The 72,089-nt window shown below is 39.0% G+C and overlaps 1 protein-coding gene across 1 annotated transcript; it reads right to left on the bottom strand.

Annotated features, from left to right (window-relative positions):
- Positions 1–16,285: 16,285 nt before the first annotated feature.
- Positions 16,286–28,893, bottom strand: INHBA (inhibin subunit beta A). The gene is made up of 2 exons (XM_059488240.1): positions 28,101–28,893; positions 16,286–17,211 (listed from the first exon to the last, which is right to left on the bottom strand). The coding sequence occupies exons 1-2, from the start codon at positions 28,891–28,893 to the stop codon at positions 16,325–16,327; spliced, it is 1,680 nt and encodes a 559-aa protein (XP_059344223.1). The 3' UTR covers positions 16,286–16,324.
- Between the last annotated feature and the right edge of the window lie 43,196 nt (positions 28,894–72,089).

The following is a 72,089-nucleotide window of genomic DNA, read 5'->3' as shown; positions in this document are numbered from 1 at the left end:
ATTCCAGAGGAAGGGAGCATGCCCTGCACTGCCATCACTAGAATTGACTAGCTTGCTGCAGCAATATGCCAACGAACTCATGCTGCCTCTGTACCCATGACTGGCTTTGTCTTTGCCCTGAGAACCATGTGTAGGAAACATGTAGCTGCTAAACATGACAAAACAGCTTAGGAACAATCTGGTCCCACTGAAGCAGGGGCACAGAGAAAGGTGTGCCTAGCTCGATAGGAATTCTTAGGAAAAAGACTTGGCAAGGACAGCAGGATTCATCCCACTATCTCTGCTGTTGAGACACCTCTTAATTGTGTCTCTTGACCATAACTGTTTTCACAACCTCCATGATAAATTCTATTGTGTAATTACAGTACCATACTATTAAACATACATTTTTTCACCAGTTTCTCTGCAATCTCTCTATTAGAGGATATGAAATAATATCTTTACATTTCTGGTTTAAAAATCATAAATCCCTATGTTAAACAATACTGAAATAATATTTTTGTATTTATTGTGTTGTTCAGTCACTACTTATCCCTTGAAAATTGTGATTGTTTCAGAAGTCCAAATTAGGTGTTCAGACTTAAGACTTTATCCAAGCACACAGCAATTTGTCAGATAATAACACCCTTACATTGATATGGCCTGTTACCTGAATAGATTCCAAAAACTAAGTACAAACCATAGAAATTACTTCAGCTGTCATTACTTTGTGGTATTCAAGGTGACATGAGGTAATTTTTAAATAGCATGAAGTAAGATTGCATAATAATTTAGGTCAAAAAATGAGTAACAAGTCATATAGCTGAGATGAGCAGAATATAGTGAATGTAGAACTGCAAATACCAGGCAACCCTATCATAATTCTATTCCTATTAGACTAGCCATTTCTTGAAGTTCCAGTAAGGAAAAATGTTAATATTACTACCAGGAACAGTTCTTACAAAATCTGATGACAAAGGACGATCTGTATTTTTATGGGGAGTGATTGAAACATATTTAGAGATACAAGGTACAAGCAGTATATGATTATTGGAAAGCTGAAAAACTTACCCTCTCATGAAGTGTAGCAGTAATTAAAACTCCAATAGAAAGAAGCAATTCCTGCCCACTACAGCAATAAGAAAGAAGCAATTCCTGCCCAATCTTTTGGCCAATTATAAAAGGGCGTGTGATACTGGAAACTAAAGCAATGCAGGCATGTTAAAGTGGGCTCTACTTCCTTGCTTTTCATTTTTGGAATGGCAGCACACATGGATCAAAGCAAAGGGCTTTGTTTGTGGCTGCAGTCTCTACCATTTGTTCTTTATATGCCAAATCACACAAAAGCATTCCAAAACAAGTTTTTCCAAATACTCCTAATCTTAAAGGATTATGATTAGGTGAACTTGTTATTCTATATCACTATTTTATTGAATCATTGTTTTTATGATTTATATATTATATTTCAGCTTGGTCAAGTATGCTGTTGAAAAATGCTTCTAAACAGTATGTTTCTACCTAAGAGTATGTTTTCTACCTTTCAGTGATAACCTATGCTTTGGTTTTGTGTCCTTCCCCCTTTGCATGAATCAGTAAAGCAAGAAGTCCTTTACTTTTCAACAGCTACCTTAGTAAAGACTTCCCCTGATGGAAGCACCATAGCCACCTAGTTTGCAAGACAAGGAATAGGGTCATATCTAAACAAGTAAATAAGTTTATATGCAGCTTTACTTCCAGATAAGACCTTAAAAAAATCTGTCTTGTTCTGCTTGCTGTATCTTAGAATACTTCTCTGACTTCCTGCCTATTCACTCTCTTGCTCGATAAAGTACATACAAGCACTGCCAGGATCAGCACTGTAAGTAGCTTTACATGCTCCTTCCCCTCCAGAGATTTTTCAAGAACACCCTGAACATCCTTGCAGTTATTCCAGATTAGGATATTTATTCAAGAGATATTCAACAGATATTCATTCAGAACTGAGTTGCTCTGCCTTTTTTCACATTGGCTGAAAGTACCTGAGCTTGGGTCCAACATCAGCTTTTCCAGGAGCTGTGTATTGTGCTTATGTACCTTTTTGCTTTATGTAATTTTTTACTTTAGGTACCTTTTTAATATTTTTTTTCTTTGACTGTGTTCAAGTGTTCCATAATGAAGGATATTTCTGCCCTTGTTTATTCCAGAGTTTGTTGGATCCCGATTTCGGTCATACTGGACTACATCAGAAGTAATCGGAATGCAGTAACTCCAAATCTCTTCTGGTGTCGCTAAGATCAGGTCTGACTCACTTCTCCTATACCTGGTCTTTAAAATCAAATCTGTTCTTTTTCTCTTTAAAACTGTAATTTTGTTCTGCTGTACTTTAAATTGTAGTATTACTTTGGAAAAAAAAAAAAAAAGACCATAAAAATTTCAGGGTTCTATATTTGTCTGACAGCTGTTTCTGTTGCAGAAGTGCTCATTTTATAAGTTAAAAAGTTATCTTTCCTAATACTTTCCTAATACTTATCCCAGAATGCAGAGGGTGTTATGATTTGAGTTATTGACACACCATCTTCATATTCTGCAACCACTGAAGGCCATTTTACATTTTAAAGCCTCTGTTTGCTTGCACCACCCTGTCTTCTTCAAATCATGCCCCTGGTAATACTGCCAGACCTTTTGCATTGCATAAGCATGTTACAGGTCTAAAGGATCATCTTATGCAAGGTAAACATACACTTCAGAAAAAAAAAAGCAGCTCAGACTTCATGTTTGAATGGCAGGAATCACAATTATTAATAACAGTAAACCATCCTTTTTCTATGAGAAACAAGTAAGAATCTATTCAAGGTCATTTTTTGGATGCCAGGTTTGACACATAGAACTTTCAGCACAGAGATCTGGCCACCATTCTGCCAAATGTATCAGGAGAGCCTTAATTTGATCTCAGAAGAGACTCTAAGAAAATTAAAACAGTACCTTTCAGTTTGGAAGAAGTGCTAGTGTGTTCAGCTGCTTTGTCAGCTAATGTGCTGCTAAGGGTGTACAGACAGGAGTTGGCAGAGAAAGGGGTTAACTGAAAATTATGGATGTTGCGCATTATGGACCAAACAAGCTTCCACATGTCCTTGCAGTCTAAGGTCTGTCTTTCATTTTCTTTTATAAAATGTATAAGCTGATTTAGTATTAAAAATACAACTTCATGTTGAAAATTGCAACGCATTATGACACAAAGGAACAAAGGCTGGAAGTTGAGGGAAATTTTAAAAAATTGAAGAAACAAAGAAAAAAATGAAGACATGAAAGAATTGTGTTTAGTTCAAAAGAAAAAAAAACCCAAAAAACCCCACCCCAAAACAAAAAAAACCAAACCAAAACAAAAACATCATCTTTCCCCTCACTCCTTGCCTTTTTAAAAATATACTTGAAAATGCAACATTTGGAAAAATCTACACATGTCTAAATTTAGGGTCTGTGTTACTTTACTCTGCATTTCTTTATCACACTTTACTCATCCATATATCATTTTGTAGAAAGCCTATGTGGCAGGCTGATGCATGTCTTACTTTATAAATATTTATTACCCACTGGTGTGTTCCTATCTTTGAAGTTACAACCACTTCTCCTTTTCAGTCCTTGTTCCCTCCTTTTTTTTATTAAAAAAAGAATCTTGTCAAACAATTTTGTTTATGTGAAAATGCTGTGAAGACTAGTTTTGGTTTTAGCCCCATCTTTATTTTAGTTTGCCTTACTTTCCCCCTCACTTTTCTTCTTAGAAAGCGTAGGCCTGGAATAAGAATGTAAACAGCATGATCTCTGCTGCTGTTACATGAATGCAGCAAGGCAAACCTGGCCATTCATAGGCCCATATGCCCATGGGTCTGTTTCCACAGGGATTCCTTGGAACAGCTTGGAGAACTTGAGCTTGGAGGAAGTATGACTGGCCTTTGAAGAAAGCTCCGAGACAACAATCACAGGCTGTAGCTGCTCAAAAATGAGGATAATTCAGTTTTGCGGTTTAACAGGAAGGGATATTAAAAATATATATTTAAAAACAAAAACAAAACTGAAACAAAACCAACCAACCAAAACCAACAACAACAACAAATGCAGCAACAACCAACAAAACAAAACCAAACCAAACAAAACCAAGAAACCCAGACAAACGAAAACAAAACAAGCAAATAAACAAAACAAGACCAAAAAAAATCCCCAAAAAAACCCCACAACCAAAAGCCACCAAGTAGTTAGCTGCATCAGAAGCCAACCAGAAACTGTCTGAATGTAGAGACATTGCCTTGTTATGTAGAGGGAATTCTCTCTGTCCACAGGGGGATCAATGTTTTTTCTCATAACCTGATTCATCATGTTATTCTACCAGAGAAAGTATGGTATTTTACTGAGGTAAAAGTGATGTGCCTAACCGAGAATGAGCAATTAGCTTTTCCAGTCAGAAACATGATGAACTAAAATTTATGTCTTATTTTTCTTCCCTCTCTCTCTGTCCCTCTAAAAAATTACATGTTTGACTAAGAGAGAGCAAAAGGGAGGCCTAATTGCTGTCTTGACCTACTTCTACACCCCAGTCACTTAAATCCAAGGGTTAAACCTAGGTTCTTTTGCTCTGGGTAAACACAAAGAAGAAATACTGACCAGATATTCTCAAGAGGTAAAAATCACACTAAGTTTACTTGCAAACTATGGAAAATCAAGGAATTTTGGCAAATTATTTAGTACAACATAAAACACTTATCACAGCCCATTCAACACAAAAATCTTTAAAGCCATTTGATGTTACATTCTGTGAAAAGTGACTTCAATAAGAAAGGGAAAAAACAAGAAAGACAGGAAAGACATAGAAAGACAGACATGTAGCCACTAACTCTTGGGTTCCAGCGCTGTGATGGATAGAAAATTCCAAGATGAAGGTAGGGTTAAGGAACAACAAGCTTGCCTCGTGGTCTGGCTTCTTACTACCTTGACTCATCCTGGGCCTTCTTCCCAGGTGGCATTTATGGTCTCTCAGCACTCAGGGTCTGGGTTAGGCAAAACTGGGACTGCCTCCAGGGTGCATGACAGACAGACACTGTGGGGCCAGGACGTATGGGGGACTGGGCAGTACCTCACCAGAGCAAAGCCTGACCCACCCCCTTCCACACACTCCAAGAATCCCAAGATGTTTAGAGACAAATTATTATTTTCAGTCTCTGACACCTACAAATGAGAATTTCTGTTTTACTCTAAAGTCTGCCATTCTCTTTCAATACTCAAAACTATGTCTGCATTTTCCAGCTGTACCAACAGTCAAATAAAATGTTCAGCTTGCTGGTGATGCCCATTTAGTTCACACTGGTCATTATAATGCTCAACTCCTTTTCCTGAGGGACAGTTCATTTCTATGCATGCACCTCAGTTCTGTGGAAGTGTTCAAGGCCAAGTTGGATGGGGCTTTGAGTAACCAGCTCTAGTGAATGGCATTCTTTCCTATGGCAGGGGGATAGGAAATAGATGATTTTTTAAGGTCCCTTCCAACATGAACTTTTCCATAATTCTATGATTTCTGATATTCAGCTGCTCTTTCATTATTTTGTGAAGTTATTCAATAAGTCCATGCCACCAGCCTTTTTTTCATTCTGTTTTTCAGATTTTCATGCTCACAACACAGTCCCTAATGCAAAGCCAGACACTAATGACATTTCCCCTTTTCCTTCATCTCTTTTAATTAAAACTATTACTTGTGTGCTGTCCTCTTTATTCCATGATGGATTGGTTTCTCTAGGAAGAGTTAGTGGGACATTTTGTAAATTCTTCCTGGAAAATCCAAGCTGGCTGTATCAGTGAGTGGAGGTATTTCCATGAACTTGTTGATTCCTTCATAGAAATGAAACAGGTTTTCCATATAGCAAGCACACATTGACCCTTATTGTCATTAATCTTATTTCATCTTTTAGCTCATTCTTAGATATTATGGATTTTGCAGGCTGTTCTCATTCTTTTCCAAGTTTATCTAATATGTTTTTAGAATTATTTACTGACATTTCTATTTTTTTCAGTTTTTCCTCAAATACTTTTTCTACTGCCCCATCATATTGAATTTTGGGCTATTTTTCAGCACTGTGACTCTACTGCAGTATACCTAAATAGACTGCAAGCTGCCTTGAAATATTGAGCCATCTCTTTTACCCTCTTGAAGTTTCCATAAGATTTTGAGGGGTTTTCTTCTGCTGTAGCAGAGGAAGGTGGAAAGATGGACAAGTACAACTTATCTTCTTCCTATTTCAGAACAATATTATGATAATAGATTATTGAGTTGGGTTATGCTGTTCTTCTTGTCTAGATGCTCCCTGAAGAAACCATTTGTGGCAGTAAAAATATCAATCTCTGCATCATGACTTGATGTAATTGTTACTGTACGGGAGTAATTGAAAACACTCCTGTGTTGCTGCATTTTCTCTCTCTGCAGTCCCTCTACTTTTCCTTAGATGCTACAGACCCTCTCAGTACCTGGGTGGGTCACTGGCAGGGTAGGTGTAATACTGGGCTGCTCCTGTTTGGACTTGGAGTTTCTATTCGTAGAGAATGTCTCTTATTTGTTGACATAATTAATTTATTTATCTGATCTCTTTTCTTCCTGTCCAGACATGAGGGGGGAACATAAAGCTCCTATGCCTGAGGGTACTTTCTTAGGCTATGGAAATAGGAATGGAGGAGCAAAGCCTGAAGCCCAAACCTGGAGACAATTTCGCCACAACAGCTGTGTACAAATGACCAGGCTGCCCACTGAAAGCGTGAGAAAGGAGTAGGATTTGCATGAAAAGGTATGCATCTGAAAGCATGCCAAACTTGAAACTGATTCACACTAAGGTAGTTGGCCATTGCTGAGAAGGGCCTCAATTGCTTCTGAGGGCTGTGTCATCTGCTAGAAATTAAAAAAAAAGCAAGAGGTAATCGTGTGATATGTCACTTGTTAACCAATCTGTCTGTCCAGACTCAGGTAGATTTCTGGCCTCTGTATACTCTCTTGGTGGGAAAAGCGATGAGTGTCTGATGTCTGAAAGTGGTGCTGTGTGTCCTTCCTGAATTGTGCCATTTCTGGGACTGGCATGAAGTCAGTGAAGAAGACACACAGCTCAGCTGAGAACTAAGATTTAGACTTTTAAATGGGCTCCTTCAGTAGTAAGACCCTGTGAAATTGCATAATTGCATTCTGTAACAGGATTATTTTTTTACCTCTAGCCTGATTTCAGTTATCTTCAATTATCTTATTTTCCAAAAGTATTCAATTTTGATCACTCTCATATGTAGTTCAGTAAAGTGCACGTGCTTTCTATCACCTTACTATCTGCTCTTTTATACTCAGTGATCTTTCTAGGAAAACAGGACTTCATTTTGCTTTCAGTTAAACCACCCAGGTCTGTAACACCCATCTGCCTTCATTAATATCAAGCCAACTGCATCCTAATTCAGCCATAAGAGGCATTCTTCTGTGTGTCTAAGTTGTGGAGGAGCAGTCTGCTCAAGAGCCCCTCTAGGGATCTTTACTAGTATCTCTTGCCAACTTTCCTCTGAATCTTTTTGTTTGAATAAAGCTGCTATATTGGTTTTGTCTGCTGTTATATGACATTCTGGAAACCATATCTGTTGATATACATTTCTATCCTCTCAGAAACAGTAATTTTGTCATGTAATAGAAACTGTATGAGTCATATATATTAAATAATTTATAGAATTGTAGAATGGCCTGGGTTTGAATATCATCTACTTCCCTGCCTTGAGCAGGAACACCTTTCAGTAGACCAGACTGCTCAGAGCCCCATCCAACCTTGCCTTGAACACTTCCAGGGATGGGGCATCCACAGCTTTTCTGGGAATCCTGTGCCAGTGTCTCACCATCCTTACAGTGAAGAATTTATTTCTGTCATCTGATCTAAATCTATCCTTTTTAGTTTGAAGCCATTCCCCCTTGTCTTGTCTGTACAGGCTCTTGTAAAAAGTCCTTTCCGGCTCTCTTGTAGCTCCCCTTTATGTACTGGAAGGCTGCTCTAAGGTCTTGCAGGAGCTTTCTTTTCTCCAGGTTTAAAATCTCCAGCTCTCTCAGCCTGTCTTTGTAGGAGAGGTGGTCGATCCTTGTGATCATCTTTGTGGCCATCCACTGGACTTACTGCAGCTAAAGCCCCCAGAGCTAAACACTGTACTGTAGGTGGAGTCTCACAAGAAGGCAATGAATTTTTCCCTGTGTCCACTGTTAAAAGACAAAATAAACCCATTCCCTCTCACAGTCCTCATAAGATGAAGATACATAGAACTGTCTAGTCATGTGGACCTTTCTCCCAACTCATTCATTTTGGTGCTCAGAGTCACTGGCCATTGGAGGGGAAAAGGAAACCTCATTGTTCACTTTGTCCTGCAGAGAGTGTTTGGGATTCTCTAGCAGACAGTGACTTTCTGCACTATTTTCCCAGTGAATGCAATTTTAGCAGAGCTGATGAGAAACAATAGTAGACAGGAGAGATGAAATGATATGGTGACATTGTGTGAGACAGCTCTTTTGAAACCATGAAGCACTCAGAGGTCATAGAAGTTGTGCAGCAGGTATTTGCAAGCCACAGATTTGATCACTGTGCTATACTTCTATCAGCAGTATAAGGGAGGACAGTCACCCTGACCCCTACGCAGTACTTCAAATCAGTCTGTGTTTGTATTTCTAGGAGACAGACAAACTTAAGTAAGAAATTAATCACTGAGGGCAGCCATATCTATCAAGCCATGAACTATCAAAACTTTGATTCTGTTAGCCCACTGACAAGCATGGAAAGTTTTGTTATATGCACTGAAACTAACCCAGTGATTCAATAGCCCAAGCAGCAGTGTGAAAATGCACTCTAAGGTAAGATATCCACACTGAGTAGAAACTATCCACATTCCTGTTTACCAGAATAATTTGCTGTTATCTGCATTTGTATATTATTAACTTGGTCTAATTTGTTTAGTATAGGGTTGTATTTTAGTATTAGCATATTGTTCTACTTGTGAAAAAGGCAGTTCTTAGTTCTCTGCTGTTCTTTTCAAATGGAGCATTTCAACAAGCTTGTACAATAGAAACAGTTCTCAACAGCATTCTTAAAGTAAAAAGGAAATAAAATAGCTGGAGAAAATGGAAAACATCTGGATTGCACTATCTAGTACTGTATTCTGTGTCATGAAATAGAAATAATAACTTTCTGTTTTACACCTGAAGTGTAAGCTTCAGTTGTACCAGGTTAATACACCAGCAGTTGGAATCAAGTAGCTCTTACAGTTTTATTCTCTTAGAGCAACTTCCAAATCCAGTTGGATTTGTCTTTTCTGGCAATAATAATCATAGAATAATCTAGGCTGGAAAGACCTTTACGATCACTGAGTCCAACTGTATCATAGAGATCATAATGAAGGGAAGAAAGCATATATTCAAACATGTCTTAGTAGTTTCTGAAACAAATGCTTTCTCTACCACTGATTGCATTGCTTTTTAAAAAATATATTTTCAGTAAGAGGAAACCAATTCAGTTCTCCAAGCTTTGTAGAACAGTTTTCAGTGCCTAATTATTTAAAGGCCTGTTGATAGCTGTGATGGCCTATGCTTGAGCACTATGCAAAAAATCTGCTTAAATATCAACTTCAGAATTGTCACCCCACTGACAATGTGTGGAATGTAGCAAGAGCCCATTTATCACCATAGGAATGCAATGACTGGTGCAAACCCTTCATAAATTCACCCTGCTTTCAAATATGAGGGTACTCAGATAATTTCTCACTCAGAGCAGTAATCAGAAGCTTGTAATCAAGCCTCTGATCATTTCATCTGACTACCTATCAATTTATAAACTAACCCATGTGAACTGACAGCTATCCAATTTTTTTTTTTTTTTTTCTCAGTAATGAAAATTCCCCTTTTATCTGTGTAAGCATCTAGTTCTGGATTATTTAAAGGGAATTGTGGTGATGGTAGCTGAAGACCTAACAGTCTACAGGCAATGGGAAGTTGCAGTTGCCTTTAGCTTCTGTACTCCATGTGTTTCACAAGGAGAAGTGAACAACCTAAAATTCCATTACTTGTTGGGCCATGAATTCAAATGTCCATTTAACATGTTCACATTGAAGAGAAAGATAAATACCGTTCAATCCAAAGAGGCATTATTTCCCAAGTTCCATGAATTTCCCAGCAAGAGCAAGGAATGCATATTAAGGAACAATTACACAAGGCTTGGTGAAACTCCCTTTATTTATTTCACTTGTGTTGTTGCTGTTGTTGTATAAGAAAGAGCAAAATAACAAAAAGAACAAAGTAAAATAAAGTAACAGCTGATCCAAACATTTTTAACATGTTGAAATCCCATTCCAAATGCAAAGACTCTTTCTTTCTGCCTTTTCTTTGCATTGATTTGCACAAGCATTTTCTCTGTGAGCCAAATACATCTCTGGTATAACTTCACTGAAGTCACTGGACTTACACCAGAGGTGGTTTTGGTCCTCTGTCCTGGGTAAATACAGTAGGAATAAATTGGTCACGCAGGCAGAGTGTCTGGCAATAAGTGCACTGAGTGGTCCTGGCAAACCAATAGGAAAAAATCTAAAATAAAAAGCCCAAATAAGTCTTTTACTTAATATAGGGCCTAAAAATCTACTGGGAGCTGCTGAATACTGCCCACTAACTGTACAAAGTATAGGTAGCATGCCTTCCAAATATCAAAATACCAGACGGAATGCTGTGAAAATAAATAACTTCTAATATAAACAAATGAGAACATATCAAACTGTTACCTCTTTAAACATAATGTAAATAAAAAAAATACCAGTCCTTCTACACAATAAATATTAAGAAACCATTGACATAGTTGAAATGTACTCATATAAATTAACAACTTTAATTACATTAGCCAAACAGACATTGGTTAAAGCACTGCATGTAGTATGCAAAATAATAATAATAACAATAATAATAATAATATCAACAACAAAACACAAAATGATAAAAACAAAATAGGCTTCATAATATCTTGGCTTTCATAATTTATATATATGTATATACATATATATAGCTGTGTGTGTATATATATATACTGTAGACATATATATAATATGTATATATATAATATAATGCAATGTAATATAACATAATATTATATGTTATGTCATATTACATTGTATTATATTTATATATGCATATTATTATGAAGATATATATATATATACATACATATAGAATATATGTATGTATATATGTATCTTCAGCCCATTGTCAATGTGTTGTTTTTGAAAGTATTTAAATACAAAGAAACCCATTGAGAATTAACAGATTCATTATATCTCAAAAAATAAATAGCTATAAAACCCAGAAGTGCTGCTTGTTTCGGCCCATGAAAACCTTGTTTCTAGTTGTTCACAGAAGATCAAATTATGATTTTATTTACTCATGCTGAAAACGTTTTACTCCACATGTAATGCAATGAGAGCATATGGGGGAGTAAAGCTTTTTTCAGTATAAGAAAAGGGATTAGCATCTGTTTCTTATACTGACATACACTATTAACATGAGGTTTAACTTAAAGAACTTAATAATTTCCATTGTATCTACCTATACTTCAGAAATAGATTTTTCTCAATTTATTGATGCTGACTGGTAACTTTCTAGGAAAGGAGACCCTCTGAAAATCAATGGCATTGCTTACAGAGTAAGGCACAATTCCACATGAGTAACTATAGTCCATCAATTTTTAATTTTGCACATAAACTTTACAGATGCCTGAAGTTCTCTGCCTAAGAGATATTGCTGCTAGCCTCTACATGGTCTTGTGGTGTCACTGTTAAATGAATTTGACAGCTTATTTCTCAACTAAGTACAAAAAAAGGAGGTATATATAATGCAACCCTACTCTGTAGTGATTTGGTAGGAGAGTGTTTCTATTGAAGTCAATGACAAAACTCCCATTTCATTCAATTTTACAGTTTTGGGCACTAGACCATGAGTGCATAATAATTACAAGCATCTGTAAGCATTTCCTTTTGCTAAATCTAAAGGATACAAATACATTCAGCCCTCCCAAAGAAACATCTTAGCATGCACTTATGCCAGTTTCTTAGGGTTTGTAACCAGAGCATCTGACTTGGAGATATGAAAAGACAACCAAATGTGGTCAGCTCTCAAGCAGTAAGATTATGGAGGCACTAAACAAATACATTTCTGTGATTAAATACATACTGAAAATGTATTCTCAATATAAACAGTAAGTAGGTTATATGTAAAGGAATGTGTTAGTAGTTAAGAGCCTTTCTTTCTTTTTTTTGGTACAGTCATACCTGAAAGGAGAAGTAATTTTTAAGGCTGCATGCCCTAGAACAACTGCTTAAATATGGTAACAATTTCTAATGCTATTTTAAGTACATGCAGATTTAATTAAATCAAATTATCAGGGATGGGCTATTTTGCTGGAATCATTCAGTCTTGATTAACATCCAAATTTCTTATTTTACTTTATCATACAGCTTTTCATTTCCCCCTACTTTAAATAACTCTGACCACAAATCAAAACCCCATGACTGATGCTAGAGATTGGAGGGAGAAATCTTTTAAATTTGTGACCAGTATACACATACAAATGCAAGCTAAAAACATAGGGCTTGGAACACTTACTTCTTGATTTGAAAACTTTTTTCTGTTTTTGGTATAGCTGTCATGAAACATGCTCACAATATCTAAAATCCTATATTCTTTCCTCACTTGGAAGTTGTCTCAGGCTAGTTTCATGTTTTTCAGGCCAGTCCCTATTCATCACATTACATCTGCTATCAAATTCAGGAAGAGAATTATTTTTTAAAGGGTCTTTCTCCTTTAGCCAGAAAAACCATGACTTTTTCTAAACCAACTTTGCTAGCAGCCAATGGGAGTTTTGCCATTGTCATCTAGGGGAAGGTTTGGGGATTTCTGGTCTCCAATGCTCTCTAAGTAATCACTGTTGAGAATAAATTTTATCACTGTGAGCCATCTGACCTGTTTCCCTTACCACTGTGTTCAGATCCACTATGATGCAAACAGCCTCATTCAAATAATTGGATTAAACAGCATTGGCTGTGGTGCCATTCACTCAGAATCCTTTCTCTCCCTTGATAGTGCCCACAGCAGAAGGAACCTGTCATTCACCCTGGCACAGCTTTACTCATGTAAGTAGTTTTACTGATCTTGTACGGAGGCCAGTTGACATCAAAGGGCCTGTTGACACAAGTAACCATTCTGGGACATCTGATGATATAAATAAGAGTTCTGGGGCACCCAATTTTAAGGCCAAGTACAAAGACCAGTGAACTAAATGGTATCCTCAACAACTCTCACAGACTGTGTCCCTGTTCCTGCTGTTCCAAAGGCTGGCTCTGCTTCTAGAAAAATTGACAGAAATTCTGCCACATGCTTCAAATAAGCAGGGCCAAGAACTTTGTTAAATTTATAAAGATAAATTAGTTGTCCATCCTTTTTTTTTTCCTGAAAATTTTCCTACTAGCATTTGGTATCCCTCACTTTCCCCAGGAAGAAAACACAAAAAACCCAACAAACTTCTGTAAATAATTTAAATCAGAAAGCCTTGATATTTTACAGAACACTTCAGTGACAAATTTAGTGTTTAACCAATTATATTTTTTCAACTTTTTTTTTTTTGCAAATTGCAAACAAGTCTGTAAAAAAACTGTGTTGTATAAAAAGTACATAAATGTATAACCCATTAGCTGTACTATGCAATCTAAATATTGTGGAATAAATTAGATAGAAAACTTAGCTATATGCATGTATGTTGATACTTATTCAACAGAGGAAAGGGCTATTTTTTTTTCTTTCTTTCTTTTTTTTCTTTTTTTTTCCCTTTTCATTTTTATCTCTATAGATACATACAAATACAGACATGCGCCCATGCGCACACACATCTGCACACGCAGAGAACACACACGCACACATGCACACACAAACAGTTTTGGCTGACAAAAAATGAAGGCCCTGATTACACTGTTTAAACATGGTTCTTGCCATGAAGGTGCTAACACACTATCCCTAGCCAGTGTGACTGGGTTATATTGTGCTATCTTTTTTCTTTTTTTTCTTTTTCTTTTTTTTTTTTTTTTTAAACAGACTGTGCTCTCAGCAAGATGGGGAGCTTTGTTAGTACTTCTTTCCAGGAGAGGCATTTAGAAGCCTGTCCCCTTCAGAAGGCAACTAACAGGGGCTTGGTTCAGCAAACCTAGGAGAGTCTGAAGCTTCAGGCTCAGGGTTATCAAACTCAGTGTAAACAGGGCCTAAAGGTTTCTCCCATTCCCTCTTATCATCTCCCCCTACCCAAAGACAAATGTAAGTTTAACATTCTTTTAAATATGACAGCGAAAATTTTTTTAAAAAACAACAACTATCTACCTATGCCCTACGGGTTGGACCCTTCAGGTTAGGTGTTGACACTGAAAATTAGGTCTTACAGGTAACACGCAAACCCATTAAGAGTTGTCATGCTAGAGGGTGGTGGTTGAGAAAGCCAGCATTTCAGCAAAGACTGCATTTCAAACAGAAACCCAACCACAATTGCCATTTTCTGTATATTTGCAGGAGCAATGGTGGACAGGGCCCAAGGCTGCTTGTAATTTTACATCAACACTTTTTAAGTGTATACCAGCACTTCAGGTTTCTCTTGCACAAATACCATTTTGAACATGTAGCCTCCCACTTGGCAGTAAGAAACAAAAAATCTTTTAACATACTGTGCTTTGCACACAAACATTCATTGTTTTAAGAACAGTAAAATGAAGCCAGAAGTGCTTATACCTTGTGTATACATACATATATACATACAGGAATATATACATATGTATGTATATCCCTTGGACAAAGTTATTTCCCTACAATGCACATTTGCTGTGCATAAGGGCTGAGTTTAGTGTTGTACATACAAAACAGTATGATTATGCTCAGATGGACCTCAGATCCAAGCACTTTGGATCCAAATCCCAGGGATTTTCTGGGCTTACATCAAATGGTGATTTTTTGTTGAGGGCACTATTTGAATTTAACTGGTTAACAGATATTATAGCCTGAATGTAATCAACCCACTGACTTAATTCAAACCCTAACTCATTACAGGTGAATGGTACCAACCACAAACAGACTTTATAGAGGCTTGCACAAATGTCTTTGGTGTATGTGTCTATTCATTTTAAGGTACAAAATAATAATAATAATTATTATAATAATAAAAATAGCTATTTTGTGTGCTGTAGCAGTTCTTGTATAGCTCACAATAAGTGCAGCTCTCAACCCCTCCCACACCCAACCACCCTCCCTTGCAAATATTTGTTAAATAAGGATTAGACAGGTCAGACACCATTGTAGTGCAAATAGTAAACGATTAAAAATTTTTTTTACAAAATATAGAAATGTTTGACTCCAGCAACTGGACAAACATGTTCCTTTCAAGTATCTCTCACCAAAGATTTTTTTTAAACAAGTTACTTCCATTTTAAAAAAAAGTCTCTCTGTTTTTTTTTTCTTTCTCTTGCAGGTAAACAGTTTCAAACCATCTAGGTTGCATAGTTCTAACATTGTAAGCACCTTTACAGAATGTAACTTTTATTCTTTCATTAATTTTTTGTTCCGTTTTTTTCTTCATTTTTCTTTTTTCCTTTTTTCTTCTTTTTTTTTTTTTTTTGTAAATGTAGTGCAGAAGATGAAGGTGTACACACCCTGCACACTATTGACCCTTGATCAATGTTAAGTATGTGTATTGTGTCTGTATGTATAGAGACATGTATGTAAATACATAGCCATATATATACAAACACAAACACTATACACCTACTCAGTTGCTCTGTACATGTGGGGGGAAAGCGCCAGTGACTGCAGTGATCATACACATGGCTTTTCATTGACCTTTTGGACTTTGTCCAAATTTCTGTAGGTTAGATGAGCTGCTACCATGGCTTGACCTGATGGGTAACTAAGGGAGGGAACAAAACTTCCTTCCCCTAGTAGTAACTAATGTTTAGTATACTATGTAACAAGATAAGGAGCATACTGAAAGGAAGGGGAAATCCCCAATCCATACCACCATTTTGACTATCTTGTTCAAGCCCATCTTCATGACATTTTCTTCCTTTTTTGCAGCTGAAGTCTTTTCTGATCTTCCATAAGTCTTTTTTTTTTTCTTCTTTCTCTCCCTTTTCTTGCTCTCTTCTATTTTTGCTTATATTTCTGATGATTGTTTCACTCAAAAAATATTATACCATGTCAGGTCTTTCCTCTTCTTGGGCTTTTGATACATTTTCTACTTAACAAGAAGGGTCTTGTGCACACTAGCGTCTACGAACAGCCACACTCCTCCACAATCATATTCTGTATGTCTTTCTTAATGATGTTCTGGCCATCGTCATAGTAGAGCATGGACATAGGCCGGAGCTTGGTGGGCACACAGCATGATTTGAGGTTGGCAAAGGGGCTATGGCCCCGCATGCGGTAGTGGTTGATGACAGTGGAGTGGAAAGATAATGATGAGCCAGATGTGCCTGCTATATGGCTGGGACACTCTCCTTCGCAGTAGTTGGCATGATAACCTGTAGGAGCAATGATCCAGTCACTCCACCCTATGTCCTTGAAGCTGACAAAGAACTGCTTCTTGCAGCAGATGTTGACTTTGCCATCACACTCCAGGCCTCGTCTTCGCCGCCTGTGCTGGCGATCCTCTGAGTGCCGGGCAAGCATCATCAAGAAGGGCCGATGTGATTGCTCCTTCTCCTCTTCTCCTGTGAATTCTCCAGCTTCCTTTTCTTTCCCTTCCCCATCATCTTCCTTTTTCTTCTTCTTGCCCAGTAGCACCAGGTTGGCTCCAGTCTCTTGACAAAGGTCACAGGCAATCCGCACATCCAAAGAGTTCTTGCCTTGGTCCAGGAGTCTCTGGACACTGCTGGAGACAGGGAAGATGTGCCAAGTGCTCTTACGAGTGTCCACTGCCTTTTCTGAAATCAAAGTCTCACTCTTTTCACCTTTCAGCCCCCCATCCTCTGTATCTTCTGCTCCTTCAGAATTGCCTTTTGGCTGTCGCTGCTGTTGGAACAGGCGGATGGTGACTTTTGTCCTGCTCCGGTTGGCCTTGGAGACCTTCAGGAAGAGCCACACTTCAGCATGCTCCACCACCGATAATTCACTGCCTTCCTTGGAAATCTCAAAGTGCAACATTTTCTTGGCTGTGCCTGATTTGGTAAATGGAAATAGACAGGAAGAGCTTGTTAGTATGTCTGCTTGATTTTGTTAAAGAGACTTCTGTTACTTTTTCCACAGGCGTGAAGTGCCCTAGGTTTTCTATTTGGTTCTTTAATTTTTATGGATTTTCTGTCTAACCTTCCTTCACCCCCTCCTCAGTTTATATTTTGTGAAAATACATTTGCCTGTTTTCCAGCATATTTTAACCAGACCATTTTTCATAGTGACAATGTAAGGGATTAATGGATCTCATGGCAAATAAGCATCAGTGGCTGCCAAGGTTTGCTTCAGCTGTCTTTGTGATCACTGTGAGCTCAAAGGCAAAAATGCTTTATGATGGCAGTCCATATGTACCATATGCAAAAAAATCTACACCTAATATCTGGTTAGAAAATAAGGTCCAGTGCTACCAGTTCTTTAGCAATACTTTGGTATTACGTGGGGAAGAGGTTTACACTCTCCCTCCATAACAATACATCCTTCATTTGCATCTTAAAATGAGTTTGTAAATATCTATTGTTTCGAAAACAAACACATGCCTAAAATATGAACCTCCACTTTAAAAAGTTTTCAGATTTATATTGTGAAGAATTGAAGAATTGCAGCAGGCAGACTTCATCCTGTTAGCTGTAGATCCTGTTCCTAATTTAAGGCACTGTACTTGCTGTGATTATAGTAATGGTGAATACACTAAGAAATGAGCTAAAGAACTGTATAATTATGGGATGGTTCTCTGGCATAATTGTATCAACTTGCTAAGATGTCATTATGATGATTGTGATGGTGAGGAGGTGTTTCTCGGATACAGAGCTCATATCCCTGGCAGAAGCTGGAATGAATAATGAGGGCTGTTTAATGATTTGATCACTAGAGCATGAAGAAGTTAAGAGAGAATGAATTAGCTGGGGGATGGTGGTGATATAATTTTTTCAAGAGAGGTACTTTTCTATTTTCTTAACAAAAAAAAAAAGCCCTAATGATGTCTTTTGTTCCTTCTCAGCATGGAGGCCAGGATGGACTGGGGTCAGAGATTTGCAATATACAGATATCTGGCCTTAGTGAGAAAGAAACTGTATTCATAATTATCAATTTGTCATTAATATTATTCTTGAGCTACCCATAGTTGTTTAACGAATTTTCTGTGCAGCAATTCTTCTTGTCAGTGAACTGTAACTTTGCAGCCTAAGACCAGAAAGTGGTGATTAAAACAGAAGTAGCAGGACACATAACAGGAAAAGTTGCCCTCTTTGTAGCAAGGGTCTTCTCCTCGCTTCCCACTGCAACTGAATTCACCACTATGGGCTCCCTGACCATTTCCCTATTTTCCCATTCTCAGGTGAGACAGGACTGGAGCAAAAATCACAAGAGACATCTACCTCGTGTTCACTTGCAAATTGAAGAGTTGATGATTTCTGAAGTTTGTAGGCAGGCCGTGCTGCCCCTTGAGCTACCTGTTGCTTTTCTTCTCTGTGAAGTACTAGCACTGACACATTCAGCTTTCCCTCGTGGCATTCCCAGGTCAAAGAGAGAGACATTTCTGAATTACAGTGTCCAAAGGGCACAGTGTTTTGTTTTTGTTTTCCCACTAAGTGAAAGTGTGAAATTGTAGACTTTAACTGTCACTGAGATATGGAAACACATGGTTTGTGTTAACTGCTTCTCACAGACTGAGAGAAGCTGATGCCAGTCTTCAGAGTGAGTTACATTAATTTCTTCTTTTAAGGAAGTAGCTCATAAAAAAGACAGAGCAAGCTGACCAGTACTGTGAGGCATGATGAAAGTACTCTTTTTCTATTATTTTTAATTGATTCATTCAATAATGACTGAATGGCTAATGCTGGGTTCTTTTCCATTCTGGTAATCAAACTATATCAAAGCTGCCAGCTGTGTTTGAACAGAGGTCAGGTGACAGACACCAATGTCACTCCTGACTCAGTTTCAGAGCGTGAGGAGTTGTACAGTGACATCCCTCCAGTCCAACGGAAGTCCGAAAGGCTGGTTGCCTTGTACATAGGGTGTTATGGAGTTTTCTCTCAGATAATGGATACTTCTAAGGGCTGTGAGAACCAGCCAGACTCTGGCTTTATTCCCCCCGACTCTCCCTTCTAAAGCCAGCTTCTAACTTTAGGTTATCCCTTCCAGTCCTGATAAATCCTTTCTGAGGGGGCCTGGACTTAAAGGGAACCTGAAGGCAGGTGATGTGCCAAGGGTGGGTTGCTGGTTGCTGCCAACCAACACTCTCTATTCAACCCATTCTGCTTGCTGCCTCTACTCAAGCAAACCTTGGTAAAATAAAATGTGGTTTAGATCAAGCTGCAGAAGACCTTCTTCCCAGCTGCTCTCTTTCCCCAGAGCTCACAGACTTCTGTCTGGAATAAGCATGGATTGCTGGGAATTGCTATACTTATTTTGCATTCTTGAGAAACCAAGCTGCGCATAGACAGCAGTTCTGGCTTTACTGGGGGTCCTGTGCATGGCAGATCAACTGTGCTGGGTGCATGAGAAGCTCATCTGTGTTGGAAATGGACAAAAAAATCTGGTCTGGTCATCTGCTCTGGAGAAAGCGGGTAGGGTGTGCTGACCTGGCTCAACAGTGGAAGAAGCTGTATGACCTATCCAATCTAAAAATCCAGGCAGCCCTGAATTACAGAATAACCTAGCACTGTTAAGTGCTAGTGCATGGTATTTCACATTCTGCTATTTCCATCCTAGTGGGAGTTGAAAATAGTTACAAAGTGACGTATCTGCAACAGCAAATATTCACATTACCTTTTGCACTGGCCAGAAGTGTAATGATGCAAGCAGTCTTTTTGACAAATATTACATGAAAGGAACAGGACCTCAAAAACCCTCTTAAATAGCTTTTCAAATGCTCCTCCATGTGTCAAAGTAGAATTCTTCCTCATTACTAAAAATATTTGAACAGTATGGTGAAAGTACATGAGTACTTGCTTTGTCTTTACTTAAGGGAAGTGAGCTTGAACAAGGTAGCCTAAGACATGTCCTTCTACAGGGATAACAGGCTCCTTGTAGGTTGTTAGCTACAATAACAGCCTCTCTGGATGTCGTTAGCTACATTTTCAGAAACAAATGGTGGGTTAAGAGTCTAAAGGAAAAGATGCAGGGAGCTTATCTGAACCTAATATTTCTGAATGAAACAAAATCCTGAAACCTGCACAGCTAATAAAAGGGTTTATAGCAATTAAAAAACACTTTCCCTTTCATAGGTCTTTTTAGAAGGAGACTGGGAATAGTGCAAGGTTGAGGATAAAAAGCATGCTTTCACATTAGGAAAAAACGAAGCTTTTCTGAATTCTCTCCACATTCACAACTAGTTTGTTACGATCACACAGCACAAATGGTATGAATCCTGCAGTTTTTAAGAGGACACTGTTCTCAGACAAGCTCATTTTGAAATCAGAGTTTGGCCTGTTCTAAAACCAAATTGAGACCCTAGGATCTGACTTATTATGGTTACACATTCACTTTATAACAGGATCTCTGTTTCCAAAAGGTTCAGTGCTACAATAAAATAAATTCTTCAAGTGTTCTGAGACAAAAAAATAAAAATAAAAATCTATAGTTAAATTTCTCAAGATATTTCTTAGGGATTTAGCAGTCTTTCTTTATAGGTCTGAATTAACGGTCAGGATTAAAGCTTCAGTTCATCAAAATGAAGGTAAAAGGGAGACTCCTGAAATTTGGGGATGGTATCACTTCCATGATTACATTTGGTTTAGCCTTTTTTCCTGCTGTTACATTTGCCATGGGTGATTTGCAAGGGTCTTTTTCTATTTGTAATCATCCTGCTCCTCCTGCCTGACTGCTGAGGAAAGACCCACAGCCCAACAGTGATAATGCCTTCATCACTTCCATGCTCATATAAACAGCAGTGTCAACAGCCTGGATTGTTATCATAGCAGAAGGCAGCTGAAAAAGGAGACAAGGGATTACTTTGGGCTCCTTTTGATTGCTTTTCCTCATTTCCCTTTTCCAAAACATTGGAGAGGCCACCTCTCTGCTTTACTGCTAAGCAAAGTCCCTTCCAGAAGGAGGGCTGTGATGCCAAAGGAGCAGTCTAGCAGGGCAAGTGACACCAGCAAATGATGTGAGAAGTGGTTAAAAATACAAGCTCTAAGTAGTGCATATATGGTAAAAGGTTTAATGGAAGGAGTTACTGAATGGAAAGAAAGTGTAGCAGTATATATAGCACGGGAGTTTTCTCATATCTGTTTTTCTCTTCAGCAGTGCTCATGCACCTTTTTAGGAGAGAAACCTGAACATGCAAGCAGAGGGGAGCCTGCACAGGTACTCTCCGCCTCTGGAAGGGCTGGCCAGGGCTCGCACTCTGCAGCCAGCACCTGCTCCCGAGCAGCACGTGGGTGATGGGCATGGCACAGTAGCCCGTGGAGACACTGGCAGAGCCCTTGAGGGCCCAGGCCCGGGGGGACTGGAGGGGCAGCCCTGCATCAGGTAGCTGATGCTGTGCTCCAGCAGAGATCTGCAGGTCCAGGGTGCTCTTCCTCTGAGGCTAAGGATCCTTCCCTCTGTATGGCTGGCTTTAACTATGCCATTGAAGTTCCGTTATTTGCAATTTGCAGCAGGATTCAAGATCAAGCCCTGCTATTTCAAGCTATACACAGATACTAGGTGGGGTCGAAGCTATACAATTGAGAGTATCTTCTTTTGAGTAAAATGCAAAAATCTTTAATTTTTTTTTTACCTTTATGCTCTTAAATTATTAAGGCTTTTTCTTTCATAATGAAAGCCATTATTCTTTGTAACATTATAATGTGGCTTATTCTTAATTTCTCTTAATACACGGAATTTATTTTTCTTTGATAAATGCTCAGTGCGTAAGAAGGTGCTGTCGCTTTAAATATCTATGCTTCACCGGTGCTTAATTTTGAAACGTTTTTACATTATACTGTAAGTGAACTGTTTTTCCATACAAAGCAAGCTTTTTTTTCCTTTTTTAGTTGCTAGCTTTACTACTGCCTATGTTTAGATTTAGGAGAATTTGTACTGCGTGCCAATCTGTAATTACATTCAAAAGCATCCTTCCCTTCACTTCTCATTTCCGTTCCCCAGGAGACAGAAAAAAAATAGGTTACTAGAAAGGTTCCTCTAAAGAGAGTGAAGAGCAGAGCATGGTTATTGAGAGATAATTGCTCAAAATGTTTACTAATGAGTGACCACTGGAGTTAGATGAATTCTTTGCAGTGTAGAATTTTTTCAGAGAATTTAGTGCTATCGTATTGTAATTATCCCCTAGGCAGACTGATGATTACAAGTCTCCTATTGCCACAGTCAGACAGTGGCCATTTCTGTGAATGCATTTCAGCCTATGGATCACTGGCAAACAATTTATTCTGATTATTCATTATCCAGCATATGTGACCACTCATCCAGGTCACATACTTTCATTCCTTATCCCTTACTCTTGCCTCTTACAGTGAGAGGGGTAATTATGGCACAATTAATACCTTATCTTCATGCTTACTTACCATTAGCTGTCAGAAAAGGAAGATTTTGTTGTAAGAGAAAAATAAATCAAAAAAGAAAATCAGGAAAAAGGAACTATTCCCTGAGTGCTCATGGGGGGAAAAAAAAGCAGCAGCAGCAGCAGCGACTTTATTTAAATACCTTTTCTTGAAAAGTTAACCCAAAGAGGCACTGACAAGGTCATTCAGAATGTGAAATAATTCAGTTCTGGTGAACCTTGACTCTCCTCTGCTATTTTGTTAGGAAGCACTTTACATCCACAGCTTTGAGTTCTTTCCAAATTGAAAGCCCTTCCCCCACATGGCTTCAAATATTTAGAAACAAAAAAGGTGTTTGTTTCGTTGAAGTTTGTTTTATTTCTTTTATTTGATTTCTTCGTTTACGTCTAAAATAGCTCAAGCAAAGTTTAGGAATATTTGCACCAGTAAAATATTCCAAGGTAAAAACAATCCCAAGGCTTCATCTTTTTTCTTTTTTTTTTTTTTTTTTTTGGAGAGAGCAATTTTTTTTGTGCATACTTGTAATAATTTGCTGTAAATTCTAAAATTAGGTGGATCGAGGCTGACTGTTTGTTTTCATTAAAATATTTAATTTCTGAGCACTAAGGCCCAAATCCCAGGCCCACTGAAATGAATAACAGAATTTCCAGTTGCTTCCAGTCAACTAAGCTTCAATCCTATATTAACGTTGCAAAGCTATGTTGCATTAAATGAGATTGCCTTCTCATAGGCATATCTCTATATATAGATATAGATATAAGAATTCCTGAGCATGAATCACGTACATGTATGCAAGGCAGATATATCCTGCACAGAGGAAACACATGAATGCACATCCTTGTCTGCAGGAATGCTATGGGTGCAGGCAGAGGTATAGGAGCATGTTTGCCCTGGGATACATGTAAGGACATACATGTGCTCATACACACACACAGGCAAATATATATTCAGATACTCCCTACTAGCACACAAAACTGTGGGCCTGGCAACACAGAGATGGACACATACCGTACTTTCTTTTTCTCAGGTATGTTTTTCTAAACTGGTTCCCACCTTCCTAGATTCATCTGTGCTTTCTCAGGTTGTTCTTTAAACCAACCATCCACTCTTAATTCTCACATTTTTGATACAGAGAAACAGATCAATACAGAATGGCTTTCCTCTTCTGGAAGCAGTTTGCCTTCATTTGCTAAACCTGAAATCTTTGATTTGGTATACCAGGGGGGAGGGGGGCAGGAGGGAAGAAAAAACAACAAGGGAAAATAGGCTTGTTTTCTAAAAGCTGAGGAGACTGCATTAAAAAAATTATGTGAGCAAATCATCTCATAGGATGATTCATGGTCACATTTCTCAGTATCTTGTAAAAAATAATATTTATAATTTCTGATCTGTCTAGATTTCCAGCACTTCTAGCATCCATCTTTTACTCCTCTACCTATTTCCTTCCTGCATTATTTTCCTTGCAGCTTTTCACTCCAGTGAATCCTTGCCTTTTAAATAAACTAGAAGAGAGAAACGATCCCCACTCAGAGCAGCTACAGATAAGCATAAATATCTCTGGGATTCAGAATCCAATTAGGTAAAATAAGTGTGCGGGAATGTTGCCTCGTGTGGAGCAAAAAGCCTTTGGAGTGTGCCCTCTCGTGGCCGTTCTTTATTCAGCATGAGTACTTGTACCCTTAAATACAGTTCTTTTCAAATAAAAATTGTCGAAATTATTCAAAATACATAAGCGACACATCCTTTGGGGTTTTTTCCATCCTGAACCGCCAGCTTGGTTGTATAGGGTAGGTAAATACATGTATCCCTCTGCACATGAAGGTAGGCATCACATGATCAAGTCAGTTCACCTGGAATTCTGTATGAAGTGGTACAAAATAGTGGTAGTGGTCTAAATAGCTGGCAGACTCCTCTTTTTTTCCCCTGGAATCTCTCCTGAAGATAAATCTTTAGCTTTCTGTATTTCCATCTGATAATTCCTGTCACCTTCTCGGGGGCTGATGTTAGCAACCCATTTCATTGGTAGTTTAGTTGCCAGGATCAAATTCAGTTGGCAGAGTCCCAGAACTGCCTAATAAGCTGTCTACTTAAAATAATGAACGAGTTAGTAGCCAATCACATTTATAAGTATTGAGTATCTCTGTTGTTGAACCTGTTGGATTCGCTTGTCACAAAATTTTATGACCCCTCTCCTCAAAAAACTAATTTTAAGACTTTGAAGTAACACACAGAACTCTGGCACAACTTCCCTTACAGCAGAACCAATCAACGTTAGTAATCTCAGTTTGATATGCAAGTAGAAAGTAATTTTCATGTTTTACTTGTAAGAGTGCCAAAGGACAGTAGGGTGCATTTGTAACTTTTGCCCAATACTCACAGTCATTAGTTTTGCAGAAATCTGCCTGGATTTGTTAGCTGTAAAAAGTACCTGCCAACTATTTTGCTGATTTCCTGGACATAACTACACCTGTTCTTCCGACAAGCTTACTACATTTATTTGCCCTCTAATTGTCTGAAGTCTGCTCTTGTTTGCATTTTGGTTTATTTTAGAAAAAAGCAGTCTCAAGACAGAGCTGCATGCACAGGGTGCCGCTTGCTCATTCACCCCACTTCTTTGCATGTTTGAGAATATGGCTGATGAAAGATGGAAATACTACATTTTTATAAAGGCAAGTAGTTAATGTGGCATCTGAAAGACATTTCCCTAAAGGCTTTGTTTATGTCAAGCCATACACAAAGAAACAAGAAGCCTAAAGTCTTATTTTGCTTTTTGTAGACATTTTTTGACACAATATGAGATGTTTTCATTCATTTTCATTGATTTCTTATTGCCCTCTATTGAGGCAGAGTGAGTTTGATGTTAAAAGCAGGAAACACATTAACCTGGCTGTGAGCGGAACATGTTTGTTCTCCTGCTTGGTGTTTAAATTTCTTCATGCTATTCCCAGTTCCCACAGTACGAAAAGTGGCGGCTGTGGCTATATTCAATTCCTGTCTTTTTAACTCATACTTCCTATATGACATGTCACTTGCCTTTGTTTTTTGCCTCCCTTTCCTTTACAGTAAAAAGATACTGGTTCCATATTTGATAGGAATAACTTCCAGTGCACAAGAGGACAGGATCTCAAGAAGGGCTTACTTAAGTTGCTGCAGCACTGGCACCTGTAAAATGTGGTAGATCCTCTATATTAGCAATTTACCAGATGAATGGCTGTAGATGAATATGCTTCAGTAATCTGAAGTTACTCCACAGAGTGGATTTATCATTTCCATTATAAGCCCAAACCAGAGCTCAGTTTTTAGGTTGCTCATAGTCCCTCCCTTGTCCCAAATCAAAGCGGTATGGAAAGGCAGCAGGTATGGAAAAAATGGACAGAGCAGCCCTCCTGCCTAGGCTTCCAGGATCATCTTAGTATGAAGGAATAGAACTGTGGCAGGAAGGAGAAGGCATGAGAACACAGTGGATGCCCCTGTCCTGCAACTCCATAGCGTTAAGTCCTCTTCAAGTAATTTGTCAGCAGCAGTAGGACAACGCTATGTAAATCAAGCAGAGTGACAGTGTTGGTGGCTGGTGGCGGGGATCGGTGGCAGGATGATTGGCCAGTGTGTGGGCAATGGCATGGTTTCTGCTGCTCACGTGACTGCCGGAGCCAATGGCTTCGGGAGCCGCCGTTGGAGGGTATTGTACAGAGTAGGCATATATCAAATTCCAAATTCCTTTGTGTCAGAGCTCAGGAGAGACAATAATGTGTTTACAAATGATTGCGACGCACACAGTGAAGAGAAACCACTGTTCATGCCATATGTGTTCCACTGTGCTCAGAGCGAGCTGCTGAAAACCAGGTGGGGAATCTGACTCGCAGACAGCTTAGAGGTTTCCTTGCTTTTATAAATTCATTTCTAAACTAATGTTGAGCTACCCTTGCTTCTAATGACCTCTGGCACTGACACCTACTCTCTGCTTTCTGAAGTGGAGGGGATGGAAAAACTGAAAAGCCTGAGCTCTCATGCTGAAAGAACTGATAATATGTATATTGACAAGGACTCCAAAGGCAAGGGCTCCTTGTACAGTTGGAAATCAGACAGCCAGCAGGAATGTCTGCACTTAAAAGCATGCACACTTCTTGTGCATGGCTTCCCTGCAATCAGAACATCTGAGTCAACAGGTTTTCAGGACTGGAAACTCTGAGTGTTGTCTTAATTGTTTATACTGCTGCAGCAAACTTTTAAACAAAAATGCTTGGAGTTCCTTTGCATACTTTGCCTACCATATGCTGTACCAAACAAAACAATGACATTCTTTTAAAACCGTCTTGGCAACAGGAAAAATGCTTTGGCTAGACAGCATCATAAAAAGTTGCTGTTAGTTAGATGATAGACTTATTGCAAGTAACTGCTATTGATGCATGCATTAGCATACCCACATACACTAACAGATTTATGTGCAGATACACATACGTTGAATTAAAATGGGTTCTGGTCCTATTCATGTAGGAACAAGACAGCAAAGTACAATTTTAGAGCTGTTTCCTATGGGCAATTTATGTGAGACTTAAGACTTTACTTACTAAACACATATATTCTGAGCTCTTACTGCCTAAGAGTTAGGGGAAAAAGAACTGTGAAAGAGTTCAAAATACACCCTACCAAGGTTGCATTTTTGGCAGGAGTGTTTTAGGAGCAGAATCTTTTTTCCAGTATGCAGAAGTCTGCATTACAAATTGGATCAGCTACAGCAACTTGTCCAGTTCTATTGAAGTCATCTGACAGTCCCTGAAACTCTTTATTGCCGAAGATGCTGTGTTAAATTAAAGAAAAAAAAAGACAAAAAAAAAAAGGAGGGCAAAAACCCACAAAAAAGCCATCTCACTTCTAAAACTTTAAACTGCCTCATCTGATTTTGTAACTTCCACTATAATTTTTACATGAAAGGGCTGTCTCTGAAGTAGTTTGCAGTTCACTTTCTGTCTTCATAAACTCCCCAAAAGGCTACAGCCTTTTTTCTTTTACCATCAAATCTGCAATCCAGCCCTTTACTGCAAGTACTCTGTATTTACAGGCAGAGTTTGGAGGACCCTGCTGCAGCCTGACTTTATGTTCAAGATTGGTTAGAGAGCTTCCTCCCTGTGTGACTGACTGTGCTTAGCAAGTGTAATCTGTAGCCAAGACTAAGTCAGAAAAATCAAATTCCTTCAGAGTCCTACCCCCCCATCCCATTCCTCCTTCTCCCTTCCCCCCAGTCTCATCCTACAACCTTGTAGAAAACATTATTGCTGAGGAGAAGAAAATAAGTTAATTGCAGTTTTGGCAGAAAGGATATTTTTCAGTTTGGGGACAAAGGATATTTTACAGTTTGTTTTTTTTCAAGCACTCACCTGATTCTGCAAAAGTGATGATTTCTGAGGTTTGCTCCACAACTTCATTCATTTCGGCTCTTCTTCCAACATCATCCTCTATTTCCACATAACCATCCTCTCCCACCTTTCCCACGTGGAGTTTTTTGATGGCATTTAAAAGTGCTGCCTTGGGCACTGGCTGGGTGATATTAGGTCTGTCCCTCAAGTGCAACATGTTCAGTATGTGCTTCTTTACTGCTTCCACCATCTCAGGCTGTGAGCTGGGCACATCCTTTGAGAGCGTGGCAAGGGCACATGATGGACAGTCAGTGACTGAACTGTGCCCCTCGGATCCTGGGGTTGGGGAACTCCTCACTATAATCCAGCAAAGCACCAACAGAAATCCTCTCTTCCAAAGCAAAGGCATCCTGGCAGCAAAAGTTGTTGTGATTCCCTTTTTAAAAGGCCCTGCTTTTCCTCCCCCTTCACGAACAGTTTTTTTGGGGGCTGGTTTAGTTTGCTTGTTTGTTTGTTTGTTTTTCCTTCTCTTCAGCAAATTCTCTGGAACAAGAACCAAAAGTTTTCTGTGAAGTTTTGTTTGCAGGTTCCCTCTCTGAATGCAATAAGTGCTGTAGATGTTTGTGGCTGTCAGGGAGAAGAGTTCTGACTCTGTCTCAGAGTAGGAGAGAGACACAGAGAGAGGGAGAGAGAGAGAGAGGACGGATTGGCCTAAAGTGAGTGAGTGAATGAGAGAGGGAGGGAGTTTTGTCTGTGAGTAAAGGCTATGATTAGGAAGGGGGAGGAACAGGCAGGCTGGCTTCCTTATGCTCATTGCTCCCCTAACACACACCTCTCTTCAAATATCACTACTCGTGGTTCCTTCCCTCCCCCCTTTCTAAAAGATCTTCTCATTCCTGTAAATTTACTCTCTTTTTTTTTCCTTTTTTTGTCCTCTCTGTTTGACCCCTCCCCCCCCAGCTGTCATGCCCCCCCTTTTTTTCCTTTCTTTTTGTTTTGTTTTGTTTGTTTTATTCCTTCAACAGTATCACCAGCTTAACTAAACAGAGGAAACATGAATGAATGAAAAGAGTGAAATCTTTAACGAGCACCTTGCTCTTGGTCCTGCCTGGTATTGTTAGGGATAGCAGGAGATGTTAAATAGCTTGTGAATGAGATGGGAATGAGGGCAGGGGATCTGAATATTTTGAACAGAGCCCCTGCCTGTTCAAAATATTATTCTGCCCGGAGTAGAAGCAAAAAAATCTTTTCTGCTCACTTCTAAATGCTGGGGGTTATCAACACTGGCAAAAGATCTGACAGGCACAAAATAGCACTGTTGTTTGGAGGGCTCTATAATACATGATACACTGCTCAGCTGCAATATGCAGTCAGGCACTGAAAGCCTAAGCAGGAGTTGGTACATACATGTGACATGACATGGTAGTGCCATATAATAGCCCTACTTCTATGCTAGTCTGTGCCTGGGAGCTCTTGGGTAGATAAATTAGGTTTGGGGTTAATCAAGCAATGCCTGAAAAATGCTTTGAATGTGAAGTCTTACATGTCATCTGGCCAAATCATACTTGCTTCTGACTCAGGCAAAGCCCTCATCGATGCCAATAATAATTCTGTCTGAGTGAAGGCTGAGTAAGATCTTCTACATTTGGCCCATTGTTATTAGAAGGCACTTATTACTTCATTCATTTAAATCACAGAGAGCAATCATAATATTAGAATAGGACATTGGAAATTAAATGAAATCTAAAGCACAAGAAGTTTCAACCGGTGTTGGTAGCCCCTTGTCAGTTTATGCCAGGGAGGGCTTTGCTGTGCAGTGAGAAGGCATTCCCTGTGCCACTGCCATGGCTTCAGTTTGCCTTTACATTCTGTATCCTCTCCGTTCTGTTCCTTATCCAGCAAAGTTGAAGTTTGCAAACTCGCTTACATTTGATTATGAAAAAATGACAGCTATAACTTTATAAATTTTGAGATTCTTCCCTTTCAGGCATTATCTTGTACCAATTTTCTTAGAGCAGCTTATTTTTTAGTGTTTACCCTCTTTCTTTTCATTCCTTTCATTCTCTCTCTACCACACCTTTGTCTTCTCTGATGGGCTTACCTCCTACCCAGCAAATATTCCACTTGCAGTATATTACTGTCAACCATTGCATTTCACAGTGGAAAGGAGTAATTTATAAATATAAGCATTGAAAGGTCTCTAATTTCCATGAGATGACTACAGGCACATGGGTTAAGAGACAGGCAAGGAATTATAGGTAGAGTAAATGAAACATAGAGAAGTAATCGAACAATCAGCCAAAGTCTTACAAATGTTATATATTGCTAGTCCTTTTCAATTAAGATCTTTTATAAGTCTTTTACTGTTATAAGGCATCCACAGTACCCCCTCATCTGGGTTTTACTGACCTCAGTTACTATACTGTTATATACTGTTACACTTACAGGTCTGTCAGCATTATAAACCCTGCAGCCATTCTTATAAACACATCTTTGTAACACAAACCTCACTATAACACATTGAATTTTCTTGGATCTTGTGAACAGCCCAAAGTCTGTTGTAATTATACGAAGTCTGAAAGTCAGCTTGAAATAGAACTAAAAGTTTAATTGGATGAAAAAATAATTTCAGATGAAAATATGCATTCATGATTAGATGTACTAACAGATGACATAATTAAAGGAGTTATATATAGTTCTAATATAGCACCTATCCTAACAGTGTCTGATGAAAAGTAAGGGAGCAGCATAAATCAAAATAAAATGCAGATAAGTATGTCTGGCTTCTTGCTGTGGGGTATATGTTGCTTGCCATATACTACAGGTACAGTTATCGCATACAATCTCCATTACATACAGGTATAGCATATTTTACTTGCATGCCATGATGATGACAGATTTAACGTTAAAGCATAACTTTCTAAAAACCACTCTTCTCTAAAAGAGAGCTTTCAATACCGCTGATACATGGTTTATTTGCACTTACATGTATATACATATATGTAAAAAAATGCATACAGAAATGTGTTTGAATACATACAGAAATGGTGGCTCAGATTCTTTCTACAAATTACCTGAGCTGCTAAGTTCTGCATATGAATTCATTCAATGTAACCCTAACAGTATGCAATAGCATGCACAGGAATTAAAAGTTTCAGTTTGAAAGGAAAAAAGCTGATTGAAAGTTTTACCTCTCTAGTCCTGACTCTCAGAAGGAGACTGCTGTATTGTGCTTTAAGAACTGCTGAAGTTCCTCTTTGTGGTACTTATAATGCGAAGCTTTATACTGTACTTCTCGTGTGTACACATCACATGTAACGTCTGTCAAAAGTGGGCCGGATCACAGTGCTGGATTGGTTAATCCTGTTACATCAGCAATTGACTGTTTTTCCTGTATGAGACATACTTCTTGTAATTAATTATCTAATGGAAACTCCTAATTCTCTAGCATGACAAAATATCGTGGATCAACTTGTGGTGATTTCTGTATCCATTTAAAGACTAGAACTTAAAATCAGACAAAGCAAACATTATGAGTCAGGAAGATACACTCCAACTTGTTGTATTGCATAGCTAGATATAGATATTATTAGATGTAGATAACACTGTTCTAGTCAAATACAGTATTTGCCAGATACTTAATTACTACTTTGCAAATTGTTTTCTTCTTCTTACATACTTAAGGATATACCAGATAATCTTTCTGCAAATTTGGATTTTTTTCAAATTCAGGAAAATGCATTTGAGTAAGCATCCTTTGGCTTTGGATGATTTTTTTTAAAAAATTCAATCTCTGAATAAATGTGTCCTTCTGTTTAAATTAGGGATCCCTTTAAAGCTCTTTAAAAAATGAATCATATTGCTCCTGTCCAATTCTCCTGGCTCCTTGACGTGCAGATTGCATCACACTATTAAAAACTGTTTAGACATCTAAAAATAAATTACAATGAACGACAGTTCACATTTTTTGCAAGTGTGGTATTAACACTTGTGGAATAAAATAAAAGGCAATTTTCATTTCAATTTACATTAATGAAAATCAGAAATAACTATGCCAATTAGGCAATACAGAAGTAATACACAGAAGGTCAAAAGTAAATCCAAAATCCATCTCCTTTCTTAAACACATATAATAACTGGCTTTATGTGGTACCATTTATGACAAATGGCATGATCATGCAGTCTTTACTCATTCATAACACCCACTGACTACCAGAAAATCCCCATCCCTCAGATTTTTTTTTTTGGCCTGAATCGTACTTATAATTATATTTTTATGTCCTGTTGGTAATGTAACTTTATTCTATCTTGGAATATGGCTGATCTGGATCAAAGAAAGATTTCAAGCTTTCAATTTACAGTGATACCAGGGTGTCCTTATAGGAGTGTTGATCCCAACTGGTGTGTGCGCTGTATTCACACAACAGCTTTGGTCGAATGAGAAAAAAAATCAGAAGTTAATGGGAAACATATGACCAGATAGGTTGCTTTGTTTCCCATTTTTAATACGCATATAATAAGTGAAACAGGTTGCAGTAGCTTTTCTGCAATCTGAGTTTGGTGGTTCCAGTTATTACAAAGAACAGCACTTCTTTTTTATTTTTTTAATTTATTTTTTCTTTTTTTCTTTTTTTCTTTTTCGGTATTCCTCCCCCCCCCGCCCCCTTTTTCTTCAGGGACAGTGAGACACTTGCTTCAAGAAACAGATAATGAGCATGTATATACCCAGTTAGTCGCAGGACTCTATTTTTCGTGAGGATCCTAAACCCAAGTTTTGCCAAATGACTTTTCCACCTTGCAATCCTGTTTTTCTCAGGGCCAGGCTGCGTTTGGTTTTAACTGACATCCTAAAACTCTTCGAAATGTGTTGCGTACTGGTAGCGCAGTGCCTGTTGCAATTTGGCAGCAGACATATTCTCAGCAAGAGCCCTTGCACTGCGTTGGTTTTACGGAGAGCAGCAAATCTGCCCCGGGAGTAGGGAGCTATGCTCTCCCCGGAGCCAGAGCGGAGCGGGCCCGCCTGAGGCCGTCATTGCCTCTGGGGCAGCGCCCGGCCGGGCCCGGCCTTCTCCCGCTGCTGCGGCGGCGGCGGGGAAGAGGATTCCCGGGGAGAAAGTGTGTGGTCCGTGACAAAACGAGAGGGCTACCGAGTGAAGCACGGCAAGCATGTATGTGATTTATAGCGCAGGATAAGTTCTGAAAGGAGTTTAGGAGAAGTGAAAAGCATTATTCATTTCAGAGCATGCTCCTTATTGCCTCGGGGAGTTTGTGTATAGCTTTACCAAAGGCCTAATGAAAGCTTTACTCGGTGACTAATTTTTTTTCACACCTATTTCTCTCTTTATAAATATTTTTCTCCCCATCCCCCTCCCCCCCTCCCCGCTCTCCTTTTCATTTTGTTGAACACAGCAACACCTGCTGGCAGTGGTCCGGGAGTACTGCTGGAAAGACCCACTGATCTAACTCTTCAGACCAGCTGCCATTAAGCACTGCCAAGCCATATTAATGAGCTGCCTCTATTTTTACCCCTTCCTGCCAGAAAGGGCAATTGCTCTTGGGAAAGACTGTAGCTGGGTTTGGTTTGTTTCTTTTTTCTAATTTTTTTTTTTTTCTGTCAGCTTCAGAGTCCAGATAATTATTGTTCAGTTGGGATTTCTAATTTAAATTCTGGTACCACCAACTGAGACCACATAAAACACTGGAGTGATGCTGAGCCTATCTTGCTGGATCACAGGCATATTTTAGTTCTCTCCTGGATCAGAAATAACTAAAGGAATGGGACTGAGAGAGAGAGGTTGGTACTCCAGCAACCTGTCTCTCCTTTTTTTTTTATTCTTTTCCTAATTGTGAATTTTAGCTTACAAACCATTTTAAAAAATGGCCCATTGCCACTTCATTATTCACCCACTGGATATTGTGTGATATACTGACTACTTTGGAATCCTGAATTGCATACAACAGTATCTGTCCATCTCCATCCCTGCTTTGAAGAGCAGCCACTAGAAAACACACTGGCACAGATTTCCATGCAAATCAGCTGGAATTTCACACTGTTGTACCTTATTTTCCTATAATAAGAAGAAAAGATATGACAGAAACTTACATTTAGAAGTTTTATGTTTCTACTTTTATGTAAGTGGACCAATTAAGGCTAGTCTTGCTGTTGCTACTAACTCAAATGCTTATGTGCTGTTTAGAGGGGTCAGTGATTTCAATAATAATTAGTGAGCTGGTCAAAAAATAAAGTTCATCTGAGGATAAGAACTCGGCGTAGAGGGTAGGGTAAATAAGAGCTTTCTTGCCTTTCTTTTTGATATTGATTGATGACACTTTTTACAGGGGTCAGGATAAGTATAAATTCTGTTTTACAAGAACCTTATATCAAGTCAATCTGACAAATAGAAGCAAGTCTGTTAATTTTCTTTCTAAACTATACCTATGTCTCCTGACATGTCACCCATTGGTATTTTTTCTTGCCAGCTCATGGAACAGTGAGCTTTAACAAAGATATTTCATGTCCATGTTATTTTAGCATATGTGTTGCCTACTTAAAAATAAAAGTCAAGTCATATGAATACGTAAGCCAGGTGATACAGAAGATGTTGTCAGTGTGATGCAATATGACACAACTATATGTTATAATCAGAGCTTGTTCATAACTTTTCCTTTTGGGAAACACATATTTACAAAGAGAATTTTCTTGAATTTATAGAGAGAGAATGGACTTAAATTGTAACTGGAGAGCGTAGTCCACCGAACTAAAGTTGTTCATGCAGCTTGTTTGACAGGTGACTTTTCAGTATATTACCGCAAAAGTAATCTTTTTTCTTGAGAAGCAGTTCTGTAATGTGTAAAATATCTTGAGTGATGCTGGCTTCAAAGATATTTTGAGATTACGATTAGAGTCACATCAATTATTTAAACCCCAAAGGGAAGGACCACCAGGTGACAGATACCATTTGGCTCCAAGTAGGGTGATAACAATTATAGGTGAATTAAAGCTATTATTTAAAGTCCACTAAAAATAACTTGCATGCTGTTGAAAACTTTGACTGATGCTCAAAGCATACATCAAAATAATTTCTTATGTAATTGCCCTTCAGTCAGTGGAATTTCATCATATCTTTGCACCAACTGCAGAATAAGGGGAAGTGGTCTTATTTCTGTGACAAGCCCTGAACTCTCTATTCTGTGTTGTGTTCCTTTTACTACAGTTAATCAAATCACAGCACACACAACTGTTTAACTTACAGACTCCTGTTAGCTTTTAGTATCAGCTCTTGCTGTCACTGAAGTTAGTGCTGACTGTGGGAGCAGAAGTCAGTTGAATCAAGCTTTGACTCTGAGGACAAGTATAAACCATTGATGGACGGAAAGAGACACGAAAAGTCGTACCTTAGATAAAAGCTTTTCAGATGATTATTCACTGATTTGCTTCCCAAAGTAACATTGCCTGTGGATTTTAGAAAGATTTATGACTGTGTTTGCAAGAGGAATGTTTACAGAAGAGAGATCTAGATGGGGACCCAGGAAATCTGGACACTATGGCTCTACCATCAACTGCTGAGGACAAATATCTCATGTCCCCATCAGTAAAGCTGAAGAAATCAGTTTCTCTTCTGATATCGCTGGGTCAAAAATGGCAAACAAGCCCTTGCTGCTGTTTTGATTCTCATGGTCACTGGTTTTCGTGTGGGTTATTTAAAATAATTTTTGGACTCATTTCAAAGATAGACACAGGTTAAATCTGAGGGACGGGTTAGGCTTCAATTATTATTTTCAGGGAAACACAAAAAATTACTGAGAGCATTTCACATGTGGGGAAGTGAGGGGAGTAAAATGAACAGTCATCATTTATTGACATAATGAAGCCGCTCCCCTTCTCCATGCACATACCCTTGCCCCGACACTGTTTTAACAAGCATTGGTGATTACCCTGAGATTCCAGGTTCCAATGTAAACCTACCTATGTTTTGAGAATTTATCAGATTTTTCCTCAAATCTGGGGTCATAGCACTTGAGATTTAACTTACTAGCATGAAGTTGAACTTTTGGAAAGGGTATGAGATCCTCAAATCTGGATTTAATTTCCATTCTGTTAAATTTTCCAATTTGACTTCACGTTTTATGGTTAAAATTTTATACTTGTAGTTCAGTGCAGGTGGGACATGTAACATGTAGACAGTTAAATACCTGCTTGCCTGGTGTCTGCTTCCAGACTGCAAAGTTCACGAGCAGCTAGGCTTAAGCCTCTTTATCAGTAAAGACAAAATAGTACCTGCCAAGCTCACAGGTCTTGGAGAAGTGCTTTTAAAATGAGCTTTATAATACCCAGTAACAGTTGGGGGAACAGAGGGTTGATAGGCAGCAGTGATGGCCAGTTGCCTAGAATATCAGTTCCTCTTCAATAACTTTTGTATGCCAACTATGAACTTATAAACAGTTATTTTCTTTATTCATTGTCTGCTTATTGGTGTCATGCCCTCATGATGACTCCTCTAAAAGGGGTGACATAAGGTAGCTCAGAATAAAGTTTTTGTGTGCAAACAGGGCTCAACTGTGTGTCTATGCACACATTTTTAATTGCTCCTTTGAAGCTGCCCATTCAGGGACAGTAACCAAGCATCTAGGAAGTATAAAAACAACAAAGAAGTGTTCAGATGTTTCTCATAAAGCAGATTCTTTTTTGAGAGGGTTAGTTCTGGTTCTTTTTTTTGCCCCTTAGACTGAATTTTTCTCACGTGATTAGAGTCAAATTGACAGCTTTGAACAATAATTTAATCTGCTCGCTCGCAGGAGAGAAGCGCAGGGACACCCACAGGACAATTTTCTTCAATCACATTCTTGGGTACACAGAGACTTGCTCATGCCCTTGGTTTAACAAGTTCTGGAGACATTCAGCAGAGCTGCCTGCTGTAGTGTCTTGCTTTGAGTGGGAGATGAGTTGAAAGAAGTGAATTCTTTCATACAAATCAGCAAATAGCCAATGTAGAAGTGACATTCAGGTAAGTACTCATGAGGGGTATCTGGAGAGGTGAGTCTTGGCTGTACCATTTAGAGATCTCCACACTTTAAAATGCAGTGACAGTTCAAAAAGCCAACAAAAAATTGGATGTTGTTAGGAATAGTATAACAGCAAGACAGAGGGCACCATGTTGCCTCTGTATTTATGGTGCATCCACAAAGTGGACGTTGTCTGCAGTTCTGGCCTCTGCATCTCAAGCAGGACATAAGAGAGTTAGAGACACTAAAACTATTAAGGTTTTGGAGCATCTGCCTAATCAAAAAATGGAAAGGCAGCTTGGACAAGGGAAGGCTGAAAGATCATGTGCTTGGGGATTAGAAAACCATGAAGATGGTAGGTAAGGTGAATGCTGAACTGTTATCCGCTAAATCCTGCAGTATTAGGAGGAATGCATTGAAACTAGTAGAAGATTTAAAACAGATTCAGAGCTTACACAATGGAGACTGAGCTTCTGGGATTTGTTGCCACAGGAGGCTGTGGAGGCCGACAGTATCAGTTTCAGAAGACTCAAGAAGGTCCATTAAAAACTACCGGAGGGACTAGGCAGGGACATATCCTTTAACATCCTTAATACAACAATTGTAGATGCAGGGGATCTTGAAGTGACAGGCTTGAGGAGAGCAGTCAGGCTCACATCCTCCCTCCAAACAGTATCTATTGTTGCCAATGCTGGAATGAGGAAAAGGAGTTAGATGAACCACCAGGGGGACTACTCAGGAAGTGTCCTTATGTGGTAGTGAGGCACTTCTGTCTATGCTGTGGAGAGAACAAGAAAGTTCCTGAAGGTGATTCAGAGCAAAATTTAACTTCTCCTGCCCTGAGTCACCTTCAGAAAAGCCCATCTCTAGCCACCAATTTCAAAGGAAATCTACCATAGACAAAAGGAAGTCTTGTGAATAACCATGTTTAATCACAACTGACATAGGTTGGGTTTGAACTGCTGCTCTAGAACAGAGAAAAGTGTCATATATAAAAACTTAATCCAGACACCTCACAGTCATTTTGGTGAGTGCTTTTAAGAGCAAAAACACTGTATCAGATTATTGGTTAACTTTGATCACAGGCAATTGGAAACATTTCCTCAGCCAGTGATGCTGAAGTACCACGTCAAGGTCTGGTTAAGATGAAAAGTTAAGAAAACATCTTCTGTATACATTACACTGCTCTCTCATAGTCTCAAAGCTGAATCACTGGGAAAGACTGCCTCTGCTGTCTAGTTGAAAAGTTGGTCTGAATTGCCCAGGTGTGGCCGGATGTCCTAACATTTATGGGAGGTCTGCTGCATGTCAGCATCTGGAAACAGAAACAGTCTGTTAGACTGGAATTGCAGGAGGATATCTGACTCAGAAAGAGGGGTGAAAGTCAGGAGGTGATTCTTTTATGTAAAAGCCACCCTAGTAGATTAATTTGAGCTCTCCAGCTCACAGACATGAAATAACTGCTTAAGGGACAGTTAGGTCTTTCAACACGTGATCTCTATATACAATAAGCTATTCAGACATGCAAATATAGACATATTTGGACATAAATTTCCAAAGTTACAGATGGAAGACATTTTTAGGCATGTGCTGAAAATCTGGTCATCCTAGGAGAAAAAGTTAGTTGTTTCCAAACATATTCTGAGATTCAGTAATCGGCTAGCAATCAGTATCAACTGCACAGAATCTAAACTTGTCTTTTAAATGTGTCCTAACTGAAAAGTGAAGCTAAGTATAGGGGATAAAAATTAATGATCTCTGAAAGCATACATCCTTGGTGTACATATATATATATTTATATATATATATATTTATTTTTTTTTAAGAAATCAGCTGATTAATCAATAAGTCCTTTGACTTGAAAAAGGTATGTCACTTTTTTAGCTTTGAAGATATGAGGTGGGAGTTTGCTGTTCAGGGCTACTAAAGAAATCTGCAGTCAGGATGAAAATGGGAACCTACAGTGGTTCCTAAACTTTTCTTCCTACTTGATACAATATGCTGCTACCTCATCATCAAATGTAAAACACCAAGATGCACAAAGCCTCAGACAGAAAATGTTTAGAATACAGTTAACTGGTTTTTGGTTGACCATTTCAGTATCTGTACTAATTCTCAGCTCATCTTCTCCATGAGTTTTCAGATACTATAACTGGAATCATTATTTACTGATTCAGTTTAGAAAATTCTCTTTGTTTCCCTCTCAAGAAGTCTTTGTGCAAATGAGAAGTACAACATTATTATTGTTTGGACAAGAAAATGATTAGCTTTCACTCTCTATCTTTTGGTTAATAATGTTCAGAAAAGGCATTTGAATTGTTCTAGCTTGGGGAACATTTTGGTAATGTAATGTCCAGCTTCTGCAGCTCCCCCTTGGAACTGTTGTCTTAGTGCCTGTAGGACACAGAAGTCGAAAGCAATGCCATACAGCCCTTATGTTACCAGTGCATAAACTGTACACCTCACACAAAAAAGTTAGTTTGAGGGAAAGAGCTCAAAGTATCTGACCTTCTCTCAGAGCACCTGTAGTTATATCCTGGGCTGCACAAAGTGCTATTACTCTGTAGGGGTAAGAATTCAATTTACACTGGAAGTCTTTTCAAAGAAGCATTTCAGTTCAGTTTGTAAACATTTCCAGGTGGCCAAATTTAATTTTAGGGAGGGCAAATTTGCAGAGGTTAAATAGCAAACAAGATTGTTATAAGTCTCTATCAATTTGAAAAAAGAAAATGTAATTAAGCACGGCATTCTCCCACAGATGAACCAGAGGCTCAGGATTCTCCCCAACACATCTAACTTATTTGTGTTTTTGCTAGTAAAATCCATGCTCCAAAGATGCATAAGCTGCTTTTGTAAAGATGTTCTTTAATGTGCAATGAAAAAAAAGTTATCACAATACCAGTAGATGAGGCAGAAAATGTGGATCATGCAGGTTCACGTTGGAAAGACCACTGAGGTAGTTTTTGACCTGTTTTGAGTCTGAGTGTTTGTGCGTTAACAGAGAAAGGGAAGAACTTTCTGTATGCCAAAGAAACATCATACAACTGTAAAATGAAGCATAAGAGTTAAAATGGTGGCTCCTTGTTCAGAAGTTCCACCAGAAGTGTCCCTCATTTCAAGGGCTGTCTGTGCTGTGAGACACTGTTAGCCCCTTGTTAGTCACTGCTAGAGAAAAAACCCCTCAGCAGCACACAACAAAGTTTGGTCAGTTTGCTCAGCTGCTGTTGATGTCACCCCTTGCCCACTAAGAGTAAGTTACTGTAATAATCCTCCTCTTTTATTAATCATAACTTTATAGAAAGCAAGAACAGAGTGACATCATTGTTGAAGAAGACTGGCTCAGCTTTAGTCAGCTTTGCTATAACATCTCTTGTGTGTCACATGAAAATAATTACCAGCTCTCACTTTCCATGTCTGACCAATCATCCCCCTGTTCCCCCTTTATGAGACTGCAAGTCTCTGCCTATTTCAAACACCTACTGAAGGTGTAATCTATTTAGAGATGAAAGAGAATATCTTTAACTGGAATTTGGGACATTCCAGGAGATCCATATAAGATGAAGTCACTTGCCATATAAAACATTAGTGGTATTTATTGTAGTAAAACATCATCATCCATAGTATAATATATTGAGGTGTTTTAGATAGAGGTTATTTCCTACTCTTCATGTGATTCCAGCATTGGTAACTTCCAGTATACATTTTCTGCACGTTTTTGTTTTGGATGATATAAAATGTTTGTCAGCTTGTATATCTATCTGTATAAAAAAGAGAAATAAACTAAATTTCGAGGAAATTTTTTCAGTGTTTATTTTTTGAAGGGTACATAATTCGTTATTTGCTAAGAGGTCAATGTTTGCTGACATATTACCTAAGACCAAGGAAGAGAAAGATTCTACCCTTTACTTTTGCCTCCATATTTCAGTAATTTTCAAGCCAAAAATACCTTCAAGAGAAGTGCAGTTGAGAAGGGTAATGTAGACAGTAAGCAAGAGTTATTTCATTAGAGAAGGTGATTCTTTCCCACCAGAGAAGGAAACGCACCAGGACTTAGTTTGACAGCATATTTGTCTGCTAGTTGGAAATATTTTTACTATCTGATGCCTTCTCTTACTGTAAAGACTTAGAAAACATAATAAAATTACATATCAACCTTCTCTTTGGAAGGTTAATCATTTGAGCTTCATACATTTTTCACCAATGAACAGTCCCCTTGGTTAAATTATTCTAGTATTTTTATCTTTATGATTTTGTGCTCCCGTTTGAAGACCTTCCAAAAAAATACCCCAAACCCAAAAAACAACAACCTTCTCCCTGCAACAAACTAACAAGCAAACCAACAAAAAAAGGGTAGTTTGATAAACAGAAAAAGCACCAGTTTGTTAGTCTTTTGCAATACAATACAAAGAGCTTTGCTCATTTTGTTAATTAATGTGACCTCTTAATTTTTTCTCCTGGGGCAAAGTGAGTATGACAGGTATTCTCTGTTGAGAGGTGCATTGATTGGTCTCCATGGTGCTGAGGCGCCTGTAATTGCACTTGAGCAAAATTGACAAAGTTTGGTCAGCAATTAAGACAGGTCACTTGACAGATCATTGCCAATTGGGCATTCTGCCTAAATAACCTATATTATTACTATTGCTACTATGACACCAAACTTTCACTGCCTTTAGCAGTTACCAGTAGTGATTAAAAATTATATTCCATGTAATGCATTCAGATTGTAATACTGAGACACTGGAAGGTTTGGTGAAATTAAAATGATTTGCCCAGTTCTAAGCAGTTCCCATCATGCAATAAACTCTTATCTTCTTTCCCTGTTTTAAACTTAGGAGAGGTTGTTTGGCATAACTGAATCTTTAGGAACCAGAGAGAGTGTTTCAAAACTAAGTGGTTTTTTTCTAATAATCTGAATTTTCTTTTATTTTATAAATATTAAAAATCAGCACTTGAATGCTAACAGAGGATTGTAGTCAGCTCCTTTAAAATGTTTGAAAAAAAGTATTTGACCCGGATTTTGTTCACATGAGTACATTATGGCATAAAATATCTGTAGTTATTGCTAAACTTGAAAGGAATCCATTATAAAGCATGTGTGCAATGTCCCATTTTATTTTTTTACAGAAAAAATACAGAACAGAACAGAAGTAGTTAAAATGCATGTTTGCTCTTTTTCTTTCATTATGGCTTGCATAAAAATTCCAAATAGAATTTAACTGATGTATTGCTGGTGTTCCTTTTATACCTGATTTATAAGCTAATTGGGACAAGAAGTATTTATTTCTGCAATTAACACCTCTTGATCATGGAATTTCATTAATACTTTTTGCTTCCCTTACCAATTATTTGCACTCCTCTGCATCTAATTTATATTAATTGAAATAGCATGCTGTTCAATATTTCAGCAGAATCTCAAGTTTTAATAGGTACTAAGGGTTTTAGGAAAAATGGAAAATCACGTACTAAAGAAATCCATAAAATGAGATTATTTGGAGAAATACATATTACTATAGATAAAGGCCATTTAACCTCATGTCAGCTGAACATACTTAATCTTCCAGTCCACTTAGCTCAACCATAAGTTGCCACAGTGTTTAACATATCCATCTTTCTCAAAGATATCTGATCTATATTTAATGTCATAGTATTTTTCATACATACCATTTTGCCTGATTCACTCTAGTCTGTCTTGAAATGATGCTGTGTGATTCTGTAACACATGCTATAACCCTCAAAAAGCAATTGACGATGCTTGAACAGTGGTACTGGAAGAATGAAGAGAACTCCACTGCTTGTGCTTGTAACATGCCATATTCTGTGCATGAAGGGGATTTTGGTCTCCAGGCCGCTAAACTGGCATCTTTCATGAACACAAAATTAACAGCCAAAAATGTTTGTTCTAGGAAATAAAGAATTCTGTGTCCATTTCAAATCTCAAGGAAAATATAGGCAGTGAGAAGACAATTACCCACCTTATAATTTGGCCGGAGATAATTCATGTGCTTATTCATGAAATTCAGTATGCCTACATTTGATAACTTGCTCCGTATGACCTCACTTCCATATTTGCATTTTCACATTATAATTGAATGTGCATTCGCATCATGCTGCAAAACATAACACATTATCCAGCAACATTAAAAGTTATAAGAAATTTTATGTTCTCTAGATTCAGTCTCTGTATGTTCATTTGTAAGAATATCTGCATACATATATATATATATATAAATCTATAGGTGAATATGATTTTTTGTGTGTGAATCCAACTGCTTCACTAGCCAATTGTTAGGAAGCAACAGCAAGGAGGTGGACTTTTGAAGTACATCTGTATGGATTGTCCTGTCAGTTTAAGTTTTTTAAGCACAATTTCTTTGTCCTGTATATGCACCACAGACATCATATCTCATTCCGTCCAACCAAACAGCAGGGCTGAATTTAGGGAGATAGCACTCTGCATCTTCCTAATGGTTGTGATAGTAGAGCAAAGCAGTAAGAAACACTGCATCGTAGCATTCAAGCAGACGAGGCCCACTGTTGATGTCTAAACTTCCTTTAGTTATCTTACGAAGTTAATAGATGACTGAGGCTGACTTGCTCACACTGAGGTGCATCAGGCCAGTCTACAGCCCTCAGTTCACAGGGTGTTTGCATCACCCTTTCAAGGGCTTCTCAAGGGCTTTCAAATCCTTTTCAAGGGCTTTGCATCTTATTTCAGTTTCAGACTGACATTCTTTTATTATTTTTGAGCCCTTGTGGAATCTTCTCTTCAGAGATTCTTGTCTGAAAACAGGTTTCTGCTCTTCTTGAAACTCTTCAAACTCTCAAAACTCTCCTTCTGTGCTACAAGGCAGATTGCACAGTGGGAACATCATGCTTCTTAGAGCTCACAGGGTGACCCAGGCTGGTACAGCTCCTGAGACCTTAGGGAGAAAAGTGCACAGACCCCTGGGAAGACTGTATCACCATCCTTCATGCCAGTCAACAAGGGGTCAAGGGACTTCTGAGTTTGTCAGAAGTATTGACGCTGTCATCATAGGTCTGTAAGATCCACCAGCTGTGGTCACAATTCACATATTTCCATTTTAGTCATTGTGTACTCAGTGCCATCAGCCCTGGCATGTTTGGTGCTGTGCAATAGGTAGAGAACTCTTCCACCTGTTGAGCTTATATTTCAGGACAGAGTTTTTTAACTCTCGTGCATTTGTAATGTATTCCAAGATGTGTATCACTCCTGATTGGCATCTTTGTTCTTGGATATTTCTTCTTTGTATTCAGGATTTAAAGTCTCTTCTGATGATAGCTTAGATTGCCAGTAATATAAATATAATTGCAACCATCATCTCTGGCCTTTGTAGCTGTCTTTCAAAGTTTTTCTTCTCAAAGTCATGTTAGTCCTAACTAATCACAGGTCCCATTTTCAACTATCATGGCACTATATTCTCTTGGAGTTCTTGAAGACTTTAATGAAAATATCCAGATTTTTTTCCAGACACAACCACTGGGAAAGAAGTCCTACTCACCATAGAGGAGAAGAATTGAAAATATCAAAAGTTCTCCATGCTCTGTTCTGGGACATGACTGAGCTTTAAAGTATGATTCCTCTTAAAGTTCCTAATAATTTCAATTGTGGCATCAAAACAAATGTTTTCTTGAATACAAACTGTCTTACTTTTCTAGGAATTTTTTTGTCAAAATCAAAGAAAGATTTGTGGGTGTTCTGTCACACAGTACCTCTGAAGAAACTCTGTTCACTTTTTATTACTCAGCTGCATGTAGCTGCATGCCCTCAATTACTCTTTCCTTTAAAGTCCTCATGAGATCATTCAAATGTCCCTTTTTTGCCTGGATCACACTCCCCCCTGTTATCTCTGGCAGCCACATTCAAACTTTGCCAGTAATTCAGTGCTCCCACAGTTTGACAGATTGATTAACAGATTGTTACCAGGCTTACTGTTTAACGGGCCAATTTTTTAAAAAAGTAAAAATTGGGGTGGCAATTACCTTGTGATTTGAGCATGCTTATCTGTTTCAGTTTTGGTTTTGCTTCAGAGGTGTCCATTACAAAAATCTCATTTGCATTCACTCTATAACCTTGCCCTTTAGGCTCAACATCTGCATCTTTAGTTGAAAACTGAAGCAACACATTCAGAGCATTGTTGAAGCCACATCTTGAGTCCTGTCCCACCCTTTCTCCACAGCAGTAATTCTTGTTATTTTATTATTTGTATTGAACAAAGGACCTTTTGCTGTTTTCTTCAAAAAGAGTCAGGAAATTCATGAAGTCTGTGTGACTCAATTTAACTTCACACTTCTTTATCTCCTAAAGGCAGTCTTGTTCATGCATACAAAGTTCCTTTTTTACAAAAGCTTCTCTACAAATCCTAGTTTTCTTCTTGCATCCTAGTCTTCCCAGTTAGATCTGGAGCATTTTCAAATCACTTTTTGTCTTTTATGGTATACAAGTCCCTGATAAAAGAAAAGTATTGTTTGGGTCTATGGAAGTCCTCAGGTCTGTCAGAAAAATATAAGGCATAACAGCTGCTAAAATATTTTAAATTTTCCCCAGTTGCAACAGAATAATAAAAAATCAAAATCCAAGTTAAGGAAAAAACCCCACAAACCTGGAGAAAATATTAATGAAATATTTATACAATTTTTTATTTCTTCAACCATTTTTATTTTTTCTAAATGTTCATGCTATCATTATGAATGTAATTTAAAAATTGTTTTCAAATTCCATTTTTCAATTTCTGAATGACTGACACTTCTACTGGGACAGAAATTGCAGGTACTTTTACTGTCTTAATTTCCTAGAGAAGCTATAAAGGAAAATTGTCCTTTTTTACTAAGCTTCAGCCCAGACAAGTCAACATTTTTTCTTGAAAAAACTTGTATATGATGGAACATTTTCCATCCAGATAATTTCAATTGAATTTTATTCTCCAGAACTGCATTATAATGCAGTGTCATATTAAGCCACTGCCTTCTGTCACTTGGCTGTCCCTTTCATTTGACAAGATGCAAGTTCATTATATGCTGTAGTATTCTGATTCTGAGAGATTTAATCATACAAGCTAAGCTATAAAAAGTGTAGCAATTTGCCTTCTGGCAGTGCCACCAGTCTTTACGGCATCCAGTTAAAGTGATATGGATGGGTCAGCATTAGATGAAAGGTGTCTCTGTGAATGAGGGAGGCTAATGGAACAGAGGTTCTTTCTCTTGACAGACAACGTACCAGTATGTCAGAAGCTGAAATTATTAATACTAGGGTAAGCTATAGTGCCTTTGGGAGAACAAGCAAGGCTCAATTTCTGCCCAGTTGCACTCATTATGGTTCCCAGCCTAAGAATACTTGCGACAAACTATTTTCCTCAGTCTTGCTTCTTTTATCAGTTCTCACTTGACAGTTACATCCTGCTGATCTAACTTTCCATCACAGTCCTACCTGCATGGTATTCTTCCCACACCTCTCACAGCAGAGTTGTGATGTGTAGAAGTTGTCACCCTTCCCTTCTGAGATATTTGTGCTCAGCTAGAAAAGGGGAGAAGATCACAGAGTCCAACTCCTGATGCATTCCAGGACACAGGTGTCCCTCCTGGCTGCCAGGGCATTGTTGACTCATTTTCAGCTTTCTTCCAAGCAGGACCCCCAGATTCCAGCATCTCATTCCTTAGTGTGTCCATACATCCAGGTTTGCCCTGTCCAAGGTGCAGAATTTGGCACTTTTGTTCAACTTCATATTGATTTGTTCAGGTCTCTCTGTGGGGCCTCTTTGCTTAAGAGGGAGTAAACAGCTCTTTCCAATTTAGTGTCATTGTCAAATTTGTTTGATATCCCTTCCAGTCCTGTGTCCAAGTAATTTATTATATTGAAGAGCATGGGGGGGAGGATGGCGCCTTGTGGAACCCCACTAGTGACAGGTCGCCAGACTGAAGTCACTCCATTCTCTCTAACCCTTTGCGCCTGACCTGTGAGACAGTTGCTCATGCAATGCATGATGTGTTTATTCAGCTGTGGACTGGACATTTTGTCCAGAAGGATCCTGTGAGAGACAGTATCAAAAGCTTTACTGAGATCCAAAAAGATTACAAGTAGGTTCTCTTGGTCAGTTAGGTGGGTAACCTTGTCATAAAACGGAATCAAGCAAGTCTTGACAAGCAAGACTTTCCCTTCATGAAGCCATGCTTGCTGTGACCAATTAATTCAAGTGTTTTTCAATAACTTCTAGGATAATTTTCTCCATAACTTTACCAGGCACTGAAGTGACACTAACAGGTCTATAGTTACCAGGATCATCCCTCTTGGTCTTCTTGAAAATTGGGGCACTTTGCAGCTTCCAGTTGACTGAGACTTCTCCAGATTGCCAAGACCTCTGAAAGACCATTGAGAGAGGTTTTACGATGACATCAGCCAGCTCTCTGTGTACCCTGAGATGAATACCATCAGGCCAGATGTAGGATCAGGTTAGTGAAGTGCATAATGCTGAGTTTGATTTGTGACTGTAGAAGGATCAGACACCTTCAATATGATCTTGGTAACTTACACAAATTTAAGTTGATTTCTACAACTTGTATGTTTAATTTTACCTTTTGCTCTATAGACAAAAAGTGAAACTTCAGTGAAATCTAGAATGTGTCTGTTCTTTGCATGAATCACAGATCAGTAATCAAGTCAATGCAAAAGTTATAATATAGTGTGGAGTCAATTTAGGTTCTTCTTTTCCAGACCTTCTTAATCGGAGCAGGAAGTCTCCTGAGAACAGTGGCATTTCAGATAGAGTATCCTTTTTTATACCATTGTTGAACTCCAAATAAAATTCATTTATAGCTCTTGCTTCCTAACATACAGTAATATGTATTTTGAAACCTGACCAATAAATTGTAATTTGTAGAATTTAACCATTTCTGGTCAGGAAATCTCAAGGGTGAACTCACACAGACACTGAATTATCTCTGGCCTCACAAGAAATAGTCCCTCAGGTCATGGTTGAAGTCATTATTAGAGTGTTTTCTAAAGGCTTTTCCGTATCCTTGGGAAACCTAACTCTGGAAAGTGCTGAGCACTTCTGATAGATACTGAGCACCATCAGCTTTCATTTGGATTAAGATAAAACCGAGGCCACTCAATCTGTCTTGAAAATGTTTAGTGTTTTGTAAGGTTGAACCTTGACCTATTTTTTTTTTCACTTTACAGTCCCTAAAGAATCTTAAATTTAATTACAAAAACTCTGCTGAAGCTCAGGCAGAATGGACACTAGTACATACCAATGGTATTTAAAACTGTCTGTCAGTGGAGTATTGAATTGCTCTGTCTGGGTTTTAATAACTTTTTCTAAATGAATACAAAAATAATATTTAAATCCCATGTAATGTAAAAGTAATTAAAATGTACTTTTAATGCAAGACAGTACTTGCAGAAATTGTTGGATATCTCTCCTGTACTTAAGGGTGGGAAAGAGACATTGGGCTTTGGAGCACTTTTAAAAACTCTAGTGAAGGCTTAACATTTCTCCATTCACTCCTTGAAATCAGAGACAACCAAATGATGAGATAAGTGGATAGATCTTCTTTGAGCTTTTTTCTTTTCTTTTTCTCTCTTTTTTTTTTTTTTTTAATTTAGTGAAGGCCTCCCATTGCATATTCCTGTTGGAGGTGATGAATAGCCCCTTTAAGACACTGTAAGCTCCACTCAATGTTTTTAAGGAATATCTTCCATTTATACAGACCACATTTTTCTTGATCGGTCCATAAGGATGAGGGTAGAGAAAAATAAACTCTAGATTGCTTTCTCTCTCTCTTTTTTTTTTTTTTTTCCCAACTTCTCGCTACTTGTTTTAAGCTCTGTTTTATGATTGTGGCAAACAAGCTGCTGGGATTCAGTCTGGCCTTAATGCTAGAAGGCACTCTCCCAAACCCAAAAGCTATCCAGTTAGAGAATCCATTAACCATTACTTTTCCTTTTTAGATGATGAAGTCACACTCTCTGAGGAAGACTTACTGGGAATTAATATGAAGAAGAAACTTTTTTCAGCCCATTGCACAAAACAGAAACATTTTTGATGCACTGTCTTTTTAAGCTATACCTTTAATATAGCCTCAAATACTTCTTATATTTCCCTAACAATGCCACTGGCAGCAGATCAGTGCAGTCCCAACAACACCCTTAGATCTTTGTAGTACAGGTGCAAGTCAGGTGAGTTGGCCCAGGGTTGCACTTCTACTGCATGGAGTTCTCTAGCTTTTACAGACACTCCTGATGGCTAAAATATGGTGACTGTAGTACTATTGATGGGGGAAATGAAAAGGAGATGAATTACAGCCAATAACACATGCATCCATCACGAACTCCTCTCCTGTAAGGGAGTGGGTGGTGAATCTGATTCACAGACTCCAAGCTAAATGGATTACAAAGTTCTGAAATAAAGAAAAAATATTCCTCTGGGTCAGTGTAGTGGATATTGGGATATTTTTGTGTTTCTCTTCTTGCAGCAAAATTCATGCTTTACTTCTCAAGATTGTTTTACCCTAAAATGATATTAGCTCCCAGTAGTTAGATGCTGATGATGCTTGATAATGTATTCTTTCTATGGCACATTATAGTTCTGGATGCTCATTATTATTCATCATCTTTCCTAATTGTGTTACATAGGAACTGTTTCATGGCCTGTGACATGTGGAGTAGATGTTCTATGCACTGTTTGTAATTAAACATCTAATTCATAGTAGCCTACAGTGCAAGGAACGGTTCCCAGATGGTTCCAGATGGTCCTTTCCAGTTCTGTGTTCTCACATTTTTATTACAGTTAAAGGGTAGCAGAAGCAAAAGGTGACTGGCAATCTCTGTAACAGAGATTCTCTGGATTTACAGGGCTCTTTGATCTCCATTTCCTTTGAAAGAAAGAAGGAAAAATATATTACTTGAAATCAAATGCAGAAATGAAGAGTGAAATACAAGGTTAAAAAGTAATAGTATGAGAAATTATTTTGTCATACTTGGTTGGAAGGTTTTCACAACTATATTTTATTCATTTTGAGTTGAATAGCAGTGCTTTGCTCCAGCTACCAATCTAAACACTCACCAACTGTTTTATCCCTCAAACACCATCTAAAAACAATGTCTTGCCTCTTCTCTGCTGTTAGTAGATTTAAAATGCATTATCCCCTGCACAGGAAAGTGTCAGTATTTTCCAGAGCTATACAGATGCTTATCTATCTCTATATATATCTACATGCATGTCTATATCTATCTGTATCTATGTCTTTATCTGTATCTATATCTTGCTAATAACTTGCATATGAAGCACTCTAAATCTTGCAAAACAGACATATGACACTTTTGCTGCTGTGTAAGGACTCCACACTAATGTTCCCCCATGCTTTACGTAACGCACACGTGCACCCTGATGCAGAGGAATGAAGCAACTCAGTAGGGGAAGCCTCGCACCAAAGGGGTTCACTGAAGTGCACAAGTGGGAGAACAACAGATCTGCTACAGGAAAGGTCCCAGATCTTCTCTGCAGCGAGTAACTCATGCAGAATTGCCCCAGTAATCCATTCCACAGATTGTACAGCTTGCCCATGTCAGACAGGCACACACAAAAATATACCCTCGTTAGCAAGGCCGAGGTAGTAATGAAGAGCTCATTTTACACAAAGTGTGTAACACTGAGTTTCATGCTCCTTTGGTCATTAGTTATGGGGATAAGGATCAAATTTAGCCCCTATATGTTTGAAAGGTCCACTTAGGGAAGTGCATATCTCTGTGTTTCTGTGACTGTGTCTGTGACTCTTTGTATTAGAACTGTGGCTGAACAAAACTCTAAATCCAGAATTAGGGGGACATGGAGTAGACTTTGGATTCAGACCAGAATCCGGTAGTTCAGGCCCATCCTTGTAAGAGGCTGTGAAATAGTGGTAGGGCTTATTGCTGTCTGTACAAGCAACTGCATTTCTAAAATTTTGACACAAGAGAATGAGTAGGCAATAGGACCAATCTTGCACTTTTGCTGGATCAAAATTTTCTTTTGATTGAAAGGCTCTGTTAGTGTCACTCCAGCATATTTTAAAACAAGAATTTCCTGTGGGCCAACACTTGGGAGGAAAACCTCTAGCCAGGGGTTAAAAGTTAGCCAATCTTCTAATTTATTAGTTTGAATTAGACCAGAATCTGAGAACTGAGGAGAGGGTAAAAAATCATGAGGCATTTGTCTCCTGACACTCCAGCAATCTATGGCAAATGAAGGGCTGCAGTGCTTTCAAGATTAACTGATTTTTTCTCAAAGAGTAAATGTTCTGGACCAAATCTATGCCCCAGACTTGTTCCTTAAGGCATTTTAGAAAAGATAAATTTGGCTTTTTATGTACAAACTCATTTTAATTTTCAGTGTTTCAGCCTGCAAGAGTATTCAGCTGGAGATAAGATACTGGATTTACCTATGCATTTGAAAAAGTAATGGGAAAGAAGTTTTAATCCAATGTCTTTTTTCTGTCATGGATTTCATACACTTGATTTTTTTGTTTTTTCCTCAGTCTGTCAAATTCTCAAAAGTGACCTTGACAAATTATGTCTCTCTTCTTCTGAGCATGAATAATCCAAATTATTTCTGTGCTGATGGTTTGTTTTTATTATGGATTTCCTTGAGACTAAGAAGCTTGAAATAGCAGGTTTTATCTTAAAATGTTAAAACTTAATTAAGTCACAATAAGTCTGTAGTTATCTTAATATGTAGATGGCTATCTGTTCTTGGCACCTATATGGCCTTCACTGATGTAGTATTTGTGCATCTTGCAATCCTAGCAGGATTTTAGTCCCACTGCCCCTGCCAGGCAGGGAAGTGTTAGTTTTGCAGATGGAAAACCAAGGTATGGCACACAGCCTATCCAGGGACTCCTGGGAAGTCCAAGTGCAAGTTTACAGAAGCACCACTAGGTCAAGCCTATCTTCTTACCATATTATCAGAGCCGTTGCAGGAACAAAGTAAAATCGACCTTCTTTATGCTAACGCACTTTTGAGTTAAATTTGGCCCCTCACAATAGTCACAATAACTTAAAAATAAGTTTGAGCATGGACAATGTTGTTTTAGAACATATCCACTTATATAATCAAATCAAATTGATAGCTATGGGCAAGTTCTCTTACCAGGCTTCAATAAAAGCAAAATGATTAAGACTCAGGGACTTCAATTAAACCAGTTCTGCATTGGTGGTGGTGGAACTTGAAAGAATGAGTGCACCAGCAGACTCACTAGTGAGTAGCTGTAATGACAAAATGTGACAATGACCTGCTAGCATTGAAAGAAACTTCCTGACAATTACAACTCAGACATTTTTCTAGTTGGCCCATCAGTGAACGTTATATCTTCCTACAGGGTGGATATCCACCATCAATTAAGTTGTACAGTGGATCCAGGATGTAACCCATCCCATACACTGTTTACAGAGTTTGTAAAAGAAATGCGAACAGGACAGTGTAGAGAGGGAGGCAGTGATGTGCTGAGGCAATCACCTTACAGAGTCTGCAATGTCTGAAGCTTTCCTAGGCCTTGTATGTTAAGATCAAAATTGACTTACCCATCTGTCACTTTTGCTTCTGCAGCATCAAATAGGAATAGGATATTTTATCTGTACTTATCCAGCAATGACAATCACAGAGCCATTTTATTTGGGAGGGATCTTTGGAGGTCACCGCCCAACTTCCTGTGGAAAGCAAGGCCAGCTTTGTAGTTATACCTGGTTAGATTGGGATCCAAAGGATGTCACCATTTCTGTCTGGTATGTGGGACCACATGGATCAGATTGTGGGTTAGGGGATGGGGGCAGAGGACTTCGTGGGGCAGGGTCTTCTGAACATGAATTCCTGATTAGAATTAGAGGGATCCTTCTGGCATCCTGAGCATCCTGGGAGGCCAGAGCTTGACACGACAGTGGGTGGGATGTGGGTTCTGCATTCCAGAAGCCCCGTGGCGGCCTCATCACCACTCAGTATACATGCCAGGCCTACTGGAGAGGTGGGATGTGAGAGGGTAGCAAGAGGATGGAAGCCAGCATGCTGTTACCCTCGCAGGAGCAGCTCTGGCTTCCCAGTGTGTCCATCCCTGTAGGTACTGCACGCTGGAAAAAGAGCAGCAGTGGACTCAGTGAGGCGTTTCACAGCCCCCAGGGATGTCACAGAGTAAAGAATAGCCTTAGTGCTCCCCTGCCTTGGGCAAGAATTTGGCAGGCATAGTGAAAAAGAAGAGCAAAGGGAGAGGCTTCTGCAGGCGGACAGCGGTGGCTGCAGCGCAGCAGGGCTGTGGGCTGTGACCCCCGCCGGGCCCTGCGCTCCCGCCCGCCGCCGGCGGTGCGAGCAGCTCGGCCGCGCACGGGAGCGGCCCCGCAGCGCTAATTAGCCGCGAGCGCTCATTAGAGCGACTCCCGCGCTTGGTTGGTGTCCGAGCGCCCTCTCCTGGTGCGGGCCGGCCGTGCGGGGCAACCTCCCGGGCGGGCGGGGAAAGGGGTAGGGAAGGTGCCCTTGTCCTGCCCTTGGTGCGTGTAGTTGGAATCTTGTACTGCCGGTAGCGTGTTGATGAGCCCTCAAAACTTAGCCTGGTCAAGTTTCCCAAACTCTCTCCCTCCCCACTTCCCCACCCACTAAAATTCTTCCCTTTTTATGTTATTTGGTGTCTAGAAGAAATGTTGGATTATCAAGCATCTTCTAGGTCGACGGCTTCTCTGATGTTCTATGGAGACAGGCATTGGCACAGGTTTGCCTCTCAGTTCTTGTTCTATGTCTGTGAAGGAAGGATCATTTTAAGCCATCATCTTTTCCAAACACCTGGTTCTAACAGTCTGTGTTGCTGCAGAGAGGCTCCAGACCAGTTAATCTGAAGAATTTAATGTGAGTTGTGTATTGGTATATATGGAAGATTGTTTAAGAGCAGCTTTATAATTGATGGTGTGTTTCTCACTGTTTGGACACTATGACCATCATTAAAGGACACATAACTTACAACAGCACATTAGCTGGAGTAATGATGATCTTGCAGTGAAAGTAATTATCTTGCAGAATGGTCTGGGTTCAAGTATAATTTTAATTCATTTAAATAACTTCTGCTACATTCAATGAGCTGTAATCCAGTGGAGACCTTTTTTCTCTGTTCAAACTGTTCCACAAGGAATTTTTCAGCCTCTTGTAAGGAGTGAATTCCAGTGAAATAAGAACTACATGAACTACAACCACAGTCATTTGACATAGGGACTAGGAAAGACTGAGAGCATGCACAAAAAGGAACAACTTCTATGTAGCTGTGAAAGAGTACCTGGATTGCCAGAAAAGCTGATTGCTCTTTTCTTGGACACAGATTGCTGTCATGTGTGCAGGAGGTTCAAGAAAGCTGGTTTGAATGTGCGAGGAACGCTCTTCAGAATCAGAGAAGCCTTTACCCCTCCTGTTCAGCTCTCAGACTGAATGTTTAACATACTGTCTGCTGCTATCTGTAGTCTGCCCTCAACTTCGCTTCTCTCACCCAAAGATTCAGGGAGAAGTCAGTAATTGTGTAAGGCTGGAGATGCCATGTGGTATGCAAGGGAGTGGGAAAAAAGCAAACCTTTGACTTACAGGCCACAGAGTTGACATAGACTGAGGTTGTGGGCCAGCCACAATTGTCTTGGGACTGCTGTTCTCTTCTGCTGGCACGTCATCTGCCTGCAACAATGTGCTGACTGTGTCTGCTTGTCTGTTGTAGAGCTTATCCTACCACTCCTTTGCCCTGTAGAGCATTTCTGTATTTCAGTTGCAGATCTTAGCAACTAGTTTCTTGTCCTGTCCCTCTTCACAAAAGACAGGATCAGAAGCAGGGCATTTTCTTGGTACCCCACAGACACACAGTACATGCACACAGCACAGATACCACTCTAGGGTGTGGGAATAGGCTCCTCAGATTCGTTTTTGCTTGTACCAACCTGTGAATCTCTCTTTTATTTTCATGAAGTTCATGTCAACACTTAGACCTGTAGATATGGTATAATAGCACAGAGGAGTGTCACAGAGACACCCTACCCCCTCAAGAACCAGACTACACAACACGTGCTGTGGTGCTGTGGGCACTACCCCACGTACCCTAATAGCCCACGGAAGGTAGGACTAGTATGTGTTCCTAGAAAAGACTGTAAGGAGAAGCTAAAGATAAACATATTTGTTCAGCAAGCTCTCAGCAAACAGAGGTTTCAGAACAAGCATCCTTAGAGAAGTGTTCCAAAGTGCTTGTGGAACTCTCAAGTGCAGCCAGCAACCAAGATGCCTATGGCTAAACTGTGTATCAAAAGAAAAATAAAAATAATAGCTTAGAAGAGTTAAAGCTTTGGCTTGTCTTTCTGTGCTTCCTCAGGAAAGGATATAAACTAGCAGCAAAATGTTCTCAACATCAGCAAAAATTCTGGTGCTGTCAAAAAGATCTGAGATGTGTTAAACTTCTGCAGATGCGAATTGAAGCCGTATCAGATGTGATTGCTGAAGGAACTGTGTGCCCTGAAATTTCACAAGAAGTCATGCCCAGCAGCTCTTTGAATGTCCATTGGGACACAAGGTTCTACTTATGGTCTAAAATACGGTGGGGGGGTCTTAAGCATTCTTCTTTCGGAAGTCATTTTGTTGCCATTGTAGGGAATATGGACAGTTATATTGACAGCATGGGAAGAAGAAGGATAACAGTGGCCCCTCGAAGGACCCGTGGGAATAGCTGGTGCCGCTGTATAACAAAACAGTACCCAAATACTGGAAATTAGCTGAGAGCTACGGTTCCCAGCTGACAGCCCAGAAGGAACAGACAGGACTAGAGGCACCTCTTTTGGAGGGATAGACTTTCAGAAGGGTCGAGGGACTAAGGGACTGTTGCTAAGTGAAAGAGTTTTTATTCCCCCCTAGATTAATTTTAAAGGGCATTTCTGTCCAGCTTTCTCAAAAAAATGTTTATCACACAGCTATGGCTTTTGTTGTCCTTGGCTAACAGAAAGCAAAACCAACCTCAGCTGTGTATTCAAAAAGAAATTGTGCTTAATGTACATTTTCTCTCATTATCCGTCTGCTGTTTCTCTAACCTGCTTTGGAAGAGGATTATCTGGAGGTGGCCTTAGATAATATTGTTGGCTTTTAAATACTTGACCTCCCTACTAGGTGTAGCCAGAGGATTGGAGTGGTGCTTTCCATGGAGATTTCTGTCCTGTGTGAACAGGAGTCACTAAACTTAATTTACTCAGACCAAGATACAGAAAGTAGATGGCAACAACTTCAAGTCATTAGTGTAATGTTTGACACATGACTTTTTTTCTGTTTCAGTGTCGCAGATGTTGTGTTGCAACACTTGAGACTGAATTTTCATCAAAAAAATGCTTGTAAGAGGAACAGATTTTACCTGGAAAATCCCAAAAAATAAGTACATTACAACTGATAATCCCATTCCTCCTTGCATTTTTCCACTTCCACACAGAATTTATTCCATAGCATTCCATCAGAGAATTTCAATCAAAGCTTTTTGGAAATAAATGAAAATGCTGGGTCACATCTCAGCTTTGCTGTCCAAGTGGTAAAGACATGAAAGGAACTTACTTATATGAGCTATTTCCTCCATTGCTAATAAAACTGAGTCTCCTGATAGTTGCCACCACCTCTTGAGACTCAGTTTGAGGGGGGAACAGGTTTCGGCAGGAGAATGCAAATGTGTCCATTGTGCTCTTCTCATACCCTCTTACTTGTTAGACCTGCTGTTACTTATTTTATAATAGAAAATTTAGGTTTCAGCAAACTCAGTGTTGTATTATTCTTCTGGTTAAACAGGAATGAACTCCTTCCTATGTGCTGAATTGTATATTACTGTCCTCATCATATATGATCCCCTCAAACTGCAGTGAGACATTTTCACGTCTTGCTTTGCACTGCTGTCTAGCCGGGATGCCACAAGTGCCCCACACAGGCAGCTGGGACAGCCATGCCCACTGTCTGTAGCTGAAAGCCTAACACCCCCATTCATGAAGTTTCTTTCTGACTTGAGACATATTTGGTCTGTTCTCAGGTGGATAGTCTGGCTTGGCATTGTGGCTTTGACCACCAAGGTGGGGAATAGTTTTCTAGCTGTCATTCCTCACAGATTTTTTTTTCCTTTGCTGTTTAACACAACTGTAAATACATCATTGTACTTACATATTTATGACCTTCTAAGCAGCAATGCCCATATTCATACACTCAGTGTTATCAACTCTGAAGAAACCAGTCCTGTTCAGTGGTACACTCCAAAGATCCAGCTGGACCCAGTCACACATCTCTTCTGTTGTGTTTAAGGGAGTGAGTTTGCTGCAGCCTTTCTCAGCCATCTCATTGCCCCGTGAATGTTTTGAGCAACTGATACACCTCGCTGGGTGTTCACTTAGTAACTTGAACTGCTGATATTCTTCGCCTCGCACATCATGATTCGCTATACATAAGCATTGACACTGTATAATTGTTTATTAGTTTTGGCTTGTCTTTGAATTTTAGAGTAGGAATCATATTCTAAGAAATAGGTTTTTAGGTCAAATTCTCTCTTGCTTTTCCCATAGTCTGTCATTTAATGAACTTGAATCAGTTTTTTTTCATTTGTGTTCTTTGGAACTATCATGTCATTTATCTAAGCATATATCCCAGGCCATAACAAAACTTATCTTGCCCTTTGCTAACTTTTTTTTCAATACCTACAATATACTGTGTTTTTCTTAAACTGCTGAAATCATCATATTTCTCCCTCTGACACTACATGTTTTTGTTCATTCTTTTCTTTCTCAAATGTCAAGATTGTGGCAAATGCCCTTTGCTTACTCTTATAAAACAGTGGATTTTAATTAGTGCAAAGCTAAAGGGGAGAAATACATCTCTGTGATGATTTTCTTGCTGTGTGGAATGAAAAAGAAAGGTCTTTTATTTTTAGCTGGTGTAGATCTGTTTATTGACTTGCTAAGCACAGGACTTCTAAAGTTGAATTGTTTTCTGTATCTGTGTTGTATTTGCAGCTCAGGACAAAAAAAAAGTTTGTAAAATACATTTTTCAGTAAGAAAGTCATAAATTTATATCAGTAAAGTATTGTGCTGCATCAATAAAGCTTGAAACCAGCGTAAATTCTGTATATCAATGCAGGCATAGTATTTGCATTCCAATAAGGTCCAAAAAGTGGCTGCAGTGTTCTTGAGAGATGTTGAAACAAGTAAATCATTGCCTTTTCTGCAATAAGTAACTGTTGTTTTGATTGATGCATAAATAACAAGGTAGATTGATCAAAGAAAAATATTTTGAAATAAATTAAGAGAATTCTTGGTGGCTGAATTTTTGGCCTATAAGGGTCCCTAATGCAACAGAATTACTTTTTACAGGAATATCTTTAGTGAGTTGCGGAACATCCTTCTGTATCTTCCCATGGTTGAAGTCACCCACAAAGGTTAGTGAGAATTGCAATCTTTCTCAAAGTGGTGTATTCGCTTCAGCTTTTCTCCTCATCCTAGCAGATGCTGCAGGGCAGAGAGTGCCAGCCATTGACTTGAGAGCATTTCAAGCATGGATTGCATGAGTGGCCTCTCTGACATGCTCCCAGGATGAGCACAGACGAGGGAATGGCAGACTGGACAATTGTCACTGCAGGAGGAGATAGTCCAGCAGTGATTGTTGTGGCTGGAGTCAGCCTGATCCCATAGGAATGAGCTATGGGCATCATAAGAATCATGTTGAAGCAAGAAGATGCCTGAACTAGTAAAAAAACCTTGATATTGTACATCAACTCTTTCTGCTTGGTTTTGACTCCTGGGTAGTCATGCTGGTGTGTATTCAACCAGCACATGTTTCTCTATAATACAGAAAGACTGTCAGTGTCTTTCAATATGATCAAACTAAAAACTTTTTTTCAGGCTAGATCATCAGCCATTATAAATCCATTCCTTTCTTCCTCAGGGATCTCTGATACTGATTTTGAGGGGCTTAGGTGAGAATTAATACTGACTTAACTCAGTAGACTTTATTTTAAATACCTTATAATTTCTGTGAGTATAGGTAATTCTTTATTGAAGGAAGTGCATCAATAAGTTTTTTAAAGGTGTCTGAAGCAGGTCAGTCAGAATATATGAATGATCTGGTTGACATGGGGCAGATGGCAAGCGTGGCTTTGCTCTTCTTCAGCAATATGCCCCAGTATGGCTCCGCTATGGCCCAGACTGTAAGAAGAAGTTTATGAATCTGCAAATATTTTTGGTGTTGGGCTCCATCCATATTATAAAGCTGAATTTTTAGAGAAGTGCTTAGCCAATGGAATTTCTTCTGGCAGATGGGTTATTTGAATTATTGATTTACATCTCTTTGTGAGACATTTTTTTCCATATCACATAGATCTGAGGGTTGTGCTGGTTAGCCTCACTGTACATGATCCGCAGCAAGAATCTTTTTAACTAATTTCAAAGCTGAGCGAGTATTTATCCTAACATCAGAGATACAGCTGTCTTTCTGACCTAGAGGATCATTGTTTCATTAGGCCTGATTAACAACAGCATTATTCCAGTTTTGCTGTGTGGGTTTATATCAGTGTACAACTTCAGTAATGTAATAAATTAAAACCAGTGCGCCAAATCCTGATTCAGCTGAAGTCGATAGCAGCAGTACTGCTGACCTCACGTAGCAGAATGACCTGTTTGAAATCAGTTGTAATGTCCTTGTATCTCAACTTCCTCATGGCTTTTTATGACTGAAAGTAAATAGTCAAAATTTTTGTTTATTTGTTTTATCTTTCTCTATGCTCTCTGCAGCATGCTTTTGTGCTGCTTTTGCAAAACACAGTATATATCTGTTACAGTGTCCAGTTCAAAGGGTGCAGCTCTGCTGCCATTGTCTACTTAGTTATTGTTTGCCCTGCATTTGCTAGGCCTACAAAAAGATCTGATTTACTGCCTTACTGTTGCCCAACCAAGTGAAATTCTTGTGGCTTTAACTGCTTCATGTATTCTTAAGAATGGTTTTAATTTGATTTTTAAAGCATAATTGATCAAATAAAGGGAAGTTACTGCCCATATGCTTGACCTGTATTTAATAAATAGAAGCTTTTGCTGCTCTGCAAACCAATTATTTTTTTTGAGCTTCCTATCTGCATTTTTATACTTTAAAACCTTTTTTAGATAATTAACATGCACTGCCCCTTTGATAGTGGGGATTTGACACCCTTTACCTCAGTGCAACTATGACAGTTTTACCTGCTGAGGATTTGGCCTTGATCTCTGCTGCCTTACTTCACACAGACTCCCTTCCAGCATCTCTGGTCAAGGTTAAATCAGCTTTTCACAGCAGTGAATCAACATCATTGATTCATTCTATATTCTACATATGAGCCTTGATTATTCCAGTCTGTTTCAAGATGTCTGTGTCAAGTCCCAAGCAGCTATCTAAACATTGAATATCTCCTTGTAATTGAGTTACAGGGTTCCCTTAAAATCATGTTTGAATTCCAAATTTAAAGGCAGTTACATGAATCAGCCATGCCACAGTGCTCATGGTGACAAAGGAAAGAAAAGGCATCAGATATGTGACATAGTTCTTAAGAATACTTTGCTGCTTACATGGTCTTTATTCTTTTCTCATGTGAAAGTGCTGTGTATGTACCAGGAGAAGTGCCACCACATGAAGAAAAGTCATTATGTACATGGGAAGAGCATTCTGTGTGAGGAAAGGTATATAAACTGTCACATAAAGTCCTGGTTTCCTGCTCTAGTTTCTTCCAACTATAGTGAACTTTGACTAGATTGATAGCTCCAGTCTTGCTGGAGTAAAATATCTGCCCTGTCAAAAAAGTCAGGAGCGCTGTACGAAAGTACATGATAGTTATTTAAAGGATAAGCACTCAGCTTAAATGTATTCTGTCTAGCTTCTGGAAATATGCAGCTTATGCTGGACATGCCTGTTAACTTACTTCTTGTAGCTTCTTGTCACTGGTTTAATTGCATACAAATTCCATTCTAGTATCATGGTACCTATATTTGCAGTGTTTACACCATACATCATCTTCAGAGGCATCCACTGAATATGGGAAACACAGGTAAGTCCAGCTTTCATTACTGCTTTTAATCCAGTGAGGTTTTGGTAATTACTCCCACTGTCTCTTACATTGTAATAGTGCAGTGCCATGTACTATCTTGACTTTATTAAAACTAATACAGAGTCCATAATCTAGTAAAAGAAAGTTTGGATCTGATATATAAAATAGTAAGAGATGAGTAGAGAAAGAATGCTAAAAATTTTAGAGTTTTTTATGTTCTTTGGCAATGGTGGTTGTAGATCAGTTCTCCTCAGACTACCCCACATGAAAATGAGATTTGCCTTATGCATACCCTAGCTTGACTTGAAATGGATGTCCATCAGACTCCCATTGGTAGATCGATGATAGGGAAATATTTGGATATGCTGCTAAACCAGTTTTGCAGCCACAGCCTGGGCCAAGATCTGGACCTACTTTTCAGTTTCCTGTATGAGAAACTCTATAGTATGTGGAAAATAGAGCAGACACCTGCTTCTGTACAAGCTACATGAAAGTTCTACTGGGCTTATGAGAAAAACAAAGTGTTCAGTACTTCATCCTGAACCAGTTTAAAGGCTGTTCTTTCCTGTCCTATTGCACAGTAGGAATGATAATCCAGCCACATCGTTTTCGAATGCTATTTCATTTTCCACCTGCCTTAAATCTACTTTGCTGCACACCAGCATCTCAGCAAATGCCAATTCCCAAGAGCCATGTCTGCCAGTTTCCTGCCATAACCACCAAACCACATACGAAGGATTCTTCCCAGTACATGATGTATTCATTTGGCCTTCAAAACACAGCCCTGTTGCACTGGATCATTTTTACACAAAGTCTCTCAAGTCACTTAGAGACAAAGACAAATCTATAATGAAGAAAACTATACAGTGTCCTTCTCTTTAAATCTTATGGGCAGATCAGGATTGTGTTATTCCTATGCAGAGCAACAAGGGAAAGACATTTTCTTTGCTGTTGCAAATGGAGAGTTCATCACACTGGGAGGGCAGGGGGAAAAATCCTCAGATATGACGCTTTTTAAACTTCTTTATCTTACAGTTAAGGTTTTCTTCTTCCTTTGGAAACCTGTTATCTTTACATTACTAAATTTCTCAGACTAACGACAGTGGTTCCAAAATGTTGTATTTATGCCTCTGCATAGGCACCCTGTCCTTGAAGGGGGAAGCTATGGTATGTGGCCTGCAGCTCCCCCTGGTTACAGGTTTCACATAGGAGGGTGGGTAGTTCTATGAGGTTGAGGCACCACAGCTGATCCTAAAAGAACCAAGTCAACAGCAGGAAAGATTTTGCATGCCCAGCGTGGATTTGGGCAATTGCTGTACCATCAATGTATATGGAGTACCTCATAGTTGAAATATTTTGCTCTAACAGTTTTTTTTTACTCCTTGCCTCAATAACAATTTTTTTCCTGCAGCTGTTTGCACTGCAGAATGCAGTGTTAATGCAACTTAATCTGAAACAATCAGTAAAAAATCTGAATAATGGAAATTATTGGGCTTCTGGAGGGAAAAATAGTTTTAAGCTAATTTCACACATTTAATGCATTTGCTTTTTTATGTTTTATTTCCATATCAAACCTCCCATTTTTCCATTTTACTCTGCAACAGAATACGGGGCAAATTTGTTCTGTGATCTGAATACTCTCAGTTCATGAGTTCCTGAACTTTAGTTGCTAGGAGTATCAAAGTCTAAGCCAAGCTGAAAGGCAGCCTGTTTCTGCAGTGGTCAGAGAAAAACCCTTGATCTCAAACTGAAAATGTTTGAAATCCAAGAACCAAACCCTGGCCCGAGCTTCACAGCTTTAGTCCATCTCTCATAGTGACACTAACATTCTGCTTTTACCCAGAGGGCGATACCAAGAAACCGCTTGTAATGTCATTAATCCAAAGATGTGTTTGCAATTTTAAAAAAAGCTCAGTGTTGCTGGAGGTAAATAGAAGATATCCCAAGGAATATTCTGGGAGACTTGTGTTTTTGCTAGACTGGTCTCTAAGGCTCAGCTTCTCACCTCAGCTCCAGACAGATGCTGCACATCTGGTTCCTAGCAGAGAAGGGACACGCTGCACTAGCTGGCTGCTGAGTGGAGAAAGTGGTTAACTTGGACTGAGTGTGCACTGCCATGTCTGTTCTGTGTGCTTGCTGTTGAACTGGACAGCTTATCATGGAAACACCACTGATTTTCTTCCCATGTTCTTTGACTGTAGTCACATGTGGCCAAGCTAAACCCCTGCAGTGCAACTGTTTTTTCCTATTTACACATGTTACTAAGAAACATCAGCTAAGGATATGTTATTACAAGTTTGTGAATGACCCCATTCTTGGCACAGGGCCAAGACAAACATTTTAGTTCATTTAAAAAAGCAGAATGTGATAGAGTCAGTAGTTATGATTGACAAGCAGAGGTGGAGTGCTACTATGAAACAGAGAAACGGGAAATTCCAATAATCCAAATTAATGAGCACAGTCATTAATTCCATCAGTGGTATTGTAAAACAAAAATTTGTTCATTCTTTGTTAAGAGCAGTTTGGCCAGGAAAGGACACAGGAGACAAACTGTATGAAAATGACTGATTCATTGATCAAGGCACCTTGACATGATAAAGATGTTAACGTTGAGATTTTTTTGTTAGATTCATTAAGCTTCAAGTCTATAATTAAAAAAAAAAAAATTAAAAAAAGGAAAACTAAAAACCAGAAATATAATTTACATAAAAATGAAACAAACAAAGAGGGGTCAAAAATGATGGGATGGTCTTATGAAATAGACAAAGAAGAATCTAAAAGCCAATTGTCTCTAAGTGCAACACGGAATGCTTTCTCTTTGTCACAGCAGTACTGTTGTAACCAATTTCATACTCCTCTTCTCCTGTTTACATACACCAGAAGGAGCATGTTGCTTTGACAGTCTTCTTAGAACATATGAACCGCTAGTAACATTCTAGCGACAAAATTACCCTGTTTCTGTGGTTATTTTGTGAAGACAATCAGTAATTCAGAAAATACTGTTTTCTCTCTTTGTACTGTTATTTATTGTGGACTCTAAATGCTGGCATGGGACACACTGACTGCACTGGAGTAGAACTTGGAGGGGATGTTACTGGCGCACCCGCTTGCACTATTCTGCTTGAGTTTGTCAGTGTTTCAATTGCAAACTGCTCCTTGCACAGATTTATAACTGGGTCATAAAAGTTCCCTCCCAGCTAAAATTTGCACTTCTTTTAAGTTTTATGACACAAGCACAAAATAGAAGTTGGATTTTTTTAATGGGGCCTATTTCATCTTAAGACATAAACACTTACACACTTAAATGCCATTCTTGTTTGAGAGAGTTACACATCCGACTCCATTTGCAGGCATCAGCACTGGGTTCTAGAGGCAAATCATCACCTGGTTGTCCCTAACCTCAGTGAATCCCACAGAAAAAAAAGCTAATTAACACCAGCCAATCTGGCTCGTAGTCAGTGTTCTTCACTTGTTGGCTGTGACCAGATTGTTTTTGTCAGCCCTTTGATCAATATAATTTTAGTATGCTTTCTGAACTATTGGTGGAGGAGAAGGAGACTCCACTTCAAATAAATGTACCTTATGAAGTTGTAGTCAGAACAAAACAGATATCAGAACAGATATTAGAGAATAAAATGCACCTTTTTCCTTCTATCAGAATTAATACCCTGAATCCAAGCTAATTGAAGCTAATGATGTCCATTGGCCTTATTGTCTCTTGTCAAAAACTATAGAAAGCAGCAGCTGGACAAGTGTCCACAATACCCACAGCCCTCTTTCACAGGAGGATCTCCACTGTTGTGCCAGGTACCAGCTTTATTACAAACTCTGAAAAAATGACCAATTATTTGTTTAGGAGTTCTATTTCATGTCAGATATAAAAATTGAGGAACTGTTTTCCTGTCTGTTACTATTTGGGCACAAGAACTGTATTTCAGTTTCTGAGCAGTATTCACCAACTTTGCATGGAGCTGGCTGCAAGAGAAGCATAAGGGCTGTTGTACCAAAGGCTCACTTCCTTCCTGAAGCTTTAAAAGACCTATCAGAGTTTTATGTATCTTTCTCAAGAGTATTGACTGTTCTTTCACAGTTCTTCCTGGATTCTTGGAAGATCTTCCCATTCATCCAAAAGACGGATCTTCAGGTAGTTGTGATGAAAGCTGTGGGCTAGACAAATAAAGGACAGTGCAGTTGAAATGGTGCCAAATCCTTCCTAAGTGCAGGCTTTTTGCAAAAACACCACAAAAATACTTAGACTGTCATTTCACATTAAACTTTTTCTAATACTGTTGCTATTTTACCAATGTGATTTTCAGGGATTTCGTTCTCTTTTGTAGACATAGCCGTACTGTATTTCCTTGTCCAATAACTAGGACCATGTGAAATACTCTCTGTCAAATCCCAAACCACCAAGCACTGTCTTGGTTTCAGCTTTCATTGTGAACTCAAAATTCAGACCAGGATGGTCTATTGAGAAAATGGTTTGCTAAGGTTCACAAACCTTGCAAACAGACTTTAGGCCTATTTTGATTAACTTCACTTCTAACAGTTGGAGGCATGTTTGAGAACCAGGCTGAAGATGGCTCCTCGTGATGCATTTCCCAGGTCTTTGGCAAAGCCAACCAGACAAACCAAGCCCCCACATAGCCACTGCTTCTGAATAAAATTTGTAGTGCAGTCTGGCACTCTTCATCTCTCAGGTGGCTAACTTGTGTTGGAACACAGCACTGAAAGGGCCATTTCACATTATTGTGAAAACTGCTTCATTCTCAGGGCAGGCTTGGAACTAGCTAATCAGAGTTGCATGTATATAGTGTTCAGGATTCTTGGTCTTTGTCCAAAGGTATGCAGAACTCAAGGTTTTAAGTTACTCAGTTAGTTATACATTCAGAACAGAATTACAATTTTAACTCCTAAATAAGGTAATTAGAAAAGAAAGCCCCCCTTCACCCTCAGTTTTAACTCCCTGAAACAACTCCCACCACTACAACATTCAGTGGACAGGGGTGTATAATCATGACTGAGACATTTAGCTTTTGGGTTTTTGTCTTTCCTGGTGTTATATTCCTGAAAAACTGTTTTATCATCAGATGAAAGCATTGGAATTGAAATATTGCCGTGTGGCTTACATTAGTGATAGTAATAGTCTGCTCCAAAATTACCCACCCAACATGCCTTTGAATTTTTTTTGATTGAATTGACTTGCCAAAGTCTCAGACATGGCTAATCTTTGATCTCTGGCAGATTGTCTTCATTAGGACATTGCAGGGCTCTGCAGAAGCAGCATTCTGCTGGAGTAGTGTCCTTTCACAGTATGCAGCGCCTACGGAGAGTGGGTCTGTTACCTCACACTTAAACCAGTATTGGTTTTTTATGGTTTGTGTTTTTTGTTTCTTCTCTATGCATGATAGCTTCAAAGCTGGGGATCATCATACCAACTCATACTAAAAGAGATGCCAAAATAGGCAGATTGTACATAAAGGGAAACCCTGTGTCTGGGAGAGGCACTAAATCAAGTATAGGTTGTGTTGCTGTTGAAGCTAATTTTGGATAGCAGGTATGAATGAGACTGACTAATGCTGCAATCTATCACATCTCACCCTAGCTAGTGTGACAGCACTTGCCAGGCACCCCATGTAAAAATAAAACATTTCTTAAAAAGTGTTAGAAACTGGTATGAGATGACCTATTTGATTTGAAATGTGGAGTTATCAAATAAAACAGCCGTCTGTCATATCAGGTGTATCAGGTGTATCCCTGGAGCAGCAGTCTCTTCGAAGAGTGATGTGAGTTTGTAAACTGTCCGTTTAAGTATTTTTCTACCTTTCTCTTGCAATATCTTAGTTTCTCTCTATATTTAGATGTACAACTTTCCATGCTTGATGTTCTGTTTATTTCACTGTATTCACATAAGAGAAGTAAAAAAAAAAAAAAAATCCTGTGCGGCTTAGAGGCTGAGCTATTTCCATCTCAATGAACAGGGGGAAAAGAAAGGGGAGATACATTTTAAAAGGAAGTAGAGAATTTCACACACATTTATCTGACACTAAGCTTCCCAACATTATCTGGAGATTGGGACATACACCGAGCATAAAAGAAAAAGCTCTAAAATTGATTAAAATGAATGTTTTGATCTTGGACATGTAAATTGATCTGTCATAATCGCTGCCATAAGGTCTTCTTGAGATTAAGAAAAAAATATCAAACTATGTGGGGAAAGGAACAATGCTTCAGGTGGAAGAATGATGAGGAGACTACAAGAACCAACAGGAGAAAGAACGGCAGTGATAGTGGATGAGAAAATGGATGAAATTAGTGCTGGCTGGAAAATGAAAACAGAATTAGAATATACCAGGACAGGAAAAGGAAGAGAGGGAGGGAGCAGAGTGCTAAAGAGGAGTCTAGATCGTGAAGCAGAGAAAACCAGAGCTAGCTGTCTGGCTAAAGGTTTGAGGGCAAACAGTTAATAACAAGGTAAGTACAAAGACTGTGTACATCCCATGTGCTGGAACACGGGAAAGGGAGACATGACAGCAAAGAAGGGTGGGTGGTATGAGGCAGTTGCCATAGAGCAGCAAAAATGAATAGATGAATTTGAATTGTAAACCTACAATTTAAAATGGAAGTTGAGGGTTTCTAGACAGTAAGACTAGGACTGGGAGAAGAAAAGGGACTATGCACAATCACCTAGAGAGCTCAGACTTGTTAGGCAAGGAAAGAGATGTGCTGAGAGCAGCGACTGGAAAGGTTTCATGAGAAAGATGAAATTTGGATCCTGAGGCAGAGATTTGGATCCCTGAGGGAAGAGATTAATGAAAGCAAAGCTGTGTCAGAGAAGGTGAGACAGGAGGGGTAATGCTGACATGGCATAGACAAATAGCTGAGGAACATGGAACAGTACATGTGATATTTAGGTTCGCTCCCAGTTTCTCTGCTCTCAGCAAAAGTCTGTTTAAATGCTAGCAGAGTGTGTGTCATCCCACTTCAGTGTTGCCAATAAAGAGGTCAACAACCTATTGCTATAAACTACTCCATTAAATTAAATTGCCTAGACCTGTGTGGAAAATTCATACAGTTGACAATGCAGTGCTTACAAGTGGTTTCATGATGGAACTTCTGTTTTTTCACTTTGTTTTCAAAAAACATAAAAATAAGCAAAGAAAAATTGATAGCACTATTAAAGTTTAATTTAAGCATCTGGAATTTTTTTAATTTTCAAAGCACTCTGAACTTTGCAATCATGATTTTGTTTCCCTGCCCATTCCCATAAATTTGCTCTCTGATACAATCTTTGATTGCAGGCATGCTGGGGATGTTTTGCTTGTCATGTTGGGTATTTTTCTCCACGGGCCATTTACACACTGACCAGTTTTGGGTGTGAATCAGGAATGAGTACTGGGGCAAGATAATGTCTTTAGTACTCTTTCTTCATTTCTTCACAAAAACCTGTGAGATGTACAGTGATGTAAGGTGGCTGTAGGAAAGAAAAGAACAAGTCATACGGCTGCACTAATTGAATACTGGCTCACGAAGTTGGATTCTCTCCCTTTCCCGTTACCATTCAATCCCTGTGCTTTGCCAGGCATCACACTTTTCCACAGGTGGTCACTAATTGTGTTTTCCTCATTTCTGGGGTCCTGACAGGAGACTCTAGGGTCTGGTTTGCAAAAGTGCTGAGCATTCACAGCTGCAACTGAAGTTAGTGGTACTTGTATTTTTAACACATAAAGGATTATGTAACATTATATACTCGGAAATATCCATATGACAAATTTTAAGTGAACTGGATAGTGAAGTCAACTGGCATGAAAAATACAGGGATTTAAATGTGGGGGAAGTTTGGAATTTCTCAAGTCAAAAGTAAAAAACTTTCTGTAATTTGGATCCCAACAAAGTGGGTGGAAAAGTCTTACCTAGAGGGCCCCAGCTCCAACTGAATGAATAACCATTTCTAAAGGGATATTAAGACTAAGCAGGGAGCTTACAAGAGATGGAAAAAATAATCGACCAGCAAAGAAAGCCATGTCTTCGATGTCAGAAAGTATTCAGAGAAAGTGAGAACTGCCAGGAATCAGAGTGAGTTGAACCTTGAAAAGAAAATTAAAGCAAGCAGCAAGAAGTTCTTTGGCTATAGAAATAAAAAAGAACAAGAGATGAAGTTGGAATGCTCTATAAACTAAGGATATGGCAAGGATTTGATTCTCACAGTATAACAAAAAAAAAAGTGACTTAATACCTCCATTTTCAAATATGGGTGATGGTGTGCAGGTTGAGGAGGCAGGGAGGAGGACCTGGAGAAACCAAAATGACAAGAAGCAAAATTCCAAATCCTCACTACAATCAAGTGAGGAAAATGGATGATCTCTCTTTCTGAATGCTGGAACATGAAATTACAGGTCAAATGCAAATTTAATAACCTATAAAAAGACAAGGTAACCAACAGGAGTAAATTATACACTACTATAAAATTACATTTAATATTTCTTGTAAAAAAAATAGTGCTACTGAAAAAAGGAAATCTGATTTGGAGAATTTACATGCCTTCTTGGCTAACCTCTTCAATATGCAGCATTTTAACCTATATTTTAAAGACATGGACGATTAGAAATCTTGGGGGAAAGAATGAAATTGCATCCAGGATGTATCATGCCAGGATAACTTTATATCTGTGTTTGATATTTTGTGTATTTCACTGAAATTTTCTCTTATATTATGTATGGATTAAGAAGAAACAGACAAGGTTTAAGAAGGTGGTAAAGATGTATACAGGAATGACTCGTACTCTTAGGTGAAGGACTGCTGGCAAGAGAACACACATAAATATTTGCAAAGATGATTTTGGTCCTTAGTTATTTGAATGTTTTCATTAGTGGTGCTGGCTCAGAATTAATTGTATGCTAAGAAAATCTGCTCTTAACCTGATGGAAAGCACTGTCAAAAAAAGGAGGGATCCAAATATTTTGTGGAAAGAATTGTATGACAGTCAGGACTGCACTGTTTGTGGGATCATGCCCATAAAGAGGTAAAGCCAGAAATTTCTGCTCTAGGCTGAGAACTCATCAATTTCCCTATGCACAAGGAAGAAAAAGGCGTGGGGATTTGTGTTACATGGTGACAAAAATGTTCATGTCATTTGAAGGAGCCCAGGAGGAAGCAAATTAAACCCTTAAACTATGTCAGAGATAACTTCAGTAAAGATGGAGGAGAATTAAAGCTATTTTACAAGTCACGGGTGAGATTCAAGAAGGGGTACACCGTGAACAGTTCTGGCCCTGCATGGTAAAGAACAATGAATTTAAACTAGAAGTTTTGTCCGTCTTATGGGAGAAAATAAAAACAGCTTTGCCTGCTTTTTCTGGTAGAAAACAAAGACTGAGTCAGGAAATTGTTAATCTCTATAAATATATGTGAAGAGGTGGAGCTGGTTTGAAGGTATGGGGACAGTGAGAAATGAGAGCAGACAATGCTGGATTTCAAAGGCAAAAGAATTCACTGATAAAAAGTACATGTGTAGGTATTAGCCTAGGAACTGGGATGAGCTTTTTGAGCATCAGAAGGCCATTGAAAATCTTCTGTCAGAAGAGAGATGAGCATAAAGACTGTACCACAGCTGTAGCTAGCATCCCTCCAGTGCATACTGGCTTTCCTGCTGCTTTCTCTCCCTCTGACCAGCAGCAGCCTGGATTCCTCCCTCTGAGCTCCATGCAGGTTGCTACATGTTCCCTTTTAAATACGTTTGTTGTTGCCATGTTCTTTGTGCCAGTACTTGCTGATTTTCTGAGGCCAGACATTACAAGCACTAAGTCACAGAAGAGACAAGGCATCTTGTCTTGCCAGCCCATTACAGCATCATAAGTCTCACAGATGTTCAAATATATTGGTTTTGAAATGAAACTCCCACTATGTGGTTGAATTATTGCTTCTAGTGAACAACCTGCTTCCATCCTATCTGACCTCCCTTTATTGTTTGGTGGTGTTTTCATGGTTGTTTGCATGTACTGGCATATCTTATTTCCAGTGATGGCTAAAGCTCTGCATTTCCAAATACCGGGCTTGGTTCCATTTGTTGTAACACATGAACTTTCTGCTTTTATGCCTCAGCAATGTTCTTGTTTCTCTACCTCTTGCATTTTGCCCACAAAAAATGGGCTGGTTGAGCTTGAAGGTATCCCTAACTCAGTATTTCATTTCTGAGGATGGTCAAGGCCAGCTGTCTGAAGAAGGCTGTGGGAAGAGGGAAATGTCGTGAGACTTCCTCAAAATACTCTTTAGGCTCCAGGAATTTGTGGCTTGGGTAATTCCTGAGCCAGAGATGTGGCCTGTGTTTTTAATAGCTCAGATGGATTTTTCTTCTGTGAATTTGTTCACAAATTTTTAAATGAAAGTTAACTTGTGGTATCCCCCAACATCCTGTGGCAAGGGGTTAACTGGCTTTACTGTGAGTTAAGCAAGTTAAAAGCTACCTTTTTAATTGTTTGGAAAAGGCTTCCTGCTTTTCATTTGATGCCCTCTGGCTTGTATACCAGAAGGAGTGTGTAGTTTTTTCCTGTTTACCATGCTTATGCCACTTGTGATTTTACAGACATCTGTCATAATGTCTCCTAGGCTGAAGGGTCTTACTGTATATACTCATTCCTTAGATGGAAGCCAGTCCACAGCTTCTGTCAGCCTTGGTATCCTGCTCTGTATGTTTACCAGATTTACTAATTGTTTAGGCGTAGTGGACAGTAGTTCTCCCTCTGGCAATTTGTACTTGGATTTCATATCCAGCTAGAATTGAAAGGTGAATTCATAGCATCCTTCAATTCCACAGAGCTCATTCAGATGGTGTTTTGGTTTTAAGCCTTTAATGTGGCTCTGTCCAGTACTTAGATCAATGCTCTTGGCTGGCAGCTTTGTAAACTTCTTCAGGGTACGTAACATTGTCCCTGTTCCTC

The sequence above is a fragment of the Ammospiza nelsoni genome, chromosome 1 (assembly GCF_027579445.1).
Source record: "Ammospiza nelsoni isolate bAmmNel1 chromosome 1, bAmmNel1.pri, whole genome shotgun sequence".
NCBI lineage: Eukaryota > Metazoa > Chordata > Aves > Passeriformes > Passerellidae > Ammospiza > Ammospiza nelsoni.
This window is presented reverse-complemented; position numbering and strand designations above follow the sequence as displayed.

Bases quoted from the DNA above. Each gene is read 5' to 3' on its own strand.
- INHBA (XM_059488240.1), bottom strand. From the start codon at position 28,893: ATGAGCATAAGGAAGCCAGCCTGCCTGTTCCTCCCCCTTCCTAATCAT. The intron at 17,212-28,100 runs GTGAGTGCTTGA...TTACCAAATCAG, and splicing joins CATCACTTTTGCAGAATCAG to GCACAGCCAAGAAAATGTTG.